Here is a 72089-nt window from a genome sequence, read left to right on the forward strand (position 1 = left end):
AATAAGAAAGGTGTGCCTGGCAAAGAGCCAGGGAAAAACTGCAGAAAGAACACTGTCTCCTAATATGATCCCGATTTTCCCCCTGAAAATACTTCAGGAAGCACATTCAACTTACATCCATTGTTATAAAGAATTATTTTGCACCTAGTCTCTGTGATTCTCTCTGAAATATCTACACACAAAACCTTGAATGTTTCACTCTCTGACTGTCATCTTGTTTCAGCATTTAGTAAGTAAAAACTCAGAATTATTGGCAGAAGGTGAATTAACCATGTGCAGATTAAGCAATGGCCTATCTACGGTACTGATCAAGATATATCAAAACATAAAACCTTTGTGTGTGTGTGTGTCTGTGTGTGTGTCTGTGTGTCGGTGTGTGTGTGTGCATGTCTGTGTGTGTGTCTGTGTGTCGGTGTGTGTGTGTGCCTTTCATACAGGAACGTAAACCATTAAAGCAGGTTACAAACCTGTCAATGTGATTTACTCATAAAATATTAATTCTACGCTCACATTGTTAAAAACATTGGTGTTTGTGTGTCCATGGTAACCTGTGATCATTCAGAATGAGGAGTTTCCTTTATTTTTTCTGAACTTTTCGCTATTGTCAATATAATCAAAATAATATGAGGATGGACTCTTGAATGGACACAAACTTGCTGCCTTGTTTTCCTATTATACAATCTTCTGCTTTATCAGGAGCTCTGAAGAATTAGCTACCTGTATGCGGAAAAAGTGTTCTAAATCCTTCTGAAAATGTGCTGTCAACAGAAACAAAATCCTGCGCTTCCTTCACTACATTATTTTTCATAAAGAATAAATACATGAAGTTCATCATCACAAACATCTCCCCATTTTATTTCAAGCAGGCATGGTAACAGGATCGGCTCTGCATGGCAAACCTGAGGCCTGAATGATGTAGGAGGAGGAGCCTGAGGCAGAGATGAATCTTTGCTCTCGGCATGATTTATTGTGTGCTGTCTCCCAGGTTTATCACGTCCCTATTTATGATATCAGTGTGTGAGGGTTGTGGGTTTTTGAAATTTTTCTGTTTAATCTTAATTGAATACTGTTGCTGTTTACTTTGGATAATTGAAAGACTGTGTGAATTTTCTCTTGATAACTGACAGACTGTTGGAGATTCCTATGCATGATTTACTGGTTGTGTTCATTTCCTTTGTATGCATGACAGGCACTTAGCTTTTCCTATGGATGACTCTCACGCAATGTATGTGATGTGTGGATGACTGACAGACTGTGTGTGTTTCTAATAGATGACAGGATATGGTCATTTCTTATAAATGATTCTAAGGCTGTAGGGAATTCTTATGGATGATTGATAGGACGTAGGTTCTTCCTCCAGATGATTGCCAGCTTGGGGGTGTGCCATGTGTATTGATGACTAACAAGCTGTAGCTATTTCCTATAAATGATTGACAGGCTGTGGGCATTCCCTATGAATGCCTGACAGGATGTGGGTACTTCCTATGGATGATTTGCAGGTAGCACTCAGTTAATATGGATGACTGACTAGAAGGCTGTACATGTTTACTGTGCATATTGAACAATTGTAGATATGTACTATGTATGGTTGACAGGCATTGGGTGGTTTTTTTTTTGTTTTTTTTTTTTAATTAACTTGAGTATTTCTTATATACGTTTCGAGTGTTATTCCCTTTCCCGGTTTCCAGGCAAACATCCCCCTCCCCTCTCCCCCTCCCCTTTCTTATCGGTGTTCCCCTCCCCATCCTCCCCCCATTGCCGCCCTCCCCCAACAATCTAGTTCACTGGGGGTTCAGTCTTAGCAGGACCCAGGGCTTCCCCTTCCACTGGTGCTCTTACTAGGATATTCATTGCTACCTATGAGGTCAGAGTCCAGGGTCAGTCCATGTATAGTCTTTAGGTAGTGGCTTAGTCCCTGGAAGCTCTGGTTGCTTGGCCTTGTTGTTCATAAGGGGTCTCGAGCCCCTTCAAGCTCTTCCAGTTCTTTCTCTGATTCCTTCAATGGGAGTCCTATTCTCAGTTCAGTGCTTTGCTGCTGGCATTCGCCTATGTATTTGCTGTATTCTGGCTGTGTCTCTCAGGAGAGATCTACATCTGGTTCCTGTCAGCCTGCACTTCTTTGCTTCATCCATCTTGTCTAATTGGGTGGCTGTATATGTATGGGCCACATGTGGGGCAGGCTCTGAATGGGTGTTCCTTCAGTCTCTGTTTTAATCTTTGCCTCTCTCTTCCCTGCCAAGGATATTCTTGTTCCCCTTTTAAAGAAGGAGTGAAGCATTCACATTTTGATCATCCGTCTTGAGTTTCATTTGTTCTAGGCATCTAGGGTAATTCAAGCATTTGGGCTAATAGCCACTTACCAATGAGTGCATACCATGTGTGTTTTTCTGTCATTGGTTACCTCACTCAGGATGATATTTTCCAGTTCCAACCATTTGCCTACGAATTTCATAAACTCATTGTTTTTGATAGCTGAGTAATATTCCATTGTGTAGATGTACCACATTTTCTGTATCCATTCCTCTGTTTAAGGGCATCTGGGTTCTTTCCAGTTTCTGGCTATTATAAATAAGGCTGTGATGAACATAGTGGAGCACGTGTCTTTTTTATAAGTTGGGGCATCTTTTGCGTATATGCCCAAGAGAGGTATAGCTGGGTCCTCAGGCAGTTCAATGTCCAATTTTCTGAGGAACCTCCAGACTGATTTCCAGAATGGTTGTACCAGTCTGCAATCCCACCAACAATGGAGGATATACTGCTTGAGTTCAGGGATAGTGATTCGCGTTGGGTGTTTCTTATGAATGATGGTCAGGGTGTAGTCATTTCTTATGAATGACTGACAGACTGTAGGCTTGTCCTTTAGAGAAGTGACAGAGTTGGTATGTGTTTCTTGGGGTTGATTCACAGGCTGTTGACATTACCTATGAATGATTTACAGGCTCTGAGACTGGGCACAGAAACAAAAGGTTAAGAATGGGACGATTTTGAGAGATAGTAGAATGTGTATTGTACTCAGTACACATCTAAGTTACATGTGGGGAGTAAATGGACTGACAGAATGAAAAACTACAGTAGGACAAGTCAGTGTATTTAAAGAAAATATTCAATAAAGAGGAAGATCTTGGAATTCTAATTCAGAATTTATTATTTATATGAAACTGTAACTTAAAGACTAAAGGCCTTTAGATCTACAAAATTATCAAGAAGCATGTGGATTATGGAATATCTACTACTGTGCTATGGTTCTCCTTCATAACCTAGTACAGCCTAACAATAGGAAATAAGGATTAGAGCCTGAGGTGTTTGGTAAAACACGTTTCCTGAAAACCTCACTGCAGATGTGGAAATAAGGGGATCCCCAAAACTTGCTTTCATGCAAGGATGAAGATCAGTGTGCTCCAAGACACTAGGATTTGAGTGAATGAACATGTCCCCAGAACTGAGGGACCAGGGGTGGAACCCATACAGAGGGATGATGGCCTGAGTTCAGTCCCTAGAACCCACAATGTGGCGGAACAGAACTGTAGAGTGGCATTGTCCTTTGACCCACACAATTACACATGTGAGTGGGGTACAGGAAATAGAGAGGAAGACAATATCAGTCTCTATCCTTCACATGTGGATCAATGCACACACAAGATGTACACAAGGTTTATACTGGGGTTCAGGGTTATAGATCCAATTCAAAATGTCTTTGTTTGACCCATCTGCAAGCACAAGTCATATTGGTGTAAATATCTCTTGGTGAAAATTTTTGCACTATACTAGAAAATTTATTGAAGTTTCATGATAAAAATTTATCTTATGGTGAAATTTACCATGTTGTATAATATTAACATACATATACATATACATACACACACACACACACATACATACACACATATGGCCTAGAGAGATGGAGACGCAGTTAAGAGTTCTAGTTTTGTTTGTAGAGCACTCAGTTTTAATTGCTAGCACATCGCTGGCCACTCAAAACCAACCATCTGTAAATCCAGTTCCAGGGGAACCAGCACTGGGTTCTATCACACATACTGCATAGAAAACGCACAGCAGTAAAAACTCCTACATATAAATCTAATCAATTTAATGATAGACAAAGAAAATAAAATGTATTAACTTCTTGACCTAAAACATGTGCCCAATAACGGGCTCTAAAGGAGACCATGGAAAAGAATTGATAAACTAACTCAATGTTTCTGTTTTCTGTACAGAAGGCCTATGAGCTGCTGTCTTCAGGTACGCAGCTCTCATATGCCTAGGAGCCTAAAGTAGGTATGCAATCCAGTGGGGCTCAGTGAAAAGGAAGCTAAGCATGACCTCTCCCCTCTCAGTAAGGAGCCTATAAAATAAAGGATGCCCAGTGCTACACTCCACAGAGCCAAGAAGACTGAACAAAAGAAGGGCACAAGAAAGGATAATTGAGAATATGGAAGGGTCATGGAAGGCATATGGATGAAGGGAAGCAGTTGGGAAAGGAGAAAGGAAGGAATAGGGTCACTGAGGGTCCAGTGTGGGGAGGGGGAGGGAACTATGATAATGAATGGAAATCTGCAACAGATAGGGGTGGTGAGTGAGGAGGCGACCTCAGAGAGAGACAGAGACTGAGGTAGGGGAGGCAACAAGAATCACTGGAGCTTGTGACTCACTGCACTGGGGATACAGAGCATGGGGATCCTGGCTCTTCTCGCTATGCAGGAAGCCCAGTGGAGCAACTGGAACATCGACCCAACCACAAAACTTTAAATCCAAATTTTTTCCTGTCTACAGGAAATGAAGGAATAGGGCTGGAGGGGAGACTGAGGGAACAGCCAACCAATAACCCACCCAACTTGAAACTGATCCCTTGAACAAGCGACAGTCCCTGACTCTGAATGATACCCTGTTATGCTAGCAGACAGAGTCTAGCACAGGCTGTCTGGAGAGGTTGCACCCAGCAGCTGACTTAGATGTACACACCCACAGCTAAAATTGGATGGATCTTGAAGACTCTTATGGAAGAAAAAGTAGAAGGATTGCAGTCCCTCAGAGGATAAGAACGCAACAGGAAGACTAACAAAATCGATTGACCTGGACTCTTAGGGCTCTTAGAGACTGATCCACCAACCAAAGAATATACAGAGGCTGGTCCTAAGCCTCCACACACATAGGTAGCACATATGGAGCTCGATCTTCGTGTGAGTCCCAAAAAAAACTGCAGCAGGGACTATCCTTAAAGCTGTTGCCCCTATGCGGGATATGTCCTTCTATCTAGACGGCCTTGTCTGGACTCAGTGGGAGAGGAAGGGCATAGTCTCACAGAGACTTCATGTTCCAGGGTGGGAAGATAACCAAGTGGCCCCTACCCTCTCAGAGGAGAAGGAGGTGGGGCGCAAGGGAAGGATTGTGGGAGAGGCTGACAGGGAGGGGGCAGTGAGCAGGATGTAAAGTAAACAAGTAAAAAATAAAATTGAAAATAATTGAACATTTTTTCTAGGAAGCATCACATGGCACAACTGAGTCTCCGGTGAAACAATAAATTTTTACTTCAGTCTACTATCACATTATACCTTTAACTCTACAATTTATATATATGATCAATTCTCCCACACAGACTGCTGTGGCATTCCAATCGATCCTGGAGGAATATCAAGGGTCTAGGGATCAGGAGCCGCAGCCACTAGAAGAAAAACAAGAATTATCAACAGCATCATCAGGCACATCACTGGTGATATTGTCATGCCCAGCATCAACAACATCAGTATCATTATCATCGGGATCAATGTAGTGAGAAACAGTGAGAAGGTGGATGCTTCTCTTGTTATTTTTAATCTCAGAAGTTGCTTCTTTTGGAATGTTGCGGTCAAAGGCTATGCTAACCTCAGAAGTCAGAGTTCAGAATGACAGCATTAAATAGACAATAACATTTAACAGGAAGTTACCCCTGCTTAGTCATTCAGGAAACACAAGGTCTTCACTGGGAGTGACCATAATCTCCTCATTCTAGACTAGAAAACAACCAATCAGAAAACAGTTTTACATGTCACTTGTATTTGTCCAAACTGGATTTATCATGTTACTAAAAATATATAAATTGAAAAAAAGTTTCAGGTTCTAGGTTATTCATGAATAGCCCTATAGAAGCATGAAATTTATTAACAAAACAGACCTAGGTTTCAAGGGAAAAAAATTCATCTATTTTAAGCTACTATTTTTGTCTAACTAATCTGATCCAACTTTTTTGTCAGTGGGAGCTCCTTGGCCATTTTCTTCATGCCATGCATGTTGAATTTGGATTTTCATCCATGTTATGACAGAGAAAAGTGAGGATACAAGCCATAAAAAAGGCAAAAAGGGGATGTGTGCTATCGCTGGTGCCGGAAGATATCCACCCACCCTGAGAGGGTTCATGCTGTGGTTTATTGGTTCAGCTGACGCAGAAGCATCAAAATTATCAACAGGTGCCTGAGTAGCAGGCAGACCTTCTTCTATGTCAGGAATAAAAGAAGATTCCTCATCTGAAGAAGCAGTATAAAATATTTCTTCTTCACTAAGGGATATCAAAAGAGTCAGGTTAGTCATTTGAATGGAGTCAAGGGAATCACAAGTGCAGGAACCAGGAGTGGGCTCTGGGTCAGCATGGGGTTTGTACCTTGTACTCTCCTTGTAAAGAGGTAAATCAACTACATAATCCAATCCAATGTGACTAGCTGGTCCTGAGTCACCTGACACAGTACTGTCATCAGCATTTGTATGGGACAGCTCGGGCTCATCTGCAGTCAGACCGTCAGCGGAATTGGTGGACTTAGTCAGCGCAAGCTCAGCTGCAGTCAGACTGGCAGCGGCAGTGGTGGACTTAGTCGGCACAGGCTCAACTGCAGTCAGACTGTCAGCGGCATTGGTGGACTTAGTCGGCACAGGCTCAACTGCAGTCAGACTGTCAGCGGCAGTGGTGGACTTAGTCGGCGCAGGCTCAGCTGCAGTCAGACTGGCAGCATCCTTGGTGGACTTAGTCAGTGCAGGCTCAGCTGCAGTCAGACTGGCAGCCTCCTTGGGGGACTTAGTCTGCGCAGGCTCAACTGCAGTCAGACTGTCAGTGGCAATGGTGGACTTAGTTGGCGCAGGCTCAACTGCAGTCAGACTGTCAGCGGCAATGGTGGACTTAGTTGGCTCAGGCTCAACTGCAGTCAGACTGGCAGCCTCCTTGGTGGACTTATTCTGCGCAGGCTCAGCAGCATCCAGGCTGTCAGCAGTAGAAGTGGAAGGTCCAACATCAGCAGCAGCCTCAGAAGGCACGGAATGGAAATTTTCCATTTTAGTTTTTTCATCCTATAAGGAAAATTATCATTGTTATTTTTGATTTAAAATTCACTGATTTTATTCATTTCATCACCCTTCTGATAAAGTCAGGACCTTGATTTATAGTCCCCAAACTATTTCTGTATTCCGTCGATATTTAGCACTACATTCAATGATATTCAGTAACGTCTGCTTCCTTTCAGGATGAGTAAACGGCCCAGAGTCTTTAAAAATCTTTAATGTGGACATGCTTAGGTTTAAACTTACCACTATTCTGCTCTTTGGGATCTAAACTCATGGTACCTTTTAAGATGGAAATATATAAAAAGAAGTGACAAAATGTGTTTCTTGGCCTCTGATGTTTTGCTCTGCTTCTCCTCGAAATAACGATTTTGTAATATTCTCTCTCCTTCACATTCTATGGTTCATCCCAAAAGTTCCACCAGAGAACTACTACACCTGATAAAAAACTTCAGCAAAGTGGCTGGGTATAAAATTAACTCAAATAAATCAGTAGCCTTCCTCTACACAAAAGAGAAACAAGCCGAGAAAGAAATTAGGGAAACGACACCCTTCATAATAGTCCCAAAGAATATAAAGTACCTCAGTGTGACTTTAACCAAGCAAGTAAAAGATCTGTACAATAAGAACTTCAAGTCTCTGAAGAAAGAAATTGAAGAAGACCTCAGAAGATGGAAAGATCTCCCATGCTCATGGATTGGCAGGATTAATATAGTAAAAATGGCCATTTTACCAAAAGTGATCTACAGATTCAACGCAATCCCCATCAAAATATCAATCCAATTCTTCACAGAGTTAGAACAATTTGCAAATTCCTCTGGAATAACAAAAAACCCAGGATAGCTAAAACTATCCTCAACAATAAAAGGACTTCAGGGGGAATCACTATCTCTGAACTCAAGCAGTATTGCAGAGTAATAGTGATAAAAACTGCATGGTATTGGTACAGAGACAGACAGATAGACCAACGGACTAGAATTGAAGACCCAGAAATGAACCCACACACCTATGGGCACTTGATTTTTGACAAAGGAGCCAAAACCATCCAATAGAAAAAAACATAGCATTTTCAGCAAATGGTGCAGTTCAACAGAAGGTCAACATGTAGAAGAATGCAGATCGATCCATGCTTATCACCTTGTACAAAGCTTAAGTCCAAGTGGATCAAGGACCTCCACATCAAACCAGATACACTCAAACAATAGAAGAAAAAGTGGGGAAGCATCTGGAACACATGGGCACTGGAGAAAATTTCCTGAACAAAACACCAATGGCTTATGCTCTAAGATCAAGAATGGACAAACAGGATCTCATAAAACTGGAAAGCTTCTGTAAGGCAAAGGACACTGTTGTTAGGACAAAACGGCAACCAACAGATTGGGAAAAGATCTTTACCAATCCTACAACAGATAGAGGGCTTATATCCAAAATAGACAAAGAACTCAAGAATTTAGACCGCAGGGAGACAAATAACCCTACTAAAAAATGGGGTTCAGAGCGAAACAAAGAATTCACAGCTGGGGAATGCTGAATGGCTGGGAAAAAACCTAAAGAAATGTTCAACATTTTTAGTCATAAGGGAAATGCAAATCAAAACAACCCTGTGATTTCATCTCACACCGGTGAGAATGGCTAAGATCAGAAACTCAGGTGACAGCAAATGCTGGCGAGGATGTGGTGAGATTGCAGACTGGTACAACCATTCTGGAAATCAGTCTGGAGTCTCCTCAGAAAATTGGACATTGAACTACCCGAGGACCCAGCTATACCTCTCTTGGGCATATACCCAAAAGATGCCCCAACTTATAAAAAAGACACGTGCTCCACTATGTTCATAGCAGCCTTATTTATAATAGCCAGAAGCTGGAAAGAACCCAGATGCCCTTCAACAGAGGAATGGATACAGAAAATGTGGTACATCTACACAATGGAATATTACTCAGCTATCAAAAACAATGACTTTATGAAATTCATAGGCAAATGGTTGGAACTGGAAAATATCATCCTGAGTGAGGTAACCCAATCACAGAAAAACACACATGGCATGCACTCATTGATAAGTGGCTATTAGCCCAAATGCTTGAATTACCCTAGATGCCTAGAACAAATGAAACTCAAGATGGATGATCAAAATGTGAATGCTTCACTCCTTCTTTAAAAGGGGAACAAGAATATCCTTGGCAGGGAATAGAGAGGCAAAGTTTAAAACAGATGCAGAAGGAACACCCATTCAGAGCCTGCCCCACAAGTGGCCCACACATATACAGCAGTCCAGTTAGACAAGATGGATGAAGTAAAGAAGTACAGGCCGACAGGGGCCGAATGTAGATCTCTCCTGAGAGACACAGCCAGAATACAGCAAATACATAGGCGAATGCCCGCATGAAACCACTGAACTGAGAACGGGACCCCCGTTGAAGGAATCAGAGAATGGACTGGAAGAGCATGAAGGGGCTTGAGACCCCATATGAACAACAAGGCCAAGCAACCAGAGCTTCCAGGGACTAAGCCACTACCCAAAGACTATACATGGACTGACCCTGGGCTCCGACCTCATAGGTAGCAATGAATATCCTAGTAAGAGCACCAGTGGAAGGGGAAGCCCTTAGTCCTACTAAGACTGAACTCCCAGTGAACAAGATTGTTAGGGGGAGGGAGGTAATGGGAGGAGGATGGGGAGGGGAACAGGGGGGAGGGGCTAGGGGGACGTTGGCCTGGAAATCGGGAAAGGGAAATACAATCGAAATGTAAATAAGAAATACTCAAGTTAATAAAGAAAAAAAAAATAAAAATAAAAAGTACCTGAGTTCCATGTCTTTGCTAAGTTCTTCCTAGAATAAAAATTACTCAGGTTCATCACCTGTAGTAGTTAATTGGAAACCAAATTGATCTAGGCATAAACGAAGAGCATTTGAGTTTGGTTTCTATAAATTTACAGTTTCTAATGATTCCATTATGTGTAATAATTATATCTGAACTTCCTCTTTCCTAATGATGAAATTAGAGGTCTAGAGGAAGGTAGTTAGCTACGTGTTGACAGTATGCAGTGGAGTAAGGAGTAAGTAGTGTGTGTAAGATCAGCAGACACACCCTTCTGCTTGCTTTGTAACTTCTGAAAGGGGATTTAAACAGGAAAGATGGCTGTTACTTTTGAATTTGTTTCTGTACTTTCTGTGACAAAATATCTGATGGGGAAAACCAGTCACTTATTTCAAGGAAGGAACAGGGAGGCCTGACTTTTGGCAGTACATTATTGGTTCTCACAGGCTGGTAGACCGGGAAGCAGATAACACAGTACTGGTACCACAAGTAGTCACAGCCATTAAAATCTACCACTGAAAACCTTCTGCTAGCGAGGCCAGACCCCAAAAGTTAAACAATCTCCCAAACAGTGGCCAAGTGTTCAAACACATGAACTCACATCTCTTTGTCTGATCCTCCCATGCACTGCTTAGCATTTGTGTTAATGTTAAATAACCCCGCCCCACACACACACATGCAGAGTTTATCTACTGTTTGTCTGTTAATGCTAACCAAAGTGTAAATCATGCTACAAATGTGATAAACCTACTTGGAAGCCTGACTGATAACTTGAATTTGATACCTGAGACTGGAAACAGAGGAAGGGAAAGATTGATTCCTACAAGTTATCTTTTGATACCCACAATTCAACTTACATTCTCCTACTCCCCAAATAAATTAAGAACAGGACGTCCTTGAACTGACAGAGACCACCCTGCCTGCTTTATGAGTTCGTGAATTAACTGTGTACTCCAACATACCCAGCCACATGTTGTGGGCACCCTGCCTATAAGTACTTTGGACTTCAATGGGTAAAACCAGAATGCTGAGGTCCTGTCCAGGAAGTTAAGAAATATCAGAAGACTGACTTCTTATTTCCCCTGATGATAATTTTAATCTTTTTGCCTATCAAACATATTAAATCTGTGTGCTGGAAAAGGGGCTGAGGAGTTTAAAACATTCATTGCTCCTCCAGGACACCTGGCTTTGCTTTGTAAAACACATAATATTGGCTGACAAAGTTCTGGAACAACAAGAACAAAGGATGAAATGACCTCTTCTGATTTTTGTGGGAAGCACACGCACATGGTATACAGACAGAATACACGCAAAACATTCACACACATAAAGTCAGTCAATCCAAAGTAAATGAAACACAACTATGGTGGTCGCTTTCATGTTGACTGTACCTATTTCCAGGAGCATGTACTATTTGGTTTCTGTATTTTTATGAGTTCTCCTCAGTGAGTTAAAAACATGCTCATTTTCTGTTTTTTCTTCTGTTTCCATAGTCTAATTTACTATTATTACATTTTATGACAGTGATTCTCAACCTGTCTGTCATACCCTATTGGAGGAGGGCATAGAACAGTCTCACACAGGTTGGCAAAGACCTTCTGAAAATACCAATACGACATTACAGTTGATGATATTATCAATCTGACACTGATGCAGTAGCAACAAAACAGTTGTATGGTTGGGAATCACCACAGCATGAGGAACTGTATTAAAGGTCACAGCATTAGGAAGGTTGAGAAGCACTGCCTAATGCAGTGACTGGCAAGGAGTGAGGATATGGAGAGTGTGAAGGGAATGCTCAAGGCTGATCTTTCTCTACTCGTTCACTACTTGCACTAGGAAGGCATAGGCACAAACACCCATCACTCCCCTTCACAAAAGGAAATAGGTTACTTCTCAGATCAGTGGGGATTACCGTTGCAGATGTATTTTCTTCCCATACTTCAAGAATTGGGTCTACCCGAGAAGACACATAAACTCCAGATTTTCTAAAACTGTTCTGGCTCTTCTTAGGTTTTATGTGGATCTTTCTCCCTGATTCTCCCTGCAATGCAGAGGGGACAGTTAACTTTTTATTTGGTCCCGAAATTAACTCTTTTCTTTTAGGATGCATGCTTTTAAATCAACTTTATTACTTAGGAATTACAGGATATTGACACATGAAAATTAAAATTCATTATTAAATATAAAATATCTTCTAATATGCCTACTTACAACTTAGCAGAGGAGGACGGTAATGGGGGGAGGATGGGGAGGGGAACACACATAGAGAAGGCGACAGGGAGGGACTAGGGGGATGGGGAGGGTTTAGGGAGATGTTGGCCAGAAACCCGAAAACAGAATAAGAATCGAAATCTAAATAAGAAATACCCAAGTTAATAAAGATGAAAAAAATTGCATGCATTTTCCTGAGGGTCAAGTCACTTAGGAGATTCCTGGATTATAGAAATGTCTGGACTTACTAAGAAGTACTTATTATATATAAGTACACTGTAGCTGTCTTCAGACACACCAGGAGAGATCATCAGATCTCATTATAGATGGTTGTGAGCCACCATGTGGTTGCTGGGAATTGGATTCATCAAGACCTCTGGAAGAGCAGTCAGTGCTCTTAACCACTGAGCCATCTCTCCACTCCAGGAAAACCCGTATGGGAGAGGGTGAGGGGGAAGGGATGGGGGCTCATGGACAGGAAACCGGGAAGGGGAAAAACATTGGAAAAGTAAAGAAATATATCTAATAAAGAATTTTTAAAAAAGAAATATTATGGTCTAGTAAGAGTCACATTTTAAAATCAGTCAAATGTGTACTCATCTCTGCAAACAATACTTGTCAAACATCAGACATCTTCTATTGTACAAGGACTGTGCTCAATCTTCCACTCACTATGTATTTTGAGTCCATTCTCTTATTGGCCACCACTACCCACAAGGACTTACTGCTCACTTGCAGTTTGTAGAAATCTCCACATCTACAATGTAGACTCCCTTGAGCAATCTTTCCATATAAAACTGATCCCAGTTACACTATTGCTGAATTATAACAAAATTCATAAGAAAATTAATTTCACAAAGAAGCATTTTACCTTCACAGAGGAGGTAGAGCTGACATTATCCACATTCACACACCTAGGAACAACAAAGGAGGGCTTGTCAGGGAGCCTTTAGAATAACAGCATGCAACATTCTTCCAACCTCAGTTAGGTGGCTCAATCCCTTCTTCTTGAATAAGAAACCCAGGCAAACTAGCCAGTAAACTTCAGGGGATTCTCTGTCACCACCTCCTGCCTCATCGTACGTGCCCCAGGATTCAGATGCACGTGAGATCATCAGACTTCATGTGGATTCTGAGAATCCAAACTTCCATTCTCACAGACTCATGGCAAGCTCTTTATCCACTGAATCATCTCCCTTCCTAAGGATGTTTGTCCATATCTCATGCTGTGTGGGAGATAGGTCTAGTAGTTTGAACATGGTTTGCTCTACAAATAATTGTTTAGCTTGTGATTATAGAAGAAATAAAGAAGCTGAAATCGTTGTACACAAAGGCAAAGACAGTGTCATGTTCTGAACATTATACTTTTTACAGATTAATGTATTGTACAATGCACACATTCTTACCACGGTGATCTTCCTGTAAGTTGCATACCAGCTTCTAAATAGGGAAGCAAAATTTGTCACTAAACAACTATAGGAAACATGACAATAAGTGCAAAGGCTAATATTTGTGACCCTATATCTTTTGGCACCATTTATGAAAAGCCTTTAAAGTGAATAATTATTTGTAAATAATAAATATATGCAAAAACCTTCCTTCCCATTTCCTAGTATATTTTAAAGACAAAGAGAAAATTTCATCAAAAGTTACTACTTATAAAAATTGTTGTGCAAATTACCTATGATCCTGATCACTATCAGACACAGAAATTACCATCTTAGCCTGAATTGTTGTCCCATAGTGAAGGGTTAAAAGGACAGCGTCATGTTGCCACTGCTGCTTTTTGCCTCTGGACTGGGGTTGTTTGCAGCGCTCTAAGTGAGCATGCTCATCTCATACAGTAGTGAAAGGGGCTGCTACAAAGGTCGACTTGAACTTCCTTCACTGTGGAGGAACATTCATTGCTACCACCGGGAAGCACAGTCTCTGGTGACTGTCATTGCAGGACAGTCAAGTATAGGAGACCCAAAGACCTTTACAAAACATTTCCAGCTGCAAGTGTGACAAAGCTCTTGAGAGATCAGTGTGTTACTGTAGTCGAGATCTTCTGAAGAAGATGTTAAGGGCCCTCAGATCTAGCATTGACCCCTAGCTCATTTCCATCAAAAAGAAGTTCAACATCAACTTCCATTGCCGGCCATGGCAAGAGCAACTGGAAAGACTTCCTTAGTAGTTATGCAACATGAATTATTACTCCAGAGAGAGAAGCATGAAAGAAACTTGCAGATAGAGCAGCAATCTCACATAAAACATTTTTAAAATATATTTCCACATATAAACCATAGTGTGTCTCAAGTTTCACTCTCTGGATAAAGCCTGCCCTCGAAACATGCTTCAGAGAATGAACAACCCTAGTTCATTTCCTTTACAGTATGTAAAACTCCACTGCACACCCCTTGGCATTGCCCATGACCAGAGCAAGTTTTTTGTCCTATCAACAAATGGGCTGAGAAAATGTCTCTATGGTGGACCGTATGCTCAGCATGTGTGGGGCCTCTTTCAGTCCTCGACAACACAAACAAAACTCCAGTGCTGAAATACATTTTTAAAAAAGACACCCACATTATGATAATTCTGTTTCTCTCAGGGTTATGTGAAGAGGGTCATTTAGGTTCCTCTACACTATTCTCTGGCTGGCTCTCTCCAAAGGCACAGTAGGTATGAGAGATGCTGTGGTGTAGGTTGCTGAAAGGATAAATTCTGTGGTGCTTCTCCCACTGTTGGAATCTAATCTTATTCAGACTCAATCAAGGGATCATTCAGTGCTGTGTACTGGAGAATGATGTGGTTTTTCAACCTTCCATCTACTGTGTCAATGTTGTTTTTACTGGAAATTTTGTCTTGCAGCATATAAATCAAGTAGCACTATATCTTTTGCTAATTAATAGGACTACAGGGAAAAGGTGCTGTCAGAGTAGCCCATATGGAAGCCGCTTTCATTGAATGCTAAGAATATCAGTTTTTATTCCCCAGCACTACCTACAAATCTCACACACTATTCACTTCTCCAAGGGTTCCTGAGTGAGCCAGATATTTATAATATCAAGATATTTACATTAAATGGAAGACATCTAAAAATAACTATAAGATAATCTATGAATTATCAAATAAGTATGATTGAAATATTATGAAGGGAAAAATTCCAGATTATGCTAAAAACATTTAGTCTCCAAAACATAATGAAAGTAATTGAATATTGTTTTGGTTTGTTTTTTAACCTTATCATATTTTACAGACACTAACACCTATAATACGTAGCATTAATCATATATATATTATATATAAAAACTGAAATAAAAATGTATTTTATTACAAAGTCAACTTACTGCTATGTGTCTAGAGAAGACACAAATCATGGAATAGTGTATTTTTTGTATCATAAGACACTACACGCATGAGTAGTTCAATTTGAAGAAGCTAACACGTCAGACGGTATAATTTGAATTTGACATTGCTTAGAAACAATACCTTAATAAATCTATAGTCTAAAAATGGTTGCCAGCAAGTGAACAAAGAATATAAATATATTCGTATTTGATTTCCTTATTCTTTTTATAGTAAGGGTAGAATCAGTAGAGGACTTACACTTAATCTTACCTGAATTATGCTGGATAGATGTTTTCAGAATGGATTTTAGCTGTCTTGGTGATCTTACTCGACTGCGGGGTATTTTAAGAATGTTATGTTAATATTCATATTAAACATTAATCCAATGCATTGAATTACTTCTTGTTTGATTTCCTAACTTATATTACATTACAAGTCTGGGAATACTTTCCTTTCAACTTTTCCCCATGTGGAAAAAAGGGAAGGAATTTAGCAACACAAATGAAACCATTACACAGTTACACACACACACACACACACACACACACACAAACACACACCTTTCCAGCTTTTGCTCTCATAGCTATACCAAGTGATATTTTTAATCTGTAGATGCAATGGAATTAGTCCCCTGACTACATTAATCATAACAGTCTCTGCCCCTGATGCAACAAAGCACCTTTTCCCATGATACTTTGTGAATATTTCACTATCTATGATGGTATCACCCAAGTGGTTTGCTTGTCGAACATCAAATAGATTTCTGTTGCTGCTAGAACTCTTCAAAACCCACCACTGCTTTTGTAATGTTCAAGCTGCTCCTTCTTAACTCATGCATGAATGAATCCTGAAGTCACAATATGCCTGTTTCTGTGCCATTTATGCGTTTTTATGAACATAAGAAGGTAATAACAGAAAAAAAGAACAATAAGACTAAGCGCATTGAGACTGTGAAACTGTTTGCACTTCCAAGTATAAGTTAAAATGCATATTTTGCAAGGAGTCTTTGAACAGTTTTAGTATGGAAAAGTTTGAATCTTGATTTTTGACATTAGCTTGTATGATTTAGGAAATTTTAAACATGGAGGAAATAAGTCATTTGATAGTATTTATAAAATGTTTTCCTGATGTAGAGCCCAAATAAAGAGAACAACATAATTGTCTTCTCTTGTGGAGGTAATTACTCTTAATGAGCACAGAATTAGCTTGAAATACACCTTTTAATTTTCTACCAAACCAGTGTCTAACCTAGCATCCTGGACAGGAATGGATGGGCCTTCACCTGTATGTTCATGTCCAACTGATGTGGAAGGCAAAAACCCCTTTTATACAGAGATAAATAATTGTCACATGGTCATTTAGTTCTATACATTCAGCTAACCTATTGAGATTCAAAGGATCTGTTACTGTGGAAAGCAGATCATATGAATGGATAATTGACGGGTGGAACTTTCAGGAAGACATTGGACTTGTGGAATAATTAAAAGGTGAATGATTCCCTCGAGTTCCAATGCCAGGTGGAATCACATGCTCTAGATGTTTCTCTGTCCTCCATTTTCACACACTGTCTCCATAAAGGGTTGTTCCCAACCTGAAACCCACATCACGTTCCGTGGGCCATGCTAGTGTGGCCAAATGTCAAGCTAGCCCCAAGCATTCTATAGCCTAGCACGGCTTCCTGTCACAGACTCTTCTCACACTCCCAACAACCCAGTGAAGTCATGACTCAACAAACTGTAGCCCAGCAACCAGAGTCATATGTTAATTACTTAATGAACAATACATTCGCACAATTAACTTATAACTAACTTATAAGGACATAAACCGCCCACCAAGATAAGATATAGTTTGTTCATCTAGACACCCAAAATCCTGTACATATCCATCCCTTCAGAATAACCATAACACCCAATAAATGTACAGAGAGAATTCTTAACATCCACCTTCAAATTCTCTCAGCCTGTCATTGGATGGACTGCAACTCATGGGTGTCTTCCAACATCTATGATATATGCTACACCTTTGCATTCATAGCTGGTGCCAAAGGAGGAAAGAAATTGTTGCCATCCTCTAGTAATGACTGACTGAGAATCATTCCAAATTATGTAACATGTCAGACAAGATGAATGACTGAAATGATAACTATGAGTGTGGGTCTTAGTGTACAAGTATTTAGTAAGGCTTTGAAAAGCCAAAGAATCTTAAGTAGACACTAACTTGCACAGTTAATCCTAGCAGGCTCTTTTTAAAAACTGTATAGTTTGTTCTTGGAAATGGTGGGTGAGTATAATTTTCATTTTCTTATGAAATACACCGAACAAGTTTTCAACCTAAAATTATATTCAGAATATTGTGGGACCTGTAAGACACAAGTCTCAAAGTATACCCAAAATAATTTACTTATTATCTTTGCATTTCTCTAGTATTAATGTATTGTTAAACCTTACCGGGACAAAGGCCTTTCATCGTTAAAAACAAATACTTCTGAAAATAAAAACAAAGAATGTATTATTACAAGTATAGAAGAATATTACGAATAATCAGACTCATTATTAGTATCAATGTCTATAAGAGCAATCTAGAGAGTATTCTAGAGTAAATATTCATTTGTAGCCAATTACTTCACTTAGAACCAATCCATTCCCTATATATTTCAAATCAAGGATGACAGCAATTTATCAAACATTAATGTCTAGAAATAAATAGCCGTAAACAATTGCGATGATCCTAACTGAACTCTCTCAGAATGACAGGAAGCCCAATCCTTACCAGTATGAATATAATCAACTGTGATTCTTTTTACTCTGGGCTAATGATTCTGGAAAGAATAACAGATTGGGTCTGGTGGTGCATAACATGAATACCAACACTGAGGAAGCAAAAACACATTGATCACTGTGATTCCTTAGACAAACAGAACTACAATTTAGTGAGACAATGTCTCAACTTCACCCGTAAAAAGAGAAAAACCCAGAGCCCACCTCAGGACACTGCACCTGAAAAACACCCAGGGATAAACAGTTGGCTGAGGGCCAGCATGAGAATACATTCAACAAGAGCCAAATCAACATGACACATCCTGAGCCCAGATATCCTACTACAGCAAGACCTGGATATCCTAACACAATCAAAGCACAATGAAATTACTTTGAAACCAATCTTATTGATATGATAGAGGAATTTAAAGGAGAAATTAATAAATCCCTTAAAATGTACAGGAAAATATAATCAAACAGGTGAAAAATGAATAAAACATGTCAATACCTGCAAATGATAAAAAAAGAAATAAAGGAAACAAACTGATGGAACCTTGGAGATGGAAAATCTACAAAAGAGAACAAGAACAGAAGCACAGCCAACACAATAAAAGAATTGGAAGAGATGATCTCAGGCATAGAATATATACTTTAAGAAATTAATACATCATCCAAAGAAAAGGTTACCTAAAAAAATGACTGACCCAAAATGTTCAGGTAGTCTGAGACACTGTGAAATTTCCTACTAAGAATAATAGCCATGAACAAAAGTGGAGAGTACGAGCTCCAAGGATGAGAACATATGTTCAGCAAAATCATAGAAGATAATTTATACAATGTAAAGAAAGAATGCTTATGAACATAAAAGAACCTCACAGAACACCAAATTGATTAGTGTTCCCAACACATAATAATCTCTTCACAAAACGAGAATGGTAGGAATTAACACTCATTGGCTATTAATATCTCTCAATATAAGTGAACTCATCTTCCCCACTAAAAAGACACAGCCTGACAAGCAGGATGTGAAATTAGGACCAAATCTATGAAAAATAGGAATGGAAGAAGTTTCCCAGATTAAAGGCACAGAAAATATCCTCAACAACATCATAGAAGAAAACATCCCAAACTTCAAGAAAAAGATGCCTATCTACACACAAGAAGCTTAAAGTACAAATAGTACTTTATTGTGCCAGAAAAGAAAATCCTCCAGCTACATAATAACCAAAACAGTAAATCCACCAAAAAAGAGAGAAAATTAAAAAGCGGCAAGGAGAAAGAGGCAAGTAACATATTACATATAAAGGCAAACCAATCAGAAATATACCGAACTTCTCAACAGAGAATTAAAAGCCAGAAGTGCCAATGAGATGTCTTCTAGAACCTAAGAGACTACAACTGTCAGCCCAGACTACAACACTTAACAAAATTTTCAAACAACATACATGGAGTAAAAAGATATTTTGTGACAAAACCAAATACAAACTATATCTTTCTACTAATCCATACCTACCAGGGATGCTACAAGCAAAACTCCAAGACAAGTAGAGTAACTGAACTCAACAAAACAGAAGAAATTAATAATCACACAGCAAAACCAATAGAAGAGAAAGACATGCAAACCAACATCAAAATAATAAGTAAAAGCAATCGTTAGTCATTAATACCTCTGAACAGGAACAGATTCACTTGCCAAACAAAAAGACAGGGTCTAAGAGAGCAGATGTATAAACAGAATCTATCGTTCTGTTGCATATCGAAACGGAACTCAGCCACAAAGATAAAAACTACCACAAAATAAAGGGCTGAACCAAAGGACTGAAAAGCAAATGGACCCAAGACACAAGCTGAAGCAGTCAATCTAATAACTGGTAAAATAGACCTTCGATCAGAAATAATCAAAAGAGATGGGAAAGGACACTGCATACAAATCAAAGGAAAATACACCAACATGATGTCTCAATTCTGAACAATGCCTGAGATGCAAGGGCATCCTGCTTCATAAAAGAAACATTTACTAATTTGGCTAAAGCTTAAACCACACCTCAAACCTCACAAATTAAGAGTAGGGGGCATCAACTACATATTATCACTATTATGACCAAAGGACATGTCACCAAAAGAGAAACTAAACTGAAAAATTATGCAACTCATAGATGGCATGTACCAAATGGACCTAACAGATATCTACAGAACCTTTCACACAAATAAAAAATATGTACCGTCTCAGCATCTCATGGAATGTTCTCCAAAATTGAACATATATAGATACAGATCTACATCAACAGATAAAAGAAAAGGGAAAAAAAGAACCAACAACAATCCCCCCAAAAAACTCTTGCATCTAATAAGGTCACCATGGACTAAAGCTGGACTACATCAACAAGAAAACAACAGAAAGCATACAATCTGATAGAAACTGAACAATGCTATGCTCAGTGACCACTGGTGCAAGAAGAAATCGAAGACTTTCTAGAATTCAATGAAAATGAAGGCACAAAACATCCCAACTTAGGGAACACAATAAAAGCAGTGCAAAAGGAAAGTTCATAGCACTATGTCCCTTCATAAAATGGAGCAATTTCATAAAAGCAGCTAAACATCAAATCTGAAATATTGAAAAAAAGAAGCAAACAGGCTCAAGAGAAGATGGTATGAAAATTAAACATAGAAACATGGCAAACAATACAGAGAACAAAACCAAGGGCTGCTTACTCAAACCCACTGACATGTGATTTGACACCCATCACAAAACAAGGTGACAAACTCAAGTGAGAGTAAATGCTGGCAGGATGTGGAGCAAAGGGAAGTCTACTCCATCACTGGTGGGTGTCAACAATAACTGGATATCAATTGGGTGGTTTCTCAGAAAATTGAGAATAGTTCTACCTCCAGGGCCAGCTATAACTCTCCTGGGTGTAGTCAGAAAGATGTCACACGATACCAAAGAACCACATCTTAAACTATGTTCTAGTAGCTTTGCTATGAATTTCATAAAGGCATTGTTTTTGATAGGTAAGTAATATTCCATTGTGTAGATGTACCACATTTTCTGTATCCATTCCTCTGTTGAAGGGCATCTGGGTTCTTTCCAGCTTCTGGCTATTATAAATAAGGCTGCTATGGGCTGGAGAGTTGGCTCAGCAGTTAAGAGCACTGTCTGCTCTCCCAGAGGTCCTGAGTTTGATTCCCAGCAACCACATTGTGGCTCATAACCATCTGAAATGGGATCCGATGCCCTCTTCTGTGTGTCTGAAGACAGCTACAGTGTACTCATATAAATAAAATAAATCTTAAAAAAATAAATTTTTAAAATGAAAAAAGACAATGTGGGATACCATTCACCTACTAAGGACAAAGATAATGAATTTTGCTGGTGAATGAATAGAACTTGAGAGTATCTTCCTGAGTGACATAACCCAGACCCAAAAGACATGGATGGTGTATACTCACTTCTAAGTGGATATTAGCAATAAAGTACAGGATATCACTACTATACTCAGGACCGAAAGAAGATGAGCAAGAAAGAACCAAGAGAGGATTTTGAATCTAACTTAGAACATACTGTAAAATAGTCAGAGGAGGCAGAGGAAGGAAGGAACTAGGTGGGAGTGGGTAAATTTGGGACAATTGAGTGTTTCAGGATCGGGTCTGGGGAGATACAGAGGAGATGGCTTGACAGCCATGAAAATGAATGGATAGCTGCAGCTGGTAGGGGTGGGGTTATGGAAAAATTTTACTTGATCATCACATTAGATGCTGATAAAGCCATATAAAAACAAACACCCCTTCATGTTAAAAGTCTTAGAGACCTCAGTGATCAAATTTGCATACCTAAACCAGCCAATAGACAATAACAACTTAAATGCAGAGAAACTTAAAACCAGAGAGTAAGCAAAGCTGCCCACATACAAAGGAGACCTCGCAAAATCTACCAAAGTACACCTACACCAAAGGTGATAAACCCTTACAGAAAAGTGTCTGGATACAAGATTAACTCTGAAAACCAGCAGCCCTCCCTCATACAATAGTTAAAAGAGATAAGAAAAAATTTAGCCAAGCAAAACCCTTCAGAGTAACCACAGGGAACATTAAATAGCCCAGTACAACTCTAATCAAGCTACTTAAAGTCCTGTCTGTCAAAAACATTATGTCTCTGAAAAAGGAATTAACAGGACATCTGAAGATGGAAAGGTCTCCTATGCTACAGATGGATAGGATTAACAAGGTGAAAATGGCCATCTTATAAAAAGCATCATCACATTCACTGCACTTCCCATCAAAATTGCAAGACAGTTATTTACAGACCTTGAAAGAGCAATTCTTTCAAAAAAAAAAAACCCAAGATCGCTAAGACATAGATAGATAGATAGATAGATAGATAGATAGATAGATAGAGTTAGATATCGATATAGATATAGATCTTGAATAATAAAATAATTCTTGGAGGTATCACCATCCCTGATCTCAAGACATATCACAAAGCAATCATAACAAAAGTTGTATAGAATTAGTACAGAAACAAAAAGTTGATAGGTGGAATCAAATCAAAGAAAAGACACACATATCTACCAACACATGATTATGACAAAGAAGGCAAAACCATACAATGGGGGAAAAATGAAAGTATCTTCAACAAATGATGCAGGTGTAACTGGATGTCTGCATGAAGAAGAATGCAAATAGATGAGTATTTATCACCCTGCACAAAACTCAAGTTCACATGGATGAAAGACCTCAGCATTGAAGCAGAAACATTAATATCCTTGGAACATTAGTACAGTAGACAATTTCCTAAACAGAACACCAATGTCCCAGCCTCTAAGACCAACAACTGATAAATGGGGACTCATGAAACTGAAAACCTTCTGTAAAGCAAAGGAAACCATTAAAGGACAAAACAGAAGCCTACGCATTGGGAAAAGATCTTCACCAGTCCTGCACTTGAAAGAGAAATAATGGTCAAATTATATATAAAAACCCAAGGAGTTAGACACCAATAAACCAATTGGAAAGTGAGGTAAAGTGGTAGATGGAGAATTCTCAACAGAGGAATCTCAGGAGGCAGAGAAATAGTAAATGTTCAGTCTTCAGTCATCACTGAATGCAAATAAAAAGAACTCTTAGATTCCATCCTACCCCAGTCAGAATGGCTAAAATAGAAAACACAAGTGACAGCACATGCTGGCAAGGATATTGAGCAAAGGAAACACTCCTCCATTGTTGGTGGGAGGACACATTTACAACCCCCTTTGAAAAGGAACTTGACAGTTTTTTTTTTTCTAAAAATTAAGAATGGATGGGATTGGCAAACATCATAATGGATGAGGTAACTGAAACCGAGAAGGACAGGCATGGTATGTACTCACTTAAAGGTGAGGACCTTAGCAGCCATAAATTACAGAATAACCAGGCCACAGTGCACAGACCTAAAGAAGCTAAGTAATGAGGGCCCAAGGGAAGATGCGTGAATCTCACTCAGGAGAGAAAATGAAATAGATATCAGGATTCAATTGAGGGAGGGAAATTTGTGGGAGATGGGGAGGGGAACTAAGGTGCAGAGCAGGTGTGGTGTGGGAGCTGGGACAGAAGATACCAGTGGAGAGGCATCTCTATCGTGAAACAAAGACCAGGAACCATGGGGGCTCTTAGCAGTCTATCTATGGAGCTGAGACTCGCGGAGCCTACTAGCAGCAGGTGATATGCAGCTTTCAGTGGTCATCTTCTGTACACAGGGGAGACTTCCAGGAGAAGGAGGAGAACACCAAAGCACTTAGAAAAACATCAACCCAAAATTTATCCTACCAGCAAGATAGGCAGGTTAAAATGGAACGGACATTAAGGAGATACCAAACCAATAACTGGACCAACTTGAGACCCACCCTGTGGAAGAGAGCCAATCTTTGACTCCATTAATGATATTTTGCTATGCTTGCAGACAGAAACCTTGGCTAATTGTTCTGAGAGTCTTCATCAAGCCCTGGATAGAAACAGATGTGCACACCCACAGCCAAATAAATATCAGGTGGAGGTTGGGGCGTCTTGTGAAAGAGTTGGGTGAAGGATATTGAATTCAAAGGAGGACAGTGCCATTGAAGGTTCAGAAACACAACAAGAAAACCTACAGATTAACCAACAGGGGACCATGAGGGCTCACAGGGACTGAACCACCAATCAAAGAGCACGCAAGGCTGCACATAGACCCCATATTCACAGGTAGCAGATGTGCAGCTTCATGTGCTCTTCATGTGGACTCCTGGTTTACTGAACTGAGGGCAGGTTCACATTCTGTTCACATTTGGATTCCTTTCTGCTAGCTGGGCTGCCTTGTGTGGTCACAGTAGGAGAGGAGCTAAAATGTCTGCACTATTTTATCTAGGGTGAATAAGACCAGCTACAATATAGTAAATTTATATATGATATAAAAATCTTACCTTTGTTAAATCTGACATGCTTCACTTTTTTTTTTATGTGCTGGTCTTCTTGCACTGTGGCATAGATTTTAAAGTTATGGTTATCGTACTATTCATAAGAAAAACATTTAGCGAGCATTTGAAGCCCTTTATATTTGAGTCCCCTGTGTCTTAGTTTAGATGTTTACAAACATTCTTTTTTGAAACCGGATCTCACTATGTAGCCATGCTGGTCTGAAACCCACCCCATAGACCATGTTGGACTTAACTCACAAAGGTCTGTGTGTCTCCTACCTCCCACAGTCTGGGATGTAATTCATGGAACTACAGGTCTAGGCAAATAATCTTTAATTCATTTTTCAGCAAATGATTATGATTATTGACTGGTATCCTCCCGAATTTCACAAGAGAAAACATGAGGCATGGTTAAGTTTTAAATAGAGCACAAACTAAAAGGCTCGAGAAAGCATACACACAATCTTTCCCTCTTTCCCTCCCTTCCTCCCTCCCTCCCTCCCTCCCTCCCTCCCTCCCTCCCTTCCTCCCACTTAAAAACTCTAATGACAAGATTTGCCTTGCTCAGGGATGTATGGCATTAGACTCTTAGGGAACACTAGGAGGAAAGATTCCAGGTCTGCAAGGAGATAAGAACTCCAGAGGACAAACAACAGAGTGAAATAACCTGGACACCTGGGGCTCTCAGAGACTGAACCACCAACCACAGAAAATACACGGGCTGGACTCACACCTTCCCACTCATATGTAGCAGAAGAGTAGCTGGATTTTCTTATAGGTCCCAGTCAACTGGGATGGGGCCTATCAAAAACTGTTCCTTATACATGGGATACCTCCTTCTAGCTGAGCTGCCTTGTCTGACCTTGGAGAGAGAGGAAGTGTCTACCCTTGCAGAGACTTGAAGTGCCTGGGTGTGGGGATATATAGGGGATCCATGACTGCTCAGAGGTGAAGGGGAAGGGGAACCGGAAAGGACTGTAGAATAGGGAGACTGAGACAGGGTCAGTGAGTTTGATGTAAAGTGAATAAGAAAAAATAAAATTAAATATTTCAAAGAGCATTAAAGTTTTGAAATGAGAGTGAGCTCTCTCTAGAAAGGCTCACCTTAAAGCACAGATCTGTTGTCTGGAAATAATGGCTCAACATAAACAATAGGTAAACATGTGTACTAAACAGGGAATTTCAGCATAAACAATTTTATTTCATATGGAAAGGAATATAGCTTTGTAAGATCATTTTGTAGAGCTAAACATTAACAAAGTCTAGGACAAGATTTATAATTCTACAATACCAGAATATGTGGAAGGAAATGAACTATTTATATATCCACATTGAAAGCTCCATCTGAAATATGACAAAAAAATGTCTTGGACTGCAGTATCAAGAACATTGCTGGTTCATTACAGGATGAAAGTTTACAGAAAACCTCCTAGCAAAAGGTAGTTTTCTGCTGCATTGGACATTTCAAAACTCAAACAGATCATTAGGAAACACTATTTATTACCTGTGATTATGTATGTATAATTCTAAACATGTGGCTTATGCTGTCATTTTTAGAGTCAGAAATTATAAAATTTCAGACTCAGGGACTGGGGGTGTTTATTCATGGTAGAACATTTGCCAATGACACACATGACCTTTAATTCAGTGGCAAACTGTGTCAAAATAAAAAATACTGAAGTGGACCAACAGCTGATCTAGCTTATTCTTTGTCTTGGTTCATGACTCACGAACTGAACTACTGAACTATGTAGTAATCCTGGTACTGCTGTTCTTTTGTTGTGTTGGAACAGTCTCCGTATTTCCTGTGTCATAAGCTTTCTAAATATTTGTCTCTGAGTTTTTCAAATCATTTAATATCATTTTAATATTCATACTTAAGTAATTGTCACCATCAAGAACAACACTAAGATTGTAGGGAAGGGAGAGGTAGCAATGAATATCCTAGTAAGAGCACCAGTGGAAGGGGAAGCCCTGGGTCCTGCTAAGACTGAACCCCCAGTGAACTAGACTGGTGGGGGGAGGGCGGCAATGGGGGGAAGGTTGGGAGGGGAACACCCATAAGGAAGGGGAATGGGGAGGGGGATGCTTGCCCGGATACCAGGAAAGGGAATAACACTCGAAATGTATATAAGAAATACTCAAGTTAATAAAAAAAAAAAAAAAAAAAAAGAACCTATTCTGCATACAGGCAACATCCTTTAGGATAACCCATGCTGTAATTGTTTGGGACTCACACAAAGATCAAGCTGCACATCTCCTACCTATGTGTGTTGAGGCTTAGGACCAGCCTCTGTATGTTCTTTGGTTGGTGGTTCAGTCTCTAAGAGCCCTAAGAGTCCAGGTCAGTTGATTTCGTTAGTCTTCCTGTGGCGTTCTTATCGTCTGAGGGACTGCAATCCTTCCACTTATTTTTCCATGACAGTCTTCAAGATCCATCCAATTTTAGCTGGGAGTGTTCATCTAAGTCAGCTTCTGGGTGAACCCTCTCATGGGACAGCCTATGCTAGACTCTGTCTGCAAGCATAACAGGATATCATTAATAGTGTCAGGGACTGTTGCTTGACAATGTGATGGGTTTCAAGTTGGGTAGGCTAGTGGTTGGCTTTTCCCTCAGTCTCTCCTCCAGTGTCCCGCGCGACCTCGCCAGCAAGAATACATGGGAACACACGAATTCTTACTGCAGCTAAACATTTTTTGAATCTTAAGGAGAGGCCCGGGACGCCGGCAGGGCGCGGCTTATATACACCCTAGCGCGGCACATCCACACCTGATTGGTCGCTTACCCAAGATCTCATTAGGCACACCCCGGAGTGGGCAAAGACCTGGCACGAAGGCACTCTTGCACATGCACACACAGTTAACTTCCTGAAAGGAAGTCGGCTGGCGCGGCGGAGGCCCGCGCCATCTTGTGGTGGCGAATGTTATTGCGGCCCTCTACACTCCAGCCCTGTTCCTTCATTGACTGTAGACAGGAAAAAAATTGGATGTAAAGTTTTGTGGTTGGGTCGATGTTCGAATTGCTCCAGTGGGCTTGCTGTGTAGCTAGAAGAGCCAGTCACCCCAGGTTCTGTATCCCCAAGGCTATGATTCATAACCTCCACTGATTCTTGTGTGCCTCCCCTATCCCATTCTCTGTCTCTCTCTCTGAGGTTGTACCCTCACTCAACACTCTTACAAGTTACAGATCTCCATGTAAGGTTTGTATGTAAGCTTGTGGACATGACCTGTGGATGATTAACAGACTATGGCTATTTTTTATGCGTGATTGACAGGCTGTGAAAATTTCTTCTGGATGACAGAGAGTTGAGAGTTGCTTGTAGATGACTGACAGGACAAGGAGGTTTCCAGTGGATGATTGACAGGACTTAGGCAATTCTTATTGATGATTGCCAGGCTGTGGGATTTCCCTATGGATAATTGACAGACTATGGAGGGTTTGCGGACAGATTTTTTGATAAGCTGTGTGTCTTGTGGATGAGTGACAGGCTGTGGGTCTTAGGCTGGATGATTGACACAATGTAGACATGACCCACTGATGCAGTTTTCAGACCACGTGTATCTATGTAAATTCTTACCAACAAATGAACAAGGAAACCCCCAGTCACTAGTACTTTGATTTTTTTTTCATTTCCAAATTTCATTTTTTATGCCCAGGAGTAATGTTTCTGTATTTGCTTCCATCAGGATCACAACATGCTTCTTAGGTAATAGATACAGTATCAATGGTAACACAGGGACTAAAAGGTAGCAAAGCAGGACTTCACGCTTTATGGTAAAATGGTCAGTGTGTGCCTGGACTTACACCAAAATTGGTAAATATCACTATGAGGTGAGAAACAATGGCACCCCAGCTCCTGGATTTTAGATTCAAAATGGTTTAAGCAAAATGAAATGAGGGTCCCAAAGACCAGGGTTCATTTCATAATATTTAAATTTATGAAGTGTAAGGATCTTGACTGGCTAAAGAAACAAAAAGGTGTAAGAATGGGACAATCTTGAGAAATAGTAGAATGGGGATTCTACACAGTACATGTGGGAAGTTACATGTGGGGAGTAAATGGACTGACAGAATGAAAAATTCCAGTTCATCAAGTCGGAGTATTTAAAGAATATGTTCAATAAACAGAGGAATATTTTGGAATTAGAATGCATAATTTATTATTTATATGAAACTGCAGCTTAAAGACTAATTAATTAAGCCTTTAGAACTACAAGATGATCAAGAAGCATGTGGACAATGGAATGTCTACTACTGTGCTACTGGTTCTCCTTCCTAAGCTAGTACAGCCTAAAAATAGGAAATAAGGGATAGAGACTGGGGTGCTTGGTAAAACTCAATTGGCAAAACACTTGTCCTGAAAACCTCATTGCAGATGTGGGTATAATGGGATCCCCAAAGCTTACTTTCCTGCAAGTATGAAGATAATTTTGCTCCAAGACAGAAAATCAAACACACTAGGGATTTGAGTGAGTGAACAGTCTCCAAAATGGAGGGACCAGGGGTGGAACGAAAATGAGGGTTGATGGTCTGTATTCAGTCCCTAGAACCCACAGTATAGCAGAACAGAACTGTCAAGTGGCATTGTCCTTTGGCCCAAACACAGTAATCCACGTGTGGGGGGTAAAGTGAGAGAAAGACAATATCAGTCTCTATCTTTCATATGTGGATCAATGCACAAACAAGATGTACACATGTACACAATGTGAGTACTGGGGTTCAGGGTCATAGATCCAATTCAAAATGTCTTTGACCCATCTGCAAACACAGGTCATATTAGAGTAAAATGTTCTTAGTGAATTTTTTTTTACATAAACTAGACAATGTATTGAAATTTCATAAGATTTTATGATAAAATTTACCATGTTGAGATATATATATATATATATATACATATATATATATATATATATATATATATATATATATATATATATATATACCTTTAGAGATGGATGGGCTGTTAAGAGTTCTAGTTTTGACTGTAGAGCTCTCAGTTTTAATTGCTAGCACATTGCTGGTCACTCACAACTATCTGTAACTCCAATTCCAGGGGAACCAGTACTGAATTCTATCACACATACTGCATAGAAAATGCACAGCAGCAAAATCTTCTACATATAAATCTAATCAATTTAATGATATAAAAAAATGTAATTTCTTTAACTTAAACATGTTAAAGTGCTGAATAGATGGGCTCTAAAAGAAACATTGGAAAAGTATTTATGACTTAATTCAATGATTATGTTTTCTTATAGAAGGCCTAGGATTGGCTCTCTTTAGTTATACAGGCCTCTTATGCCTAGGAGCCCTAAATAGGAATGCAATCCAGTGGGGCTCAGTGAAAAGGATGGTAAGCATGACCCCTCCCTCTCAGGAGGCAGCCCATAAAATACAGGATGCCCATGATAGACTCTACAGACCCAAGAAGGTAGAAAAAGAAGGGCACAAGAAAGGATATTTGAGAATATAGAATGGTCATGGAAGGCATATGGATGGATGAAAGGAGCTGATTAAGAAAGGAGATAGAAAGGGATAGGGTCAGGCAGGGTTCAGTGTGGGAAGGAGGAGGGAACCATGATAATGAATGGAGATCTGTAACTTGTAAGGGTGTTGAGTGAGGGTACAACCTCAGAGAGAGAGACAGAGAATGGGATAGGGGAGGCACACAAGAATCAGTGGAGGTTGTGAATCATAGCCTTGGGGATACAGAGCCTGGGGTGACTGGCTCTTCTAGCTACGCAGCAAGCCCACTGGAGCAATTCGAACATCAACCCAACCACAAAACTTTAAATCCAATTTTTTTCCTGTCTACAGTCAATGAAGGAACAGGGCTGGAGGAGAGACTGAGGGAAAAGCCAACCACCAGCCTACCCAACTTGAAACCCATCGCATTGTCAAGCAACAGTCCCTGACACTATTAATGATATCCTGTTATGCTTGCAGACAGAGTCTAGCATAGGCTGTCCCATGAGAGGGTTCACCCAGAAGCTGACTTAGATGAACACTCCCAGCTAAAATTGGATGGATCTTGAAGACTGTCATGGAAAAATAAGTGGAAGGATTGCAGTCCCTCAGACGATAAGAACGCCACAGGAAGACTAACCAAATCACCTGACCTGGACTCTTAGGGCTCTTAGAGACTGAACCACCAACCAAAGAACATACAGAGGCTGGTCCTAAGCCTCCACACACATAGGTAGGAGATGTGCAGCTTGATCTTTGTGTGAGTCCCAAACAATTACAGCATGGGTTATCCTAAAGGATGTTGCCTGTATGCAGAATAGGTTCTTCTAGCTAGATTGTGTCCTAGATTAGTCTCACAGAGACTTCATGTTCCAGGGTGGGAAGATAACCAAATGGCCCCTACCCACTGAGAGGAGAAGGAGAGTGGGGCACAAGGGAACAATTATGGGAGAGGCTGACAGGGAGGGGGCAGTGAGCAGGATGTAAAGTAAATAAGTAAATATTAAAATTGAAAATATTAAAATTGAAAATAATTGAAAAAAGTTTCCAGGAAGCATCACATGGCACAACTGAGACTCCAATGAAACAATCAATTTTTACTTCAGTCTACAATCAGACTGAACATTTTATTTTAAAATTTATATATATGATCAATTCTCCCACACAGACTGTGTTTTGATATTCCAATCGATCCTGGAGGAGCATCAAGGGTCTAGGGATCAGGAGCCGCAGCCACTAGAAGAAAAAGAAGAATTATTAACAGTATCATCATGCACATCTCTGGTGATATTGTCATGCCCAGCATCAACAACATCAGTGTCATTATCATGTAGATATCAATGTAGACATATCAATGTAGAGAGAAACAGTGAGAAGGTGGATGCTTCTCTTGTTATTTTTAATCTCAGAAGTTGCTTCTTTTGGAATGTTGCGGTCAAAGGCTATGCTAACTTCAGAAGTCAGAGTTCAGAATGACAGCGATAAATAGACAATAACATTTAACAGGAAGTTTTCCCGGCTTAGTCATTCAGGAAACACATGTTTTCACTGGAAGTGACAATAATCTCCTCATTCTAGAATAGGAAACATCCAAGTAGGAAAAAATATTACCTGGTCAGTTGTATTTCTCTAAACTGGATTTGTTACATTATGAAAATTATTTTCTATAAATTGAGAAAAAATAAAGTTTTCAGGTTCTAGGTTATGCGTAAATAGCCCTATAGAAGTATGAAATTTATTAACAAAAGAGACCTAGGTTTCTAGTAAAACAATCTTAATCTATTTTAAGCTACTATTTTAGTTTAACTTACCTGGTCCGACTCTCTTCTTAGTGGGAGCTCCTTGGCCATTTTCTTCATGCCATGCTTGTTGAATTTGGATTTTCATCCATGTTATGATGGATAAGAGTGAGGATATAAGCCATATGAAGAGCAAAAAAGGTATGCGTGGTATCTCTGTTGCCCGAAGATATCCACTCTCCCTGAGAAGGATCAAGCTGTGGTTTATTGGTTCAGCTCGTGCGGAAGCATGAAAAATATCCTCAGCACCCTGAGTAGCAGGCAGACCTTCTTCTACGTCAGGAGTAAAAGAAGATTCCTCATCTGAAGTAGCAGAATCAAATATTTCTTCTTCACTAAGGGATATCAAAAGAGTCAGGTTAGTCATTTGAATGGAGTCAAGGGAATAACAAGTGCAGGAACCAGGAGTGGGCTCTGGGTCAGCATGGGGTTTGTACCTTGTACTCTCCTTGTAAAGAGGTAAATCAACTACATAATCCAATCCAATGTGACTAGCTGGTCCTGAGTCATGACTCTCAACTAACACACTACTGTCAGCAGCACATGTAACAGACAGCCGAGGTTCAAGAGCAGCCAGACAGTCAGCAACAATGGCAGGATCTGTAGGCTCAGCATCAATAGCAGCCATACTGTCAGCAGGGTGGGTGGACATACTGGACTCAGGCTGAACAGCAGGCAGACAGTCAGCAGTACTGGAGCAATTAGTATGTTCAGGCTCAACAGCAGTCAGAATGTCAGCATGGTGGGTGGCCATAGTTGGCTCTGGCTCAGCAGAGTCCAGACAGTCAGCAGCTTTGGTGGAATTAGTCAGTTCAGGCTCAATAGCTACCAAACTGTCAGCAGGGTGTGGGGACATAGATGACTCAGGCTGAACAGAATCCAGACAGTCAGCAGGGTGGTTTGACCTAGTTAGCTCAGGCTGAACAGTAGCCAGACAATCAGCAGCTTTGGTGGAAAAAGTAGGCTCAGGCTCAACAGATGCCAAAGTGTCAGCAGGCTGGGTGGACATGGTTGGCTCAGCCTTGAGAGAAGCCAGACAGTCAGCAGCTTTATTGGCATGAGACAGCTCATGCTCAAGAGCAGCCAGACTGTCGGAACGGGGGGTGGGCATAGCTGGCTCTTGTTCAATAGAGTCCAGACCGTCAGCAGCATTGGTAGAATTATTATGTTCAGGCTCAACAGCTGCCAAACTGTCAGCAGGCTGGGTGGACATGGTTGTCTCAGTCCCAACAGAAGCCAGACAATCAGTAGCATTGGTGGAATTAATCAGCTCAGCCTTGAGAGAAGCCAGACAGCCAGCATCTTTGTTGGCATGAGACAGCTCATGCTCAAGAGCAGCCAGACTGTCGGCACGGTGGGTGGACATAGCTGGCTCTGGCTCAACATAGGCCAGGCAGTCAGCAGCACTGGAGGATTTAGTCGACTCAGGCTCAAGAGCAGCCAGACAGTAAGCAGCATTGGTGGAATGTGTAGGCTCAAGCTCATCAGTAGCCATATTGTCAGCAGGGTGGGTGGACATAGTTGTCTCAGTCCCAACAGAAGCCAAACAATCAGAAGCATTGGTAGAATCAATTGACTCAGCCTTCTGAGAAGCCAGACAGTCAGCAGTGTTGTTGGAATTAGTCAGCTCATGCTCAAGAGCAGCCAGACTGTCGGCACGGTGGGTGGGCTTAGCTGGCTCTTGTTCAACAGAGTCCAGACCGTCAGCAGCATTGGTGGAATTATGTTCAGGCTCAACAGCTGCCAAACTGTCAGTAGGCTGGGTGGACATGGTTGTCTCAGACCCAACAGAAGCCAGACAATCAGTAGCATTGATGGAATTAATCAGCTCAGCCTTGAGAGAAGCCAGACAGTCAGCATCTTTGTTGACATGAGACAGCTCATGCTCAAGAGCAGCCAGACTGTCGGCACGGTGGGTGGACATACCTGGCTCTGGCTCAACATAGGCCAGACAGTCAGCAGCATTGGAGGATTTAGTCGACTTAGGCTCAAGAGCAGCCAGACAGTAAGCAGCGTTGGTCGAATTTGTAGGCTCAAGCTCATCAGTAGCCATATTATCAGCAGGGTGTGTGGACATAGATGACTCAGGCTGAACAGAGTCCAGACAGTCAGCAGGGTGGTTTGACCTAGTTAGCTCTGGCAGAACAGTAGCCAGAAAATCAGCAGCTCTGGTGGAAATTGTAGGCTCAGGCTCAACAGCTGCCGAACTGTCAGCAGGCTGGGTGGACATGGTTGGCTCAGCCTTGAGAGAAGCCAGACAGTCAGCAGCTTTGTTGGCATGAGACAGCTCATGCTCAAGAGCAGCCAGACTGTCGGCATGGTGGGTGGACATAGCTGGCTCTGGCTCAACGGAGTCCAGACTGTCAGCAGCATTGGTAGAATCATTATAGTCAGGCTCATGAGCAATAGGAATATCAGCAAGGTGGGTAGACATGGTTGTCTCAGACCCAACAGAAGCCAGAATATCAGCAGTATTGGAGGAATTAGTCGACTGGGGCTCAAGAGCGGCCAGAAAGTAAGCAGCATTGGTGGAATGTGTAGGCTCAAGCTCATCCATAGCCATATTGTCAGCAGGGTGGGTGGACATAGTTGTCTCAGTCCCAACAGAAGCCAAACAATCAGTAGCATTGGTAGAATCAATTGACTCAGCCTTCTGAGAAGCCAGACAGTCAGCAGTGTTGTTGGAATTAGTCAGCTCATGCTCAAGAGCAGCCAGGCTGTCGGCACGGTAGGTGGGCTTAGATGGCTCTTGTTCAACAGAGTCCTTACCGTCAGCAGTATTGGTGGAATTATGTTCAGGCTCAACAGCTGCCAAATTGTCAGTAGGCTGGGTGGACATGGTTGTCTCAGTCCCAACAGAAGCCAGACAATCAGTAGCATTGGTGGAATTAATCAGCTCAGCCTTGAGAGAAGCCAGACAGTCAGCATCTTTGTTGGCATGAGACAGCTCATGCTCAAGAGCAGCCACACTGTCGGCATGGTGGGTGGACATAGCTGGCTCTGGCTCAACATAGGCCAGACAGTCAGCAGCATTGGAGGATTTAGTCGACTCAGGCTCAAGAGCAGCCAGTGTGTCAGCAGGGTGATTGGACATAGTTGGCTCTGGTTCCACATCAGGCAGACTGTCAGCAGGGTGGGTGGACATGTTTGGCTCAGGCTCAAGGTCAGCCAGACAGTCAGCACCTTTGGTAGAAGTATTATGTGCAGGCTCGTCAGCAGTCAGAATGTCAGCAGGGTGGGTGGACATAGTCGGCTCAGGCTCAACAGCTGCCATACTGTCAGCAGGGTTGGTGGACATAGCGGGCTCTGGTGCAACAGCAGCCCGACAGTCAGCGGCATTGGTAGAAATAGTCGGATCAGGCTCAAGGTCAGCCAGACAGTCAGCAGTGTTGTTGAAATTAGTCAGCTCAGGCTCAAGAGCAGCCAGAGTGTCAGCAGGGTGGGTGGACATAGTTGGCTCTGGTTCCACATCTGGCAGACAGTCAGCAGGGTAGGTGGACATAGTTGGCTCTGGTGCAACAGCAGCCTGAAAGTCAGCGGCATTGGTAGAAATAGTCGGATCAGGCTCAAGGTCAGCCAGACAGTCAGCAGTGTTGTTGAAATTGGTCAGCTCAGGCTCAAGAGCAGCCAGAGTGTCAGCAGGGTGGGTGGACATAGTTGGCTCTGGTTCCACATCAGGCAGACTGTCAGCAGGGTGGGTGGACATGTTTGGCTCAGGCTCAAGGTCAGCCCGACAGTCAGCAGCTTTGGTAGAAGTATTATGTTCAGGCTCGTCAGCAGTCAGAATGTCAGCAGGGTGGGTGGACATAGTCGGCTCAGGCTCAACAGCTGCCATACTGTCAGCAGGGTTGGTGGACATAGCGGGCTCTGGTGCAACAGCAGCCCGACAGTCAGCGGCATTGGTAGAAATAGTCGGATCAGGCTCAAGGTCAGCCAGACAGTCAGCAGTGTTGTTGGAATTAGTCAGCTCAGGCTCAAGAGCAGCCAGAGTGTCAGCAGGGTGGGTGGACATAGTTGGCTCTGGTTCCACATCAGGCAGACAGTCAGCAGGGTGGGTGGACATAGTTGGCTCTGGTGCAACAGCAGTCTGAAAGTCAGCGGCATTGGTAGAAATAGTCGGATCAGGCTCAAGGTCAGCCAGACAGTCAGCAGTGTTGTTGAAATTGGTCAGCTCAGGCTCAAGAGCAGCCAGAGTGTCAGCAGGGTGGGTGGACATAGTTGGCTCTGGTTCCACATCAGGCAGACTGTCAGCAGGGTGGGTGGACATGTTTGGCTCAGGCTCAAGGTCAGCCAGACAGTCAGCAGCTTTGGTAGAATTATTATGTTCAGGCTCATCAGCAGTCAGAATGTCAGCAGGGTGGGTGGACATAGTCGGCTCAGGCTCAACAGCTGCCATACTGTCAGCAGGGTTGGTGGACATAGCAGGCTCTGGTGCAACAGCAGCCTGAAAGTCAGCGGCATTGGTAGAAATCGTCGGATCAGGCTCAAGGTCAGCCAGACAGTCAGCAGTGTTGTTGGAATTAGTCAGCTCAGGCTCAAGAGCAGCCAGAGTGTCAGCAGGGTGGGTGGACATAGTTGGCTCTGGTTCCACATCTGGCAGACAGTCAGCAGGGTAGTTGGACATAGCAGGCTCTGGTGCAACAGCAGCCTGAAAGTCAGCGGCATTGGTAGAAATCGTCGGATCAGGCTCAAGGTCAGCCAGACAGTCAGCAGTGTTGTTGGAATTAGTCAGCTCAGGCTCAAGAGCAGCCAGAGTGTCAGCAGGGTGGGTGGACATAGTTGGCTCTGGTTCCACATCAGGCAGACAGTCAGCAGGGTGGGTGGACATAGTTGGCTCTGGTGCAACAGCAGCCTGAAAGTCAGCGGCATTGGTAGAAATAGTCGGATCAGGCTCAAGGTCAGCCAGACAGTCAGCAGTGTTGTTGAAATTGGTCAGCTCAGGCTCAAGAGCAGCCAGAGTGTCAGCAGGGTGAGTGGACATAGTTGGCTCTGGTTCCACATCAGGCAGACTGTCAGCAGGGTGGGTGGACATGTTTGGCTCAGGCTCAAGGTCAGCCAGACAGTCAGCAGCTTTGGTAGAATTATTATGTTCAGGCTCATCAGCAGTCAGAATGTCAGCAGGGTGGGTGGACATAGTCGGCTCAGGCTCAACAGCTGCCATACTGTCAGCAGGGTTGGTGGACATAGCAGGCTCTGGTGCAACAGCAGCCTGAAAGTCAGCGGCATTGGTAGAAATCGTCGGATCAGGCTCAAGGTCAGCCAGACAGTCAGCAGTGTTGTTGGAATTAGTCAGCTCAGGCTCAAGAGCAGCCAGAGTGTCAGCAGGGTGGGTGGACATAGTTGGCTCTGGTTCCACATCTGGCAGACCGTCAGCAGGGTAGGTGGACATAGCAGGCTCTGGTGCAACAGCAGCCTGAAAGTCAGCGGCATTGGTAGAAATCGTCGGATCAGGCTCAAGGTCAGCCAGACAGTCAGCAGTGTTGTTGGAATTAGTCAGCTCAGGCTCAAGAGCAGCCAGAGTGTCAGCAGGGTGGGTGGACATAGTTGGCTCTGGTTCCACATCTGGCAGACAGTCAGCAGGGTAGGTGGACATAGTTGGCTCTGGTGCAACAGCAGCCTGAAAGTCAGCGGCATTGGTAGAAATAGTCGGATCAGGCTCAAGGTCAGCCAGACAGTCAGCAGTGTTGTTGAAATTGGTCAGCTCAGGCTCAAGAGCAGCCAGAGTGTCAGCAGGGTGGGTGGACATAGTTGGCTCTGGTTCCACATCAGGCAGACTGTCAGCAGGGTGGGTGGACATGTTTGGCTCAGGCTCAAGGTCAGCCCGACAGTCAGCAGCTTTGGTAGAAGTATTATGTTCAGGCTCGTCAGCAGTCAGAATGTCAGCAGGGTGGGTGGACATAGTCGGCTCAGGCTCAACAGCTGCCATACTGTCAGCAGGGTTGGTGGACATAGCGGGCTCTGGTGCAACAGCAGCCCGACAGTCAGCGGCATTGGTAGAAATAGTCGGATCAGGCTCAAGGTCAGCCAGACAGTCAGCAGTGTTGTTGGAATTAGTCAGCTCAGGCTCAAGAGCAGCCAGAGTGTCAGCAGGGTGGGTGGACATAGTTGGCTCTGGTTCCACATCAGGCAGACAGTCAGCAGGGTGGGTGGACATAGTTGGCTCTGGTGCAACAGCAGCCTGAAAGTCAGCGGCATTGGTAGAAATAGTCGGATCAGGCTCAAGGTCAGCCAGACAGTCAGCAGTGTTGTTGAAATTGGTCAGCTCAGGCTCAAGAGCAGCCAGAGTGTCAGCAGGGTGGGTGGACATAGTTGGCTCTGGTTCCACATCAGGCAGACTGTCAGCAGGGTGGGTGGACATGTTTGGCTCAGGCTCAAGGTCAGCCAGACAGTCAGCAGCTTTGGTAGAATTATTATGTTCAGGCTCATCAGCAGTCAGAATGTCAGCAGGGTGGGTGGACATAGTCGGCTCAGGCTCAACAGCTGCCATACTGTCAGCAGGGTTGGTGGACATAGCAGGCTCTGGTGCAACAGCAGCCTGAAAGTCAGCGGCATTGGTAGAAATCGTCGGATCAGGCTCAAGGTCAGCCAGACAGTCAGCAGTGTTGTTGGAATTAGTCAGCTCAGGCTCAAGAGCAGCCAGAGTGTCAGCAGGGTGGGTGGACATAGTTGGCTCTGGTTCCACATCTGGAAGACAGTCAGCAGGGTAGGTGGACATAGCAGGCTCTGGTGCAACAGCAGCCTGAAAGTCAGCGGCATTGGTAGAAATCGTCGGATCAGGCTCAAGGTCAGCCAGACAGTCAGCAGTGTTGTTGGAATTAGTCAGCTCAGGCTCAAGAGCAGCCAGAGTGTCAGCAGGGTGGGTGGACATAGTTGGCTCTGGTTCCACATCAGGCAGACAGTCAGCAGGGTGGGTGGACATAGTTGGCTCTGGTGCAACAGCAGCCTGAAAGTCAGCGGCATTGGTAGAAATAGTCGGATCAGGCTCAAGGTCAGCCAGACAGTCAGCAGTGTTGTTGAAATTGGTCAGCTCAGGCTCAAGAGCAGCCAGAGTGTCAGCAGGGTGGGTGGACATAGTTGGCTCTGGTTCCACATCAGGCAGACTGTCAGCAGGGTGGGTGGACATGTTTGGCTCAGGCTCAAGGTCAGCCCGACAGTCAGCAGCTTTGGTAGAAGTATTATGTTCAGGCTCGTCAGCAGTCAGAATGTCAGCAGGGTGGGTGGACATAGTCGGCTCAGGCTCAACAGCTGCCATACTGTCAGCAGGGTTGGTGGACATAGCGGGCTCTGGTGCAACAGCAGCCCGACAGTCAGCGGCATTGGTAGAAATAGTCGGATCAGGCTCAAGGTCAGCCAGACAGTCAGCAGTGTTGTTGGAATTAGTCAGCTCAGGCTCAAGAGCAGCCAGAGTGTCAGCAGGGTGGGTGGACATAGTTGGCTCTGGTTCCACATCAGGCAGACAGTCAGCAGGGTGGGTGGACATAGTTGGCTCTGGTGCAACAGCAGCCTGAAAGTCAGCGGCATTGGTAGAAATAGTCGGATCAGGCTCAAGGTCAGCCAGACAGTCAGCAGTGTTGTTGAAATTGGTCAGCTCAGGCTCAAGAGCAGCCAGAGTGTCAGCAGGGTGGGTGGACATAGTTGGCTCTGGTTCCACATCAGGCAGACTGTCAGCAGGGTGGGTGGACATGTTTGGCTCAGGCTCAAGGTCAGCCAGACAGTCAGCAGCTTTGGTAGAATTATTATGTTCAGGCTCATCAGCAGTCAGAATGTCAGCAGGGTGGGTGGACATAGTCGGCTCAGGCTCAACAGCTGCCATACTGTCAGCAGGGTTGGTGGACATAGCAGGCTCTGGTGCAACAGCAGCCTGAAAGTCAGCGGCATTGGTAGAAATCGTTGGATCAGGCTCAAGGTCAGCCAGACAGTCAGCAGTGTTGTTGGAATTAGTCAGCTCAGGCTCAAGAGCAGCCAGAGTGTCAGCAGGGTGGGTGGACATAGTTGGCTCTGGTTCCACATCTGGCAGACAGTCAGCAGGGTAGGTGGACATAGCAGGCTCTGGTGCAACAGCAGCCTGAAAGTCAGCGGCATTGGTAGAAATCGTCGGATCAGGCTCAAGGTCAGCCAGACAGTCAGCAGTGTTGTTGGAATTAGTCAGCTCAGGCTCAAGATCAGCCAGAGTGTCAGCAGGGTGGGTGGACATAGTTGGCTCTGGTTCCACATCTGGCAGACAGTCAGCAGGGTAGGTGGACATAGTTGGCTCTGGTGCAACAGCAGCCTGAAAGTCAGCGGCATTGGTAGAAATAGTCGGATCAGGCTCAAGGTCAGCCAGACAGTCAGCAGTGTTGTTGAAATTGGTCAGCTCAGGCTCAAGAGCAGCCAGAGTGTCAGCAGGGTGGGTGGACATAGTTGGCTCTGGTTCCACATCAGGCAGACTGTCAGCAGGGTGGGTGGACATGTTTGGCTCAGGCTCAAGGTCAGCCAGACAGTCAGCAGTGTTGTTGAAAGTAGTCAGCTCAGGCTCAAGAGCAGCCAGAGTGTCAGCAGGGTGGGTGGACATAGTTGGCTCTGGTTCCACATCAGGCAGACAGTCAGCAGGGTGGGTGGACATAGTTGGCTCTGGTGCAACAGCAGCCTGAAAGTCAGCGGCATTGGTAGAAATCGTCGGATCAGGCTCAAGGTCAGCCAGACAGTCAGCAGTGTTGTTGGAATTAGTCAGTTCAGGCTCAAGAGCAGCCAGAGTGTCTGCAGGGTGATTGGACATAGTTGGCTCTGGTTCCACATCAGGCAGACTGTCAGCAGGGTGGGTGGACATGTTTGGCTCAGGCTCAAGGTCAGCCAGACAGTCAGCAGTGTTGTTGAAAGTAGTCAGCTCAGGCTCAAGAGCAGCCAGAGTGTCAGCAGGGTGGGTGGACATAGTTGGCTCTGGTTCCACATCAGGCAGACAGTCAGCAGGGTGGGTGGACATAGTTGGCTCTGGTGCAACAGCAGCCTGAAAGTCAGCGGCATTGGTAGAAATCGTCGGATCAGGCTCAAGGTCAGCCAGACAGTCAGCAGTGTTGTTGGAATTAGTCAGCTCACGCTCAAGAGCAGCCAGACAGTCAGTAGCATTTGTAGAATTTGTTGGGTCAGGCTCGGCAGCATCCAGGCTGTCAGCAGTAGAGGTGGAAGCTTCACGATCAGCAGTAGCCTTAGGAATAGAATTTCTATGCTCAGAAGACACCGCATAGAAATTATCTGTTTTATATTTTTCATCCTAAAACGAAAATTAGCAGTGATACTTTTGATTGAAAATTTACTGATTTTATTCATTCTATCACCCTTCTGATAATGTCAGAACCTGGATTCATAGTCCCCAAACTATTTGTGTATTCTGTCGAAAGTTAGCACGACATTCAGTGACATTCAGTGAAGTCTGCTTCCTGTCTGCTTGAGTAATTGGCCCAGAGTTTTTCAAAGTCTTTACTGTGGATCTCTTTAGGTTTATACTTAGATTTCTTCTGCTCTTTGCTACCTGAAGTCATTTTTCCTTGTAAGATGGAAATATATAAATAGAAAGGACAAAATGTGACTCTTGGCCTCTGATGTTTTGCTCTACTCTTCCTCTAAATAGTGATTTTGTAATATTCTCTTTCCTTCATATTCTATGGTTCATTCTGCACTGTTTCTCTCTAAAACTCTCCAAGTAAAAAGGCCACCTCCCTCCCTCCGCCCCTCCGTCCCTCCTCCCTCTCTCTCTCTCTCTCCCCCCGTCTTTTTGTACTTTCTGCTGCACTACCCCTCAAGTAGCCACTTTTCTTATTCCTTCGTGAGAGAGATGGGAATATTCTTTATACCAAATCTTTCTCTGGATAATCACCTTCTCTTTCATGCAATTAAGCATCACTTTTAAACGAGGTGCTTCATTCTATAAACTAAGGTTACATTGATTACTTAGCATTAAGGGTGGGTACTAAGGAAATGTCTACATTCCAGTTTGAGAGATTAAAGGTCTGTGCAAAGGCTGAACCACAGCAATTAGTAGAAATTTGTTTATAAGTAAACAACGCAATCTGGGAGGAGGGCACAGTATCGTCAACTATTCTGTAACATCATGACTATTGCTACACTTACAGGATGTATATTAAGACCTCATCCAGCACCTCTGTGGTGGCTTGAATGTCAACAGCCCCATAGGCTCACATTATGCTTGCTGTGCAGAGCGCTGAATTATTTTCAAAAGGAGTAGGTGGTGGGGCTGTTTTGTAGTAAAACTGTTGCCAGGATGAGGTTTAAGATTTCAATAGAGAGACAGAGCTGGAAACAGAGTAGAACAACAGTGCTTTCTTTTGGCATCTGAGACACCGCCAGAACCTGAAGGGACTGACCATATAAACAGTTCTCTACACCCAAATCCTGTGGGAAGGAGAGCTAAACCTTCAGAGAGGCAGACATGCCTGGGAAACCAGAAGAGACTGCACTCTGCACACATTACTGACTCCAGAGGAAAACACCAAACGCCATCTGGAACCCTGGTGCACAGAAGCTCCCGGAAAGGGCGGTCAGAACTTCCTGGTGGCTGCCGCCGCGGAGAGCTCATAAGCAACACCCCATGAGCAACCTTGAGCCTCCGGATCACAGGTAAGACCAACTTTTCTGCTCCAAGTGACCTGCCTGGTGAATTCAGGGCACAGGCCCACAGGAACAGCTGAAGACCTGTAGATAGGAAAAACTACACGCCCCAAAGCAGAACACTCTGTTCCCATAACTGGCTGAAAGAAAACAGGAAAACAGGTCTACAGCACTCCTGAAAAACAGGCATATAGGACAGTCTAGCCACTGTCAGAAATAGCAGAACAAAGTAACACTAGAGATAATCTGATGGCGAGAGGCAAGCACAGGAACCCAAGCAACAGAAACCAAGACTACATGGCATCATCGGAGCCCAATTCTCCCACCAAAGCAAACACAAAATATCCAAACACACAAGAAAAGCAAGATCTAGTTTCAAAATCATATTTGATCATGATGCTGGAGAACTTCCAGAAAGACGTGAATAACTCCCTTAGAGAACAAGTAGAAGCCGACAGAGAGGAATCGCAAAAATCCCTGAAAGAATTCCAGGAAAACATAAATAAACAAGTAGAAGCCCATAGAGAGGAGTCACAAAAATCCCTGAAAGAATTCCAGGAAAACACAATCAAACAGTTGAAGGAATTGAAAATGGAAATAGAAGCAATCAAGAAAGAACACATGGAAACAACCCTGGAAATACAAAACCTAAAGAAGAGACAAGGAGCTGTAGATACGAGCTTCACCAACAGAATACAAGATATGGAAGAGAGAATCTCAGGAGCAGAAGATTCCATAGAAATCATCAACTCAACAGTCAAAGATAATGTAAAGCGGAAAAAGCTACTGGTCCAAAACATACAGGAAATCCAGGACTCAATGAGAAGATCAAACCTAAGGATAATAGGTATAGAAGAGAGTGAAGACTCCCAGCTCAAAGGACCAGTAAATATCTTCAACAAAATCATAGAAGAAATCTTCCCTAACCTAAAGAAAGAGATACCCATAAGCATACAAGAAGCCTACAGAACTCCAAATAGATTGGACCAGAAAAGAAACAGCTCCCGTCACATAATAGTCAAAACACCAAACGCACAAAATAAAGAAAGAATATTAAAAGCAGTAAGGGAAAAAGATCAAGTAACATAAAGGCAGACCTATCAGAATCATACAGACTTTTCGCCAGAAACTATAAAATCCAGAAGATCCTGGACAGATGTCATACAGACCCTAAGAGAACACAAATGCCAGCCCAGGTTACTGCATCCTGCAAAACTCTCAATTAACATAGATGAAGAAACCAAGATATTCCAGGACAAAACCAAATTTACACAATATCTTTCTACAAATCCAGCACTACAAAGGATAATAAATGGTAAAGCCCAACATAAGGAGGCAAGAGATACCCTAGACGAAGCAAGAAACTAATCGTCTTGGCAACAAAACAAAGAGAAGAAAAGCGCACAAACATAACCTCATATCCAAATATGAATATAACAGGAAGCAATAATCACTATTCCTTAATATCTCTCAACATCAATGGCCTCAACTCCCCAATGAAAAGACATAGATTAACAAACTGGATACGCAACGAGGACCCTGCATTCTGCTGCCTACAGGAAACACACCTCAGAGACAAAGACAGACACTACCTCAGAGTGAAATGCTGGAAAACAACTTTCCAAGCAAATGGTCAGAAGAAGCAAGCTGGAGTAGCCATTCTAATGTCAAATAAAATCAATTTTCAACCAAAAGTCATCAAAAAAGATAAGGAAGGACACTTTATATTCATCAAAGGAAAAATCCACCAAGATGAACTCTCAATCCTAAATATCTATGCCCCAAATACAAGGGCACCTACATACATAAAAGAAACCTTACTAAAGCTCAAAACACACATTGCACCTCACACAATGATGGTAGGAGATTTCAACACCCCACTCTCATCAATGGACAGATCATGGAAACAGAAATTAAACAGAGACCTAGACAGATTAAGAGAATTCATGAGCCAAATGGACTTAACGGATATTTATAGAACATTCTATCCTAAAGCAAAAGGATATACCTTCTTCTCAGCTCCTCATGGTACTTTCTCCAAAATTGACCATATAATTGGTCAAAAAACGGGCCTCAACAGGTACAGAAAGATAGAAATAATCCCATGCATCTTATCAGACCACCATGGCCTAAAGTTGGTCTTCAATAACAATAATGGAAGAACGTCCACATATACGTGGAAATAAAACAATGCTCTATTCAATGATAACCAGGTCAAGGAAGAAATAAAGAAAGAAATTAAAGATTGCTTAGAATTTAATGAAAACGAAGGTACAACATACCCAAACTTATGGGACACAATGAAAGCTGTGCTATGAGGAAACTCATAACGCTGAGTGCCTGCAGAAAGAAAGAGGAAAGAGCATATGTCAGCAGCTTGACAACACCCCTAAACGCTCTAGAACAAAAAGAAGCAAACACACCCAGGAGGAGTAGAATGCAGGAAATAATCAAACTCAGAGCTGAAATCAGCCAAGTAGAAACAAATGGACCATAGAAAGAATCAACAGAACCAAGAGATGGTTCTTTGAGACAATCATTAAGATAGATAAACCCTTAGCCAGACTAACTAGAGGACACAGAGAGTGTGTCCAAATTAACAAAATCAGAAATGAAAAGGGAGACATAACTACAGATTCAGACGAAATTCAAAAAATCATCAGATCTTAGTATAAAAGCCTGTATTCAACAAAACTTGAAAATCTGCAGGAAATGGACAATTTCCTAGACAGATACCAGGTACCAAAGTTAAATCAGGAACATATAAACCAGATAAACAACCCCATAACTCCTAAGGAAATGGAAGCAGTCATTAAAGGTCTCCCAACCAAAAAGGGCCCAGGTCCAGACGGATTCAGTGCAGAATTCTATCAGACCTTCATAGAAGACCTCATACCAATATTCTCCAAACTATTCCACAAAAATGAAACAAACGGAGCACTACCGAATTCCTTCTATGAAGCCACAATTACTCTTATACCTAAACCACACAAAGACCCAACAAAGAAAGAGAACCTCAGAACAATTTCCCTTATGAATATCGACACAAGAATACTCAATAAATATCTGGCAAACCAAATCCAAGAACACATCAAAACAATCATCCACCATGATCAAGTAGGCTTCATCCCAGGCATGCAGGGATAGTTTAATATACGGAAAACCATCAACGTGATCCATTATATAAACAAACTGAAAGAACAGAACCACATGATCATTTCATTAGATGCTGAGAAAGCATTTGACAAAATTCAACACCACTTCATGATAAAAGTCCTGGAAAGAATAGGAATTCAAGGCCCATACCTAAACATAGTAAAAGCCATATAGAGCAAACCAGTTGCTAACATTAAACAATATGGAGAGAAACTTGAAGCAATCCCACTAAAATCAGGGACTAGACAAGGCTGCCCACTCTCTCCCTACTTATTCAATATAGTTCTTGAAGTTCTAGCCAGAGCAATCAGACAACAAATGGAGGTCAAGGGGATACAGATGGGAAAAGAAGAAGTCAAAATATCACTATTTGCAGATGATATGATAGTACATTTAAGTGATCCCAAAAGTTCCACCAGAGAACTACAAAAGCTGATAAACAACTTCAGCAAAGTGGTTGGGTATAAAATTAACTCAAATAAATCAGTAGCCTTCCTCTACACAAAAGAGAAAAAGCTGAGAAAGAAATTAGGGAAATAACACCCTTCATAATAGATCCAAATAATATAAAGTACCTCGGTGTGACTTTATCCAAGCAAGTAAAAGATCTGTACAATAAGAACTTCAAGACTCTGAAGAAAGAAATTGAAGAAGACCTCAGAAGATGGAAAGATCTTCCATGCTCATGGATTGGCAGGATTAATATAGTAAAAATGGCCATCTTACCGAAAGCAATCTACAGATTCAATGCAATCCCCATCAAAATACCAATCCATTTCTTCAAAGAGTTAGAAAGAACAATTTGCAAATTCATCAACAAAAAGCCCAAGATAGCTAAAACTATCCTCAACAATAAAAGGACTTCAGGAGGAATCACTATCCCTGAACTCAAGCACTATTACAGAGCAATAATGATAAAAACTGCATGGTATTGGAACAGAGACAGACAGATAGACCAATGAAACAGAATTGAAGACCCAGAAATGAACCCACACACCTATGGGCACTTGATTTTTGACAAAGGAGCCAAAACCATCCAATGGAAAAAAGATAGCATTTTCAGCAAATGGTGCTGGTTCAACTGGAGGTCAACATGTAGAAGAATGCAGATCGATCCATGCTTATCACCCTGTACAAAGCTTAAGTCCAAGTGGATCAAGGACCTCCACATCAAACCAGATACACTCAAACTAATAGAAGAAAAACTAGGGAAGCATCTGGAACACATGGGCACTGGAAAAAATTTCCTGAACAAAACACCAATGGCTTATGCTCTAAGATCAAGAATCGACAAATGGGATCTCATAAAACTGCAAAGCTTCTGTAAGGCAAAGGACACTGTGGGTAGGACAAAACGGCCACCAACAGATTGGGAAAAGATCTTTACCAATCCTACAACAGATAGAGGCCTTATATCCAAAATATACAAAGAACTCAAGAAGTTAGCCCGCAGCGAGACAAATAACCCTATTAAAAAATGGGGTTCAGAGCTAAACAAAGAATTCACAGCTGAGGAAGGCGAAATGGCTGAGAAACATCTAAAGTAATGTTCAACATCTTTAGTCATAATGGAAATGCAAATCAAAACAACCCTGAGATTTCACCTCACACCAGTGAGAATGGGTAAGATCAAAAACTCAGGTGACAGCAAATGCTGGCGAGGATGTGGAGAAAGGGGAACACTCCTCCATTGTTGGTGGGAAAGCAGACTGGTGCAACCATTCTGGAAATCAGTCTGGAGGTTCCTCAGAAAATTGGACATTGAACTGCCTGAGGATCCAGCTATACCTCTCTTGGGCACATACCCAAAAGTTGCCCCGACATATAAAAAAGACACGTGCTCCACTATGTTCATAGCAGCCTTATTTATAATAGCCAGAAGCTGGAAAGAACCCAGATGCCCTTCAACAGAGGAATGGATACAGAAAATATGGTACATCTACACAATGGAATATTACTCAGCTATCAAAAACAATAACTTTATGAAATTCGTAGGCAAATGGCTGCAACTGGAAAATATCATCCTGAGTGAGGCAACCCAATCACAGAAAAACACACATGGTATGCACTCATTGATAAGTGGCTATTAGCCCAAATGCTTGAATTACCCTAGATGCATAGAACAAATGAAACTCAAGACGGATGATCAAAATGTGAATGCTTCACTCCTTCTTTAAAAGGGGAACAAGAATACCCTTGGCAGGGAATAGAGAGGCAAAGATTAAAACAGACACAGAAGGAACACCCATTCAGAGCCTGCCCCACATGTGGCCCAATCATATACAGCCACCCAATTAGACAATATGGATAAAGCGATGAAGTGCATGCCGTCAGGATACGGATGTAGATCTCTCCTGAGAGACACAGCCAGAATACAGCAAATACATAGCCGAATGCCAGCAGCAAACCACTGAACTGAGAACGGGACCCCCGTTGAAGGAATCAGAAAAAGAACTCGAAGAGCTCGAAGGAGCTCGAGACCCCTTATGAACAACAATGCCAAGCAACCAGAGCTTCCAGGGACTAAGCCACTACCTAAAGACTATACATGGACTGACCCTGGACTCTGACCTCATAGGTAGCAATAAATATTCTAGTAAGATCACCAGTGGAAGGGGAAGCCCTTGGTCCTGCTAAGACTGAACCCCCAGTGAACGTGATTGTTGGGGGGAGGGCAGCAATGGTGGGAGGATGGGGAGGGGAACACCCATAAAGAAGGGGAGGGGGAGGGATTAGGGGGATGTTGGCCTAGAAACCAGGAAAGGGAATAACATTCGAAATGTAAATAAGAAATACTCAAGTTAATAAAAAAAAAAGATTTCAATAGACTGGTGTCATTTCCACTAAGTTCTCTCTTTCCTGTGTAGGTCAAGATGTGATCTCTCAGCTGCTGCTTCATCGTCATGCTTGTCTGCCTGAATCATGATGGTGATTTCTGTATCCAATTTAACCAAGAGACCCACTTCACACCATCTCTCTCTTCTAAACATTTTCTTTCCCATGATATTTTTTACAACTATAGAAAGTGACTAACATAAGCATCAGCTAGTTACAATAAGAGTGTATTTAACAGAGTCTGAAGGATTCATTCAAAGCTGTGAAGTGGTGTTACCCAGGGGATTTGGTCACAAAATGTGTTATCAAATTCCATAAAGCTAGCTTAGATAGGATGCCCGGAACACTCGTTGATTTAAATAGATGAATTCAGGAAGTTGGGCTTGTGAATGGGTTTGATGCTGCATTGTAAATGGGAAGCCTCATTGACTCATACTGCATAAGAAATAAGATCTTCACATGTTTGTTCTTCCTTACACCTCAGGGAAACCCATAACATGGCAGTCTACTTTTGACTTTCAGTGCCAGGTTTGAGGATGATTTACGTTTCTTACTTGCAAAACTGACACGTCAAACATTCTCTGCATCAACAAGCAATATATCACAGAGAAGATTCAACAGAACAGGTGAAGGAGGACTGTTGATCAAAGAATAATGTTGAAGAAGCATGCATTTCCTCTTAGTGTTCACACTATTAAAATGGATCATGAGAGAATTTAAGTTCCTTGGATTTCCTGAGAAAGACAGACTTGAATATAGCAAACCATGGGGTATGTTACACACATAGTCATGTTTTCATATGCAATGTGTTACCAGACTACTTATCACTACCCCATTGAACCATCTGGCTGGCAAATATGCATATACACATGTGTGTGCACTTATACGCATGTATGTATTTGTAACTACATATGTGTACGTGAGAAGATGTGTATACATGCATATATATGCAAGTATATGTATATATGTATATATGTATATATATTTACTGCTTTTAAAATAAAAGGAGAAAGATTGGTGTATAGCCATTTAGAATAAAAATGAAATGTAGTAAGTGTGAATTTCTCATTCATGTGATCTTTTTCTTTCAGCCAAACTAGGCATCACCTTTGAAATGTGCCTGTGTCATTGTAAATCCTGCTGGCTGTACTTGTTTATAATGACTTATACCTGGTATTCCGCTAGCATGGGGTAGAGAACTGGTATTAACTAGCTAAGGTCTTTCATTTTTTTATTTTATACTCATTACACTGCATTTCCCATGTAGTCTTGTGGGAAGTCTTGTGTTCGTTTGGTTTTATTCAAATTTAACATCAGAAATGATGTTTAGTTTTACTTCAGTGACATTTATTCCTTGGAAGAATGGAAACTACCTTTGTCTTAGTTGTCTCTGTAAGATCCCACTGCTGTAATGATATTGTGGATTGTATTCTAATCATGGGCATATAAAATTTAGTTACTATATTCATCACCATTATTTGTACATTCCATAGCATCATAAAATTCTAGTTAGGATAAAATGTGTTTGCATTAGAAATTTTAGTTTAGAAAATTCTAATGACTTTTCACTGCAATAGAAGGTGATTGCCGAGTGAATTTCTGTTTATTAAAGTACCTGAGTTCTATGTCTTTGCTAAGTTCTTCCTAGAATAAAAATTACTCAGGTTCATCACCTGTAGTAGTTAATTGGAAACCAAATTTATCTAGGCATAAACGAAGAGCATTTGAGTTTGGTTTCTGTAAATTACAGTTTCTAATGATTCCATTATGTGTAATAATTATATCTGAACTTCCTCTTTCCTAATGATGAAATTAGAGGTCTAGAGGAAGGTAGTTAGCTACGTGTTGACAGTATGCAGTGGAGTAAGGAGTAAGTAGTGTGTGTAAGATCAGCAGACACACCCTTCTGCTTGCTTTGTAACTTCTGAAAGGGGATTTAAACAGGAAAGATGGCTGTTACTTTTGAATTTGTTTCTGTACTTTCTGTGACAAAATATCTGATGGGGAAAACCAGTCACTTATTTCAAGGAAGGAACAGGGAGGCCTGACTTTTGGCAGTACATTGTTGGTTCTCACATGCTGGTAGACCGGGAAGCAGATAACACAGTACTGGTACCACAAGTAGTCATAGCCATTAAAATCTACCACTGAAAACCTTCTGCTAGCAAGGCCAGACCCCGAAAGTTAAACAATCTCCCATCAGTGGCCAAGTGTTCAATCACATGAACTCCCATCTCTTTGTCTGATCCTCCCATGCACTGCTTAGCATTTGTGTTAATGTTAAATAACCCCCCACACACACACATGCAGAGTTTATCTACTGTTTGTCTGTTAATGCTAACCAAAGTGTAAATCATACTACCAATGTGATAAACCTACTTGGCAGCCTGACTGACAACTTGAATTTGATACCTGAGACTGGAAACAGAGGAAGGGAAAGATTGATTCCTACAAGTTATCTTTTGATACCTACAATTCAACTTACATTCTCCTACTCCCCAAATAAATTAAGTACAGAATGTCCTTGAACTGACAGAGACCATCCTGCCTGATTTATGAGTTCATGAATTAACTGTGTACACCAACATACCCAGCCTCCTGTTGTGGGCACCCCGCCTATAAGTACTTTGGACTTCAATGGGTAAAACCAGAATGCTGAGGTCCTGTCCAGGAAGTTAAGAAATATCAGAAGACTGACTTCTTATTTCCCCTGATGATAATTTTAATCTTTTTGCCTATCAAACATATTAAATCTGTGTGCTGGAAAGGGGGCTGAGGAGTTTAAAACATTCATTGCTCCTCCAGGACACCTGGCTTTGCTTTGTAAAACACATAATATTGGTTGACAAAATTCTGGAACAACAAGAACAAAGGATGAAATGACCTCTTCTGATTTTTGTGGGAAGCACACGCACATGGTATACAGACAGAATACACGCAAAACATTCACACACATAAAGTCAGTCAATCCAAAGTAAATGAAGCACAACTATGGTGGTCGCTTTCATGTTGACTGTACCTATTTCCAGGAGCATGTACTATTTGGTTTCTGTATTTTTATGACTTCTCCTCAGTGAGTTAAAAACATGCTCATTTTCTGTTTTTTCTTCTGTTTCCATTGTCTAATTTACTATTATTACATTTTATGACAGTGATTCTCAACCTGTCTGTCATACCCTATTGGAGGAAGGCATAGAACAGTCTCACACAGGTTGGCAAAGACCTTCTGAAAATACCAATACGACATTACAGTTGATGATATTATCAATCTGACACTGATGCAGTAGCAACATAACAGTTGTATGGTTGGGAATCACCACAGCATGAGGAACTGTATTAAAGGTCACAGCGTTAGGAAGGTTGAGAAGCAATGCCTAATGCAGTGACTGGCAAGGAGTGAGGATATGGAGAGTGTGAAGGGAATGCTCAAGGCTGATCTTTCTCTACTCGTTCACTACTTGCACTAGGAAGGCATAGGCACAAACACCCATCACTCCCCTTCACAAAAGGAAATAGGTTACTTCTCACATCAGTGGGGATTACTGTTGCAGATGTATTTTCTTCCCATACTTCAAGAATTGGGTCTACCCGAGAAGACACATAAACTCCAGATTTTCTAAAAATATTTTGGATCTTCTTAGGTATTATATGGAATTTTCTTCCCGATTCTCCCTGCAATGCAGAGAAGAGAGTTTACTTTTTATTTGGTCTTGAAATTAACTCTATTCTTTTAGGATGCATGCTTTCACATCAACAATGTTCTTTAGGAATTACAGGATATTGACACATGAAAATCAAAATTATTAAATATAAAATATCTTCTTATATGCCTATTTACAACTTAATAGGATACCATCAAGAAGTTAAAATATTTATGCTAGCCTAGATTAAGAGAAAATCATTAACTGACAAACTTGACCTTGTTCTTGTTGAGACTAAGCTTAATTCATTATCAGTCAATTATTCTGCTTCTAGTTTAAGATGATTATTAATATTAATGAGGCCCCTTCTAACAGTCTTCCTCTTCCATTGTGGGGAATCACAAAATGCACAGTTTTCATTTACAAATAAATGGCAATTTAATTGCTAGCACTGTCCATACCATAGAACCGGTGAAACTGCTTTATAGAAACACAATTGTCCACTGAGTCACATTCAAAAATCATTAAATTGCCACTCTTCATTCACACAGCCCCTCACTATAGGGCTATAGGTTATATAGAAACAGGTTTCTTAACCTGGAGCAGCTCACAGTGATAAAGCAGCCTCAGACTGGATATGGAAATATCTAAGTAAAGCACTACAATATTTTAACTGTTTGAATGTGGCACAAAGAATATAAGTTTATATTATTTTAAAATCCATAAAGAAGAACTTAAATGGAAATATACAGTAATTGACTCCCTGCATCTAAAAATGCTGGATAATTGGGAAAAACACTTGTTGTTTTTCTAGATGAAGAGCTTTCAACATACCCTCATAGAATCAAATAGAAAATGCTCTATTCTCAGAAGACAAACTTGATGAACATATTACAAACTGCTACATAGCCACAATTTCTCCTTAGTGTAAATACACATGAAATAGAGAAACCAAGGAGATGCTCTCATACAGGATCCTAAAATAGCAGTGTCCAAAGGTAGATAAAAATTGCATGCATTTTCCTGAGGGTAAAGTCACTTAGGAGATTCATGGATTATAGAAATGTCTGGACTTACTAAGAAGTACTTATTATATATAAGTATACAGTAGCTATCTTCAGACACACCAGGAGAGATCATCAGATCTCATTATAGATGGTTGTGAGCCACCATGTGGTTGCTGGGAATTGGATTCATCAAGACCTCTGGAAGAGCAATCAGTGCTCCTTTTTTTTGGTTTTTTTTTTTTTTTGGTTCTTTCAGTCAGTGCTCTTAACCACTGAGCCATCTCTCCAGCCCAGGAAAACCGATATGGGAGAGGGTGAGGGGGAAGGGATGGGGGCTCATGGACCGGAAACCAGGAAGGGGAAAAACATTGGAAAAGTAAGTAAAGAAATATATCTAATAAAAATTTTTTAAAAAAGAAATATTATGGTCTAGTAACAGTCACATTTTAAAATCAGTCGAACATGTACTCATTTCTGCAAACAATACTTGTCAAACATCAGACATCTTCTATTGTACGAGGACTGCGCTCAGTCTTCCACTCACTATGTCTTTTGAGTCCATTCTCTTATTGGCCACCACTACCCACAAGGACTTACTGCTCACTTGCAGTTTGTAGAAATCTCCACATCTACAATGTGGACTCCCTTGAGCAATCTTTCCATATAAAACTGGGATAGTTACACTATTGCTGAATTGTAACAAAATTCATAAGAAAATTAATTTCACAAAGAAGCATTTTACCTTCACAGAGGAGGTAGAGCTGACATTATCCACATTCACACACCTAGGAACAACAAAGGAGGGCTTGTCAGGGAGCCTTGAGAATAACAGCATGCAACATTCTTCCAACCTTGGTTATGTGGCTCAATCCCTTCTTCATGAATAAGAAACCCAGGCAAACTATCCAGTAAACTTCAGGGGATTCTCTCTCACCACCTCCTGCCTCACCATAAGTGCCCCAGGATTCAGATGCACATGAGATCCTCAAGACCTCATGTGGATTCTGAGAATCCAAACTTCCATTCTCACAGACTCATGGCAAGCACTTTATCCACTGAATCATCTCCCTTCCTAAGGATGTTTGTCCATAACTCATGCTGTGTGGGAGATAATTGTTCAGCTTGTGATTATAGAAGAAATAAAGAAGCTGAAATCGGAGTACACAGAGGCAAAGAGAATGTCAGGTTCTGAACATTATACTTTTTACAGATTAATTGTAAAATGCACACATTCTTACCATGGTGATGTTCCTGTAAGTCTCTTACCAGCTTCTAAAGAGGGAAGCAAAATTTGTCACAAAACAACTATAGGAAACATGACAATAAGTACAAAGGCTAATATTTGTGACCCTATATCCTTTGGCACCATTTATGAAAAGCCTTTAAAGTGAATAATTATTGGTAAATAATAAATATATGCAAAAACCTTTCTTCCCATTTCCTAGTATATTTTAAAGACAAAGAGAAAATTTCATCAAAAGTTACTACTTATAAAAATTGTTGTGCAAATTACCTATGATCCTGATCACTATCAGACACAGAAATTATCATCTTAGCCTGAACTGTTGTCCCATAGTGAAGGGTTAAAAGGACAGCGTCATGTTGCCACTGCTGCTTTCTGCCTCTGGACTAGGGATGTTTGCAGCGCTCTAGGTGAGCATGCTCATCTCGTACAGCAGTGAAAGGGGCTGCTACAAAGGTCGACTTGAACTTCCTTCACTGTAGGGGAACATTCATTGCTACCACCGGGAAGCACAGTCTCTGGTGACTGTCGTTGCAGCATAGTCAAATATAGGAGACCCAAAGACCTTTACAAAGTGTTTCCAGCTGCAAGTGTGACAAAGCTCTTGAGAGATCAGTGTGTTACTGTAGTCGAGATCTTCTGAAGAAGATGTTAAGGGCCCTCAGATCTAGCATTGACCCCTAGCTCATTTCCAGCAAAAAGAAGTTCAACATCAACTTCCATTGCTGGCCATGGCAAGAGCAACTGGAAAGACTTCCTTAGTAGTTATGCAACATGAATTATTACTCCAGAGAGAAGCATGAAAGAAACTTGCAGATAGAGCAGCAATCTTACATAAAACATTTTAAAAATATATTTCCACATATAAACCATAGTGTGTCTCATGTTTCACTCTCTGGATAAAGCCTGCCCTCGAAACATGCTTCAGAGAATGAACAACCCTAGTTCATTTCCTTTACAGTATGTAAAACTCCACTGCACACCCCTTGGCATTGCCCATGACCAGAGCAAGTTTTTGTCCTATCAACAAATGGGCTGAGAAAATGTCTCTATGGTGGACCGTATGCTCAGCATGTGTGGGGCCTCTTTCAGTCCTCGACAACAGAAACAAAACTCCAGTGCTGAAATACATTTTAAAAAAAGACACCCACATTATGATAATTCTGTTTCTCTCAGGGTTATGTGAAGAGGGTCATTTAGGTTCCTCTACACTATTCTCTGGCTGGCTCTCTCCAAAGGCACAGTAGGTATGAGAGATGCTGTGGTGTAGGTTGCTGAAAGGATAAATTCTGTGGTGCTTCTCCCCCTGTTGGAATCTAATCTTATTCAGACTCAATCAAGGGATCATTCAGTGCTGTGTACTGGAGAATGATGTGGTTTTTCAACCTTCCATCTACTGTGTCAATGTTGTTTTTACTGGAAATTATGTCTTGCAGCATATAAATCAAGTATCACTATATCTTTTGCTAATTAATAGGACTACAGGGAAAAGGTGCTGTCAGAGTAGCCCATATGGAGGCTGCTTTCATTGAATGCTAAGAATATCAGTTTTCATTCCCCAGCACTACCTACAAATCTCACACACCATTCACTTCTCCAAAGGTTCCTGAGTGAGCCAGATATTTATAATATCAAGATATTCACATTAAATGGAAGACAACTAAAAATAACTATAAGATAATCTGTGAATTATAAAATAAGTATGATTGAAATATTATGGAGGGAAAAATTCCAGATTATGCTAATGATATTTAGTCTCCAAAACATAATGAAATTAATTGAATACTGTTTTTGGTTTGCTTTTTAATATGATCATATTTTCACACACTGACACCTATGACATGTAGCAATAATCATATATATAGTATATATGCTAAAACCTGAAATAAAAATGTATTTTATATCAAAGTCAACTTGCTGCTATGTGTCTAGAGAGGACACAAATCATGGAATAGTTTTTTTTTTTTATCAAAGGTCACTACATGCATCAGTAGTTCGATTTGAATATAGTAGCATTGCAGATGATATAATTTGAATTTGAAATTTCTTAGAAGCTCTGGTTGGTTGGCATTGTTGTTCATATGGGGTCTCAAGCCCCTTCAAGCTCCTTCAGTCCTTTCTCTGATTCCTTCAACGGGGGTCCCGTCCTCAGTTCAGTGGTTTAATGATGGCATTTGCCTATGTATTTGCTGTAGTCTGGCTTTGCCTCTCAGGAGAGATCTACATCCGGTTCCTGTCGGCCTGCACTTCTTTGCTTCATCCATCTTATCTAGTTTGGTGGTTGTATAAATTTTTAAAAATCCCATAAAAGAAAAAAGGAAAAAAAAGAAAAAAAAAAGAAATACAGGGTAAAAAATGGAGCAGAGAGGAAAGGAAAGGCTGTCCAGTGACCGGCCCAACTTGGGATCTATCCCATGCATAGGCACCAAACCCTGATACTATTACTGATGCCATGTTGTGCTGGCAAACAGGAGCCTAGCATGGCTGTCCGCTAAGAGGCTCTACCAGAAGCTGACTAAGACAGACGCAGAGACAGCCAACCACTGGATTGATGTCTAGAATGCCTATGGAAAAGTTGTGTAAAGAAATAAAATGTAATTCAATAAAAAGAATGCAAATACATAAAACAACTTTAAAAGAAAAAAAGAAATTTCTTAGAAACAATATCTTAAGTAAATCTGAATTCTAAAAATGGTTGCCAGGAAGTGAAGAATGGATATAAATATATTCATATTTGATTTCCTTACTTTCCTAGCACAAACAAAGTTCTTTCTATAGTTAGGGTAGAATCAGTAGAGGACTTACACTTAATCTTACCTGAATTATGCCGGTTAGAGTTTTTCAAAATGGATTTTAGCTGTCCTGGTGGTCTTACTCCACTGTGGTGTATTTTAAGAATGTTATGTTAATATTCATACTAAACATTAATCCAATGCATTGGATTACTTCTTGCTTGATTTTCTAACTTATATTACATTATAAATTGTTTTAAAAAGCTATTCATTTGTTCTTTAACCAGTTGAGTATGTCTGGGAATACTTTACTTCCAACTTTTCCCCATGTAGAAGAAAGGGAAGGAAATTAGGCCCAAAAATTAGCCCAATGAAACCATTATACAGATACATATATACACACAACCACCTCTCTAGCTTTTGCTCTCATAGCTATACCGAGTGATATTTTTAATCTATAGATGCAATGGAATTAGTCCCCTGACTACATTAATCATAACAGTCTTTGCCCCTGATGCAGTAAGGCACCTATTCCCATGATACTTTGTGAATATTTCATTATCTATGATGGTACCACCCAAGTGGTTTGCTTGTCGAACATCAAATAGATTTCTGTTGCTGCTAGAGCTCTTCAAAACCCACCACTGCATTTGTAATGTTCAAGCTGCTCCTTCTTAACACACGCATGAATGAATCCCGAAGTCACAATCTGCCTGTTTCTGTGCCATTTATCCATTTTTATGAACATAATAAGGTAATAACAGAAACAAAGAACAATAAGACTAATTGCATTGAGACTGTGAAACTGTTTGCACTTCCAAGTATAAGTTAACATGCGTATTTTGCAAGGAGTCTTTGAACAGTTTTAGTATGGAAAAGTTTGAATCTTGATTTTGACATTAGCTTGTATGATTTAGGGAATCTTAAACATGGAGGGAATAAGTCATGTGATAGTATTTATAAAATGATTTCCTGATGCAGAGCCCAAATAAAGAGAACAACATAATTGTCCTCTCTTGTGGAGGTAAGTAATCCTAATGAGCACAGAATGAGCTTGAAATACACCTTTTAATTTTCTACCAAACCAGTGTCTAACCTAGCATCCTGGACAGGAATGGATGGGCCTTCACCTGTATGTTCATGTCCAACTGATATGGAAGGCAAAAACCTCCTTTATAGAGAGATAAATAATAGTCACATGGTCACTTAGTTCTATACATTCAGCTAATCTATTGAGATTCAAAGGATCCATTCCTGTGGAAAACTGATCATATGAATGGATATTTGATGGGTGGAGCTTTCAGGAAGACATGGGTCTTGTGGAATAATTAAAAGGTGAATGACTGGTTCCCATGAGTTCCCATGCCAGGTGCAATCACATGCTCTAGATGTTTCTCTGTCATCCATTTTCACACACTGTCTCCATAGCGGGTTGTTCTGTGGGCCATGCTAGTGTGGCCACATGCCAAGCTAGCCCCAAGCATTCCATAGCCTAGCACCGCTTCCTGTCACAGACTCTTCTCACACTCCCAACAATCCAGTGAAGTCATGACTCAACAAACTGTAACCCAGCAACTGTAACCCAGAGTCATATGTTAATTACTTAATGAACAATACATTTGCACAATCAACTTACAACCAATTGATAAGGACATAAACCACCCACTTAGGTAAGATATAGTTAGTTCATCTAGACACACACAAACCAGTATATATCCATCCCTTAAGAATAGCCATAACAACCTATAAATGTAAAGTGAGAAATGTTAATATCCACCTTCATGGAATCTCAGCCTTTCATTGGATGGACTGCAACTCATGGGTTTCTTCTAAGATATATGATATATGCTACACCTGACAAAAAGTTCCTTTGCCTTCATAGCTGGTGTCAAAGGAGGAAAGAAATGGTTGCCATCTTGTAGTAATGACTGACAACTGAGAATCATCCCACATTATGTACCGTGTCAGAGAGATGAATGCCTGAAATGATAACTATGAGTGTGGGTCTTAGTCCACAAATACAATTTAGTAAGGCTTTGAAAAGCTGAAGAATCTTAAGTGGACATTAACTTGCAGAGTTAATCCTAGCAGGCTCTTTTTAAAAACTGCATAGTTTTTTCTTGGAAATGGCATACTTGTGAGCATACTTTTCACATTCATATAAAGTACACTGAACAAATTTTAGGCTAAAATTATATTCAGAATACTGTGGGACCTGTAAGACACAAGTCTCAAAGTATACCCAAAAAGAATTTGCTTTTTATCTTTGCACTCCTCTAGTACTAATGTACTGTTAAGCCTTACCAGGACAAAGGCCTTTCATCTTTAAAAAACAAGACTTCTGAAAATAAAAACAAAATGTGTATTATTACAAGTATAGAAGAATATTACAAATAAAATTATGAAACTCATTTTTAGTATCAATGTCTATGAGAACAATCTATTGAGTACTCTAGAGTAAATATTCATTTGTAGCCAATTACGTCACTTAGAACCAATCCATTCCCTGTATATTTCAAATCAAAGATGGCAGTAATTTATCAAACATCAATGTCTAGAAATAAATACCCGTGAACAATTGTGATGATCCTAACTGAACTCTCTCAGAATGACAGAAAACCCAATCCTTACCAGTATAAAAACAATCAACTGTGATTCCTTTTACTCTGGGCTAATGATTCTTGAAAGAATAACAGATTGGGTCTGGTGGCGCAGAACATGAATCCCAACACTGAGGAAGCAAAAGCATATGGATCACTGTGATTCCTTAGACAAAGAAAGCTACAATTTAGTGAGACCATATCTTAACCTAACCCCTAAAAAGAGAAAAACCCAGAGCCCACTTCATGACTCTTGCACCAGTAAACACCCATGGATAAAGAGTTGGCTAAAGGCCAGCATGAGAATACACTCAACAAGAACAAAACAATATAACACACCTGGAGCCCAGCTATCCTACTACATCAAGACCTGGATATGCGAATAAAATCAAAACACAATAAAATGACATTGAATCCAATCTTATGAATATGATAGAGGAATTTAAAGGAGAAATTATCAAATCCCTTAAAATATACAGGAAAATACAATCAAACAGGTGAGCAAAATGAATAAAATATGTCAACACCTGCAAATGATTAAAGAAGCAATAAAGGCAACCCAAAATGATGGAACCTTGGAGACAGAAATACTCCAAAAGAGAACAAGAACAGAAGCACAGCCAACACAATAAAAGAATTGGAAGAGATGATCTCAGGCATACATGATATACTCAAAGAAATTAATACGTCAACCAAAGAAAATATCACCTAAAAAGTTACTGACTCAAAATATTCAGGTAGTCTGAGACACTGTGAAATTTTGTACTAAGGATAATAGGAATTGTTCAAAAGTGAAGAGAGTACCAGCTCCAAAGATGAGAACACATGTTCAACAAAATCATAGAAGGAAATTTATACAACATAAAGGAAGAATGCCTATAAACTTAGAGGAACCTTACAGAACACCAAATTGATTGGTGTTAACAAAAATAAATAATAATCACTCATTCACAAAATGAGAATGGCAGGAATTAACACTCATTTGTTGTTAATATCTCTCAATATCAGTGAACTCATCTTCCCCATTAAAAAGGCACAGCCTGATAGGCTGGATGTGGAATCAGGGCCAAACTTAAGAAAAATAGGAACAGGAGAAGAAGATTCCCAGATGAAAGGCCCAGAAAATATCTTCAACAACATCATAGAAGAAAACATCCCAAACCTCAAGAAAAAGATGCCTACATACACACAAGAAGCTTACAGTACAAATAAGAGTTTACTGTGTCAGAAAATAAATCCTCCAGCTACATAATAACCAAAACATTAAATCCCCAAAACAAAGAGAGAAAATTAAAAAGCCACAAGGAGAAAGAGGCAAGTAACATATTACATATAAAGACAGAACAATCAGAATTATACCAAACTTCTCAACAGAGAATTAAAAGCCAGAAGAGCCAGAGAGATGTCTTACAGACCCTAAGAGACTATAGCTGTCAGCCCAGACTACAATACTTAGCAAAATTTTCAATCAATTTTACTCAAGATGGAGTAAAAAGCTATTCTGTGACAAAACCAAACGCAAACTATATCTTTCTACTAACCCATCACTAATCAGGATGCTACAAGCAAAACTCCAAGACAAGGAGAGTAACTGAACTCAATGAAACACGAGAAACTAATAATCGCATAGTAAAACCAACCAAGAGAAACACATGCAAACCAAAATCAAAATACCAAGTAAAAGCAATCATTAATTATTAATATCTCTAAACAGGAACAGATTCACTTACCAAATAAAAAGACATAGTCTAAGAGAGTAGATGCATAAACAGAATCTATGCTTCTGTTGCATATAGAAATGCAACTCAGCCACAAAGATAATCACTGCCACAGAATAAAGGACTGGACAAAAGGTCTGTAAAGCAAATGGACCCAAGAGTCAAGCTGCAGCAGCCAATCTAATATCTGGTAAAATAGACTTTCAATGAGAAATAATTAAAAGAGATGGGAAAGGACACTGCATATAAATCAAAGGAAAATCCAACAAGATGGTGCTTCAATTCTAAACATCAATGCTTGCGATACAAGTGCATCCTCCTTTACAAAAGAAACATTTACTAATTTTGTTAAAGCTTAAACCACACCTCCAATTCCACACATTAATAGTAGGGGACATCACCTACATATTATCACGTTAATGACCAACAGGCATGTCACCAAAAGAGAAACTAAACTGAAATGTAATGCAACTAGTAGATGACATGAATCAAATGGACCTAACAGATATCTGTGGTGGTTTGCCCTGAAGTTTCTGTATTTTGATGCTAATTCCACTGCCCCAAGGACAGCTGCCTAGTCACATACTCAGAACTCAGATGACTTCACCAGAACCACCTCCCCATTGAATTTGTAAAATACAGGTGAGGGGCAGGTACAGGATAGTAGGAGACCTGACACTGGAGGAGAAGCAAGGATGGGCAGGAGAGAAGCTTGAAGGAAGAGAAGGGGATTAACACAGAGAAGAGGAGAGAGAGGGGGGAGGAGCCATGGCAGGTGATGTTAAGATTCTGCTCTGTGTATTTACAGGTTGTTATCAATCTTCCTAAGGGATGGATGGTACCAGGCCTTGTATGTTTAAGTGGCAACTATACCTTACCAATTGGATCAAAGATTATTGTGTTGTGTGTTCTTTTATGTGAGGGTTTGAGTGTAGGAAAATGTGCGGCTGGGCTGTGTTTCCGCCAAGATATCTAGCAGATATCTTGGGGCACCGAGGTGCGGACCTAGCGGGGTAAAAGACAACTTTTACTTTTTTATTTTAATATTTTTACAACAACATATATCTATAGAAGCTGTCACTCAAATAAAAAAATATGTATCTTCTCAGCACCTCATGGAACCTTCTCCAAAATTGAACATGTACAGATACAGATCTACAACAGATACAAGAAAATACAAAAACAACAACAACAAAAGAACACCAAAATGCTTTTGTGTCTGATAAGGTCACCATGGACTAAAGTTGGACTATGTCAACAACAAAAACAATGGAAAGCCTACAATCTCATGGAAACTGAACAACTCTATGCTAAGTGACCACTGTTGAAAGAAGAAAAGTCTTTCTAGAATTCAATGAAAGTGAAGGCACAAATCATACAAACTTAGGGAACACAATAAAAGCAGTGCAAAAGGAAAGTTCATAACACTATGTCCCTTCAAAAGAAATGGAGAGATTTCATAATAGCAGCTAATCAGCACATATGCAATATTAAAAATAAAAACAGAAGCATACACGCTCAAGAGAAGATGGTATGAAAATTAAACATAGAAACATGGGAAACAATACAAAGAATGAACAAAACCAAGAGCTGCTTACTCAAAACCACTCTGACATGTCATTTGACACCCATCACAAAAGCAAAGATGAAAAACTCAAGTGAGAGTGAATGCTGGCAGGTTGTGGAGCAAAGGGAACACTAATCCATCACTGATGGACGTGAAACTTTGAACAACAACTTTGGAAATCAATTGGGTGGTTTCTCACAAAACTGAGAGAAAAAAACTGGTCTACCTCAAGGGCCAGCTATAACGCTCCTGGGTGTGTAGTCATAAAGATGTCACACTGTACCAAAGAACCACTTGTCAAACTATGTTCATAGTAGCTTTGTTCATACTAACCAGAATCTGGAAACAACCTGGATGTGCCTCTACTGAACAATGAATAAAGAAAGTGATGTATGGCTCCCAAACCCCGTGGGAGGACCGGACACTTCCAGTTTTTAGCGGGAGTCCGAATCTCGTGCTCCCTGCCTCCAGCTCACTGCTCCCAAACCCCGTGGGAGACAGAGCTCACCGCCCGGACAGGTGGGCACTCCTGAGACTGCAGAGCAGAAGAGACCACCAACACTGCCCACCCCTGCCCATATCCCTGGCCCAAGAGGAAACGGTCTCTGGGTTCCCGTAGATAAGGGCACAGGAGCAGCAGGTCCACTGCGTCTGAGACACCGCAGGAACCTGAAGGGACCAGCCAGATAAACGGTTCTCTGCACCCAAATCCTGGGAGAGGGAGAGCTAAACCGTCAGAGAGGCAGACACGACTGGTAAACCAGAAGAGACTGCACTCTGCCCACATCTCTGACTCCAGAGGAAAACACCAAACGCCATCTGGGACTCTGGTGCACGGGGGGCTCCCGGAAAGGGCAGTGCAGGTCCGCCTGGTTGCTGCCCCTGAGGAGAGATCATTAGCAACACCCCACGAGCAATCTTGAGCCTTGGGACCACAGGTAAGACCAACTTTTCTGCTCCAAGTGACCTGCCTGGTGAATTCAGGGCACAGGCCCACAGGAACAGCTGAAGACCTGTAGATAGGAAAAACTACACGCCCCAAAGCAGAACACTCTGTTCCCATAACTGGCTGAAAGAAAACAGGAAAACAGGTCTACAGCACTCCTGACACACAGGCTTATAGGACAGTCTAGCCACTGTCAGAAATAGCAGAACAAAGAAACACTAGAGATAATCTGATGGCGAGAGGCAAGCACAGGAACCCTAGCAACAGAAACCAAGACTACATGACATCATCGGATCCCAATTCTCCAACCAAAGCAAACACGGAATATCCAAACACACCAGAAAAGCAAGATCTAGTTTCAAAATCATATTTGATCGATGCTGGAGGACTTCAAGAAAGACATGAAGAACTCCCTTAGAGAAACGCAGGAAAACATAAACAAGTAGAAGCCTACAGAGAGGAATCACAAAAATCCCTGAAAGGATTCCAGGAAAACACAAACACTTGAAGGAATTAAAAATGGAAATAGAATCAATCAAGAAAGAACACATGGAAACAACCCTGAATATAGAAAACCAAAAGAAGAGACAAGGAGCTGTAGATACGAGCTTCACCAACAGAATACAAGAGATAGAAGAGAGAATCTCAGGAGCAGAAGATTCTATAGAAAACTATCGACTCAACTGTGAAAGATAATGTAAAGCAGAAAAAGCTACTGGTCCAAAACATACAGGAAATCCAGGATTCAATGAGAAGATCAAACCTAAGGATATAGGTATAGAAGAGAGTGAAGACTCCCAGCTCAAAGGACCAGTAAATATCTTCAACAAAATCATAGAAGAAAACTTCCCTAACCTAAAGGAAGAGATACCCATAAGCATACACGAAGCCTAGAGAACTCCAAATAGATTGGACCAGAAAAGAAACAGCTCCCGTCACATAATAGTCAAAAGACCAAACACACAAAATAAAGAATATTAAAAGCAGTAAGGGAAAAAGGTCAAGTAACATAAAGGCAGACCTATCAGAATCACACCAGAAACTGTGAAAGCCAAAAGGTCCTGGACAGATGGCCTACAGACCTTAAGAGAACACAAATGCCAGCCCAGGTTACTTTATCCTGCAAAACTCTCAATTAACATAGATGGAGAAACCAAGATATTCCAGGACAAAACCAAATTTACACAATATCTTTCTACAAATCCAGCACTACAAAGGATAATAAATGGTAAAGCCCAACATAAGAAGGCAAGCTACACCCTAGAAAAAGCAAGAAACAAATCGTCTTGGAAACAAAACAAAAAGAAGAAAAGCACACAAACATAACCTCACATCCAAATATGAACATAACAGGAAGCAATAATCACTATTCCTGAATATCTCTCAACATCAATGGCCTCAACTCCCCAATAAAAATACACAGATTAACACACTGGATATGCAATGAGGACCCTGCATTCCCTACAGGAAACACACCTCAGAGACAAAGACAGACTCTACCTCAGAGTGAAAGGCTGGAAATCAACTTTCCAAGCAAATGGTCTGAAGAAGCAAGCTGGAGTAGCCATTCTAATATCAAATAAAATCAATTTCCAACTAAACGTCATCAAAAAAGATAAGGAAGGACACTTCATATTCATCAAAGGAAAAATCCACCAAGATGAACTCTCAATCCTAAATATCTATGCCCCAAATACAAGGGCACCTACATACGTAAAGGAAACCTTACTAAAGCTCAAAACACACATTGCACCTCACACAATAATAGTAGGAGATTTCCACACCCCACTCTCATCAATGGACAGATCATGGAAACACTAATTAAACAGAGACGTAGACAGACTAAGAGAAATCATGAACCAAATAGACTTAACAGATATTTATAGAACATTCTATCCTAAAGCAAAAGGATATACATTCTTCTCAGGTCCTCATGGTACTTTCTCCAAAATTGACCATATATTTGGTCAAAAAACAGGCCTCAACAGGTACAGAAAGATAGAAATAATCCCATGGGTGCTATCAGACGACCACGGCCTAAATCTGGTCTTCAATAACAATAATGGAAGAATGCCCAAATATACGTGGAAGTTGAACAATGCTCTACTCAATGATAACCTAGTTAAGGAAGAAATAAAGAAAGAAAATAGAGACTTTTTAGATTTAATGAAATCGAAGGTACAACATACCCAAACTTATGGGACACAATGAAAGCTGTGCTAAGAGGAAAACCCATAGCTCTGAGTGCCTGCAGAAAGAAACAGGAAACAGCATATGTCACCAGCTTGACAGCACACCTAAAAGCTCTAGAACAAAAAGAAGCAAATACACCCAGGAGGAGTAGAAGGCAGGAAATAATCAAACTCAGAGCTGAAATCAGCCAAGTAGAAACAAATGGACCATAGAAAGAATCAACAGAACCAAAAGATGGTTCTTTGAGACAATCATTAAGATAGATAAACCCTTAGCCAGACCAACTAGAGGACACAGAGAGTGTTTCCAAATTAACAAAATCAGAAATGAAAAGGGAGACATAACTACAGATTCAGACGAAATTCAAAAAATCATCAGATCTTACTATAAAAGCCTACGTTCAACAAAACTTGAAAATCTGCAGGAAATGGACAATTTGCTAGACAGATACCAGGTACCGAAGTTAAATCTGGAACAGATAAACCAGTTAAACAACCCCATAACTCCTAAGGAAATAGTAGCAGTCATTAAAGGTCTCCCAACAAAAAAGAGCCCAGGTCCAGACGGGTTCAGTGCAGAATTCTATCAGACCTTCATAGAAGGCCTCATACCAATACTATCCAAACTATTCCACAAAATTAAAACAGATGGAGCACTACCAAATTCCTTCTATGAAGCCACAATTACTCTTATACCCAAACCACACACAGACCCAACACAGAAAGAGAACTTAGACCAATTTCCCTTATGAATATAGACGCAAAAATACTCAATAAAATTCTGGCAAACCAAATCCAAGAGCACATCAAAACAATCATCCACCATGATCAAGTAGGCTTCATCCCAGGCATGCAGGGATGGTTTAATATACGGAAAACCATCAACGTGATCCATCATATAAACAAACTGAAAGAACAGAACCACATGATCATTTCATTAGATGCTGAGAAAGCATTTGACAAAATTCAACACCCCTTCATGATAAAAGTCCTGGAAAGAAAGGTATTCAAGGCCCATACCTAAACATAGTAAAAGCCATATACAGCAAACCAATTGCTAACATTAAAATAAGTGGAGAGAAACTTGAAGCAATCCCACTAAAATCAGGGACTAGACAAGGCTGCCCACTCTCTCCCTACTTATTCAATACAGTTCTTGAAGTTCTAGCCAGAGCAATCAGACAACAAAAGGAGGTCAAGGGGATACAGATTGGAATAGAAGAAGTCAAAATATCACTATTTGCAGATGATATGATAGTACATTTAAGTGATCCCAAAAGTTCCACCAGAGAACTACTAAAGCTAATAAACAACTTCAGTAAAGTGGCTGGACATAAAATTAACTCAAATAAATCAGTAGCCTTCCTCTACACAAAAGACAAACAACTGAGAAAGAAATTAGGGAAACGACACCCTTCATAATAGACCCAAATAATATAAAGTACCTCGGCGTGACTTTAACCAAGCAAGTAAAAGATCTGTACAATAAGAACTTCAAGACTCTGAAGAAAGAAATTGAAGAAGACCTCAGAAGATGGAAAGATCTCCCATGCTCATGGATTGGCAGGATTAATATAGTAAAAATGGTCATCTTACCAAAAGCGATCTACAGATTCAATGCAATCCCCATCAAAATAACAATCCAATTCTTCAAAGAGTTAGACAGAACAATTTGCAAATTCATCTGGAATAACCAAAAACCCAGGATAGCTAAAGCTATCCTCAACAATAAAAGGACTTCAGGGGGAATCACTATCCCTGAACTCAAGCAGTATTACAGAGCAATACTGATAAAAACTGCATGGTATTGGTACACAGACAGACAGATAGACCAAAGGAATAGAATTGAAGACCCAGAAATGAACCCACACACCTATGGTCACTTGATTTTTGACAAAGGAGCCAAAACCATCCAATGGAAAAAAGATAGCATTTTCAGCAAATGGTGCTGGTTGAACTGGAGGTCAACATGTAGAAGAATGCAGATTGATCCATGCTTATCACCCTGTACAAAGTTTAAGTCCAAGTGGATCAAGGACCTCCACATCAAACCAGACACACTCAAACTAATAGAAGAAAAACTAGGGAAGCATCTGGAACACATGGGCACTGGAAAAAATTTCCTGAACAAAACACCAATGGCTTATGCTCTAAGATCAAGAATCGACAAATGGGATCTCATAAAACTGCAAAGCTTCTGTAAGGCAAAGGACACTGTGGTTCGACAAATCGGCAACCAACAGATTGGGAAAAGATCTTTACCAATCCTACAACAGATAGAGGCCTTATATCCAAAATAAACAAAGAACTCAAGAAGTTAGACCGAAGGGAGACAAATAACCCTATTAAAAAATGGGGTTCAGAGCTAAACAAAGAATTCACAGCTGAGGAATGCCGAATGGCTGAGAAACACCTAAAGAAATGCTCAACATCTTTAGTCATAATGGAAATGCAAATCAAAACAACCCTGAGATTTCACCTCACACCAGTGAGAATGGCTAAGATCAAAAAGTCAGGTGACAGCAGATGCTGGCAAGGATGCAGAGAAAGAGGAACACTCCTCCATTGTTGGTGGGATTGCCGACTGGTACAACCAATCTGGAAATCAGTCTGGAGGATCCTCAGAAAATTGGACATTGAACTGCCTGAGGATCCAGCTATACCTCTCTTGGGCATATACCCAAAAGATGCCCCAACATATAAAAAAGACACGTGCTCCACTACGTTCATAGCAGCCTTATTTATAATAGCCAGAAGCTGGAAAGAACCCAGATGCCCTTCAACAGAGGAATGGATACAGAAAATGTGGTACATCTACACAATGGAATATTACTCAGCTATCAAAAACAATGCCTTTGTGAAATTCATAGGGAAATGGTTGGAACTGGAAAATATCATCCTGAGTGAGCTAACCCATCACAGAAAAACACATATGGTATCCACTCATTGATAAGTGGATATTAGCCCAAATGCTTGAATTACCCTAGATGCATAGAACACATGAAACTCAAGATGGATGATCAAAATGTGAATACTTCACTCCTTCTTTGAAAGGGGAACAAGAATGCCCATGGCAGGGAATAGAGAGGCAAAGATTAAAACAGAGACTGAAGTAACACCCATTCAGAGCCTGCCCCACATGTGGCCCATACATATACAGCCACCCAATTAGACAATATGGATGAAGCAAAGAAGTGTAGGCAGACTGGAGCCGGATGTAGATCTCTCCTGAGAGACACAGCCAGAATACAACAAATACAGAGGTGAATGCCAGCAGCAAACCACTGAACTGAGAACAGGACCCCCGTTGAAGGAATCAGAGAAAGGACTGAAAGAGATTGAAGGGGATGAGATGCCATATGAACAACAATGCCAAGCAACCAGAGCTTCCAGGGACTAAGCCACTACCTAAAGACTATACATGGACTGACCCTGGACTCCGACCTCATAGGTAGCAATGAATGGCCTAGTAAGAGCACCAGTGGAAGGGGAAGCCCTGGGTCCTGCGAAGACTGAACCCCCAGTGAATGTGATTGTTGGGGGGAGGGCGGCAATAGGGGAGGAATGGGAGTGGAACACCCATAAAGAAGGGGAGTGGGAGGGGCTACGGAGATTTTGGCCTGGAAACTGGGAAAGGAATAACACTTGAAATGTAAATAAGAAATACATAAGTTAATAAAAAAAAGAAAGTGATGTATACTTTCAAAATGGCATATTATCCCACTATTACAAACAAAGGCAGAATGAATTTTGCAGGTAAATCAATGGAACTTGAGAATATCCTCCGGAGTTCAAACAGGACATGTGTGTTATGTACTCACTTATAGATGGTTATTGGCCAAAAATACAGACACCATGCTATTATCCACAGACTCAGAAAAGCTACACAAGAAGGAATGCACAAGTGAGGATGCCTGAATCTCACTTAAAGGAGTGCATAAAGCAGTCCTAAGAGGAAGACGGAGGGAGTGAACTGAATAGAGAAGAGATACGGAGGGCTATGGGATGGGTTTGGAATCAGGTGTGGGTAAGGAAGAGGAGAGATGGATGGATGGTCCTGAAAGTGAATGGAAATCTGCAACTGACAAGGGTGAAGTTTTTTTTTTAATGAAAAAAGACAATGTGGGATACTATTCACCTACTAAAGACAAAGACATAATGACCTTTGCAGGTGAATGAATAGAACTTGAGAATATCTTCCTGAGTGACATAACCCAGACCCAAAAGACATGGATGGCGTATACTCACTTCTAAGTGGATATTAGCAATAAAGTACAGGATATCAATACTATACTCAGGACCAAAAGAAGATGAAGAAGAAAGGACCAAGAGAGGATTTTGAATCTAACTTAGAACATACCGGAAAATACTCAGAGGAGGCAGAGGAAGGAAGGAACTAGGTGGGAGTGGGTAAATTTGAGACAACTGAGTGTTTCAGGATCGGGTCTGGGGAGATACAGGGGAGATGGCTTGACAGCCATGAAAATGAATGGATAGCTGCAGCTGGCAAGGGTGGAGATGTCAAAAAAATTCACTTGGTCATCACATTAGATGCTGATAAAGCCGTTGATAAAATCAAGCACCCCTTCATGTTAAAAGTCTTAGAGACCTCAGTGATCAAATTTGCATACCTGAACCAGCCAATAAACACTAACAACTTATATGCAGAGAAACTTAAAACCAGAGAGTAAGCAAAGCTGCCCACATACAAAAGAGACCTCACAAAATCTACCAAAGAACTCCTACACCAAAGGTGATAAACCCTTACAGAAAAGTGTCTGAATGCAAGATTAACTCAAATAACCAGCAGCCCTTCCTCATGCAACAGTTAAAATGGATAAGAAAAATTTAGTCAAGCAAAACCCTTTACAGTAACCACAGATAACATTAAATAGCCCAGTACAACTCTAATCAAGCTACTTAAAGACCTGCCTGTCAAAAACTTTATGTCTCTGAAAAAGGAATTAACAGGACATCTGAAGATGGAAAGGTCTCCTATACTACAGATGGATAGGATTAACAAGGTGAAAATGGCCATCTTACAAAAAGCATCTTCACAGTCAATGCATTTCTATTCAAAATTGCAAGACCATTATTTACAGACCTTGAAAGAGCAATTTTTTAAAAAACAAAAAACCATGATAGCTGATAGATACATAGATGATAGATAGATAGATGATAGATACATAGATGATAGATACATAGATAGATAGATAGATAGATAGATAGATAGATAGATAGATAGATATCTTGAATAATTAAATAATTTTTGGAGGTATCATCATCCCTGATATCAAGACATATCACAGAGCAATCATAACAAAAGCTGTATAGAATTAGTATAGAAACAAAAAGTTGACCGATGGAATCAAATCAAAGAAAAAACACACATACCTACCAACACATGATTTTGACAAAGGCAAAACCACACAATGGGGAAAATAGGAAAGTTTCTTCAACAAATGGTGCAGGTGTAACTGTATGTCTGCATGAAGAAGAATGCAAATAGATCTGTATTTCTCAACCTGCACAAAACTCAAGTTCATGTGGATGAAAGACCTTGACATTGAAGCAGAAACTTCAATATACTGAGGACATCGGTACAGTAGACAATTTCCTGAACAGCACACCACTGTCCCAGCCTCTGAGATCAATGATTGATAAATGGGGACTCACAAAACTTAAAAACCTCTGTAAAGCAAAGGACACCATCAAAAGGACAAAAGAGAAGCCTACA

The 72089-nt window shown here is 41.1% G+C and overlaps 1 protein-coding gene across 1 annotated transcript; it reads right to left on the minus strand.

Annotated features, from left to right (window-relative positions):
- Positions 1–31411: 31411 nt before the first annotated feature.
- LOC134482357 (uncharacterized) lies at positions 31412–53485 on the minus strand. The gene is made up of 2 exons (XM_063275846.1): positions 52235–53485; positions 31412–41360 (listed from the first exon to the last, which is right to left on the minus strand). The coding sequence occupies exon 2, from the start codon at positions 41070–41072 to the stop codon at positions 32112–32114; it is 8961 nt and encodes a 2986-aa protein (XP_063131916.1). The 5' UTR covers positions 41073–41360; positions 52235–53485; the 3' UTR covers positions 31412–32111.
- Positions 53486–72089: the final 18604 nt, after the last annotated feature.

Source organism: Rattus norvegicus, chromosome 16, assembly GCF_036323735.1.
Source record: "Rattus norvegicus strain BN/NHsdMcwi chromosome 16, GRCr8, whole genome shotgun sequence".
NCBI classification, from domain to species: domain Eukaryota; kingdom Metazoa; phylum Chordata; class Mammalia; order Rodentia; family Muridae; genus Rattus; species Rattus norvegicus.

Bases quoted from the DNA above. Each gene is read 5' to 3' on its own strand.
- LOC134482357 (XM_063275846.1), bottom strand. From the start codon at position 41,072: ATGTCCACCCACCCTGCTGACTGTCTGCCTGATGTGGAACCAGAGCCA.